Raw genomic sequence first — 72,089 nt, 5'->3', positions numbered from 1 at the left:
ATGAGAAGATGAATCCACGAGGATGTCAGCTACAATCCTGTGGAAGCCATCAGGGAAGCAGCATGACGAGACCCAGGCAGGACCATTCAACATTAGCACAGACAATTCATCTAATTATCATGGTGTAACATGCAGGGCCGTCCCTGGCCAACATGAGGCCCGTCGAGGCCCCCTCCGCAAGGTGAGGCCCCCTCCGCAAGGTGAGGCCCCCTCCGCAAGGTGAGGCCCCACGCAGTCTGCATGGACGCCTGCAGGGAGGGACGGCCCTCTAACATGGGTCTGATCAAAGTGTAATGCAGGCTTAATAACATGGGGACCACATTTGCAACAAAACACATCTGAAGCTGGAGAAAAATCCAACGCAGCAGTGGTGGAAAGGACATTTACTTAATACTTAAGAACATTTTTGAGGGACAAATACTTTATTTTTTAGCTCTACTAATTCAATCTTAGTACAGACAATTCATTTAATTAATAATGTACCATGGGTCTGATACGAGTGTAATACAGGCGTAATAGCAGCAGAACATGGGTGTGATACTCGTGTCATAATGGAGTAAGAGGCGTGTAATGTTTTAAAAACAATCAATTAATTTTCTAGAATAAGTATTTGTGAATGCCCATTTAAGGGTTAACACAAAATAAATGAATAAAGTAATCAGCTATCTGTCACTTTCTAAAGCATTTTGAAAAGTGTTAATATACTAACATAAATAATCAATATATCATTATTATAAACAATTTTTCTAATTCTTTATAACGAATACTTTCACTTTCTTTACTTTGTTTGATAATTGTGCTTTTATTAGATTTTTAAAAGCAGGACTTTGACTTTGAACAGAGTATTTTACCCTGTAGTATTGCTAAGGTTAAAGGTGGGGTAGGTACGTTTGAGAAACCGGCTCGAGATCGCTAGAATTTGAAAATACACAGCCGGAGAAAATCTGCCACTTCCTCACAGAGCCCCTCCTCCAACACACACGAACGCGCACATGACCAATGAGGGCACGAGAGAAGTTTGTGCCCCGATGGAAGGCTGACAGGCAGGTAGGCCATCCAATCGGACTGGTTGTACTTTTTACAGTATCACGGCTTCTACAGATGACATTTTTTTTTGGATTTTTTGTCAAAGCACTTAAAATATTAATTTGCTATCGGGATGTTTAGAACATTCCATGGAATATAACAAAAAGTGTATCTCGAGCCGGTTTCTGAAACTTACCTACCCCACCTTTAAAATCTAAAGACTAAGTATTGCCATTAAATCATTGTTGATTAAAGTGTGAGGCTTTACGGATGGAATCCTTTCCCTTTTCTCTATTTTCAGGGTGAAAGAAAATCCTTATAATCTATGAACTGATATTATTTCCCGTTATAAATCCTCTGCCGTTTCCCAGCTGTCACTCCTCTTCCTCTTCCTCCTGACGTGTCTTCTCTTAATCCACATTACTCTGACGGTGTTTACTCACATGTGATGAGAGGATAATCAGCACTGCGGTGTTAACCCTTTCATCGCGGGCCCTTCAGAGCGTATTAGCTCTTCTCTGATGAAAGGCCTCCGCGAGGGCATTAGGCTTTGCATATGAAATGAGATGTGGCAAACTGAACACTCTGCAGAGCCATGCATATTAAAGCTGTGGCTCTGCGGGTAATTAACCGTCCGGAGGTGAGAGGAGAGGAGAGGGCAGAGATCTGGATTATCAGTCTAGACTCAGCGGTGCCGAGCAGCTCGGAGTGTTTGCTCAGCCACATTAACAGAGAGACACTAAATAAACCGAGTCGCCTGCAGGACGAGGAAGAACACGCACGAGAGGGAATCACGCGCACGTTTCAGGAAGTGCTCGAGTCTCTCGTTGATCTGAGTTTAGATCATGTTTTATGTTACTAGATTAGATTAGATTCAATTTGTGCATGTTTGCATCCAGACAGCACGTGCAAAGAAAGTGCACGAGGTTTCAATAAACTCACATAACAAACATTGTGTAGTAAAGTACATACATGTGTAATATCTTTGGAGAAGGTGCAGGGTTTAAGAATATACGGGCGATTTTAGGAAGTGACTTAGTTGAGTTGGTATAAAACAATACTTTGGGTCAGGAGACAGTTCATAACTGTACAGGAAAGAGCTAAAACAATGTGAGCATATTATTATACAGAGGCGGGAAGTAACTAAGTACATGTATTCAAGTACTGCACTTAAGTACTAGCTACTTTGAGGTAAATGTACTTTACTTGAGTATTTCCATGTTATGCTCCACTACAGTTCATGGTGTACTTTTCCTCCACTACATGTATTTAGTACCTTTAGTTACTTCACAGATCTGGATGAATGATGTGAAATCAGACTTTAGTTCCACTGGAGTAAATCCACCAGCTACCCTGCAGTCTACAAAGCCATTCAAACAAGTACAAGTACAAGATCTGAGTACTTCTACTTGTATTAAAGTACAAGATCTGAGTAGCCTACTTCTACTTTTACTCAAGCATAAGATCTGAGTACTTCTACTTTTACTCAAGTACATGATCTGAGTACTTCTACTTTTACTCAAGTACAATATCTGAGTACTTCTACTTTTACTCAAGAACAAGACCTGAGTACTTCTACTTTTACTGAAGAACAAGATCTGAGTACTTCTACTTTACTGAAGAACAAGATCTGAGTACTTTACGTCCAGCAGTGGGCGCTCTGTCTTCCTTCAGATTAAAATACATCAGTCCAAATAACTGTGAGATTAATTACCCGCACTGCATCATGGGAAAAAAGCTTCGAAAGATGACAAACACATGAACCAATGTTCAATATTTTATTATAAATAGTCGTATAAAGAAAATGTAAAAATAGTTGTTAAGACGTATCAATATTTACATGGAACATTTCACATGGACGAAATAAATAAAAAGTAAGATAGCATATATATATTAAATAAATTATAAATGTTTCACAGTGAGGCAGTAAAAACAGAAGTAGTTTGTTGTTGTTGGACGAAGAGGAGGAAGAGGAAGAGGAGGAAGAGGATGGAGCGGTTTCCAGATGTTAACCCCAGTACTCTCTGGGCACCAGCGGCATGCAGAACTCTTTCCCGGACATCTGTAATGAAAAAAGAAAACGGATTAGCATGTTGTACTTTTATTCAACAAGATGTTTTTTGCACACTGCACTGTAAACCCGAATAAGTCACAAGAACTAGTAAACCGACTGCTTTTTAATATTTTAAATTGATTAATAAAGGTGAATGTTTTCAGAGCTGAAATGTTGTTGTTTACTTAATTTGTCAGATAGTCCAAATTCATCAACAAATATCTAGTATCAGAGGAAGTCAAAATATTGAAGGTACTACAACTTTTTCTTTAAATTGACTTAATCTTTTGTATTATTTTGAACACGACCTCCTTCTAACTCTGCACAGCCCTACACTTTGATTATAGTCTTTGTCATATTTTATTTGACTTTACTCGTTTCTTATATATTTATATTTTGTGCAAATATCGTTTTCTAGATTACAATATAATATAATTTAAGGTGTATCTTTTGCCTCGACGTATTCTTCTTTCTGTGTTCTTTTGCATGCACCGTTTACACCAAAGCAAAGAGTTAACATTCTGATCCTGAGTCATGAGCATGCTTGAGAGGACGTTACCTGGCAGTAGGTCTGAGTTGTTGGAGGCGACTGCAGCACGGCGTCCAGGCTCCCGTCTCCTTGAGGAGCATCGTAGTACTGCCTGCTGTACTGATCCACTCCGAAACTACAACTCCCAGAATACACCTGGGCGGGGTACAGGCTCTGGTTCTGGCCCTGCAGCTCCTGTGCTCCCATGATGGAGGATCCGTGCTGGAAGTATCCCAGGATGTCAGGCGAGGAGGAGGAGGTGTCGCTGGCCGAAGTGTCTCCTTGCTTCTTCCTCTGGAAAAGCTCCTCCCCGCTGAGGCCCAGCTGCGACGAAAGGTGGGAAATGTAGTTTATGGTGAGGCGAAGCGTCTCTATCTTGGTCAGGGTCTGTCCTGCGGGAGCCACTGAAGGCGGGAGGTATGAACGAAGATGATGAAGGGCCTTCGTCAGATCCCTCATCCTCATCTTCTCCTTCTCACTGGCGCTTTCTCTCTGTTTGCTGCGTATCCGGTTCCCTCGACCCGACTTCCTGCCGCGCTTTTCCGGTTTGGAAGAGCTCTGAGGCAGCTGCCGGTAGGACGGGGACACGCTGGAGTCCAGAGAGGGAGAGAAGGCTTCCGAAGAGGAGATGCTGGACAGGTCCGAATCGGAGAACCACAGGTTGTAGTTGAGCACTGAAGAAGAGGTGTCCATGTTGTGTCGAGGGAGGCGGAGGTTTGACTGAGAGCTGCTGAGCTCCACTGGTATATAAGTGCGGGCCGCAGAGGTGTCACTTCACACCTCACACACACACACACACACACACACACACACACACACACACACACACACACACACACGCACGCACGCACACACACACACACACACACACACACACACACACACACACACACACACACACACACACACACACACACACACACACACACACACACACACACACACACACACACACACTGTGTCTGGGAACATTCAGCTACCGGAGTGTGACTTTTGACTCCTGCTCAAACAATAAACAGTGTTCCAGCGCTTCTTCCGGGTTCCGTCCCGCAGCGACCCAGATGCATTCTGCACATGTTCAGGAGACGGGGTTTGTTTGGGATAATCGTACTTCTCCCGCGTTCCCTTTCTCACACTAAAGCCGAGAGAGAGTGGTCAGCGAACGGGAGAAACTAATAAGAACGTGTGAAGAGGTGATAGGCTGCGGAGAAAACAGCTTATATTGTGTTATTCCTGGAGAGATTGATTGATTTGATTTTGTTGTATTGGTTTTATGAGGATTTTATTGATGGGAATTATAGTTTATTTTAATCAATCATTCCCTAACAAGATGTGCTCTCTTCTTTCCAAATGTGCTAATAACATTTGGTACCAGAATAGATAACATTACTGGATGGGTTTCATAGTCATCAAGTCAACAACATGAACATACATGTAGTTAATACTGCAGTGAAGGTAAATCTGTTCTGAACATGACGACAGGAAAGTAAACCTAAAAAAAATTGCCGTTCTTAACTTTTGACCCAATATTAATACATCTCTTTATTCTGTGCCCCCCCCCCCCCTCTAAATATAATATGGTATACCTTTGGAGAGCTGATACCATCAGATACACATTGATCTTATGAAGCAATGCATAAAAAAAGCATATATTGAATTACTACGATTAAATTCCAATCTATTCTAAATGACTTTTCTTTCTTTCAATTCGCTTCTCTGAAGACCTAGACAGTTCGTGGTGGAGACATTATTATAGTTAGGGACTTTGATTGAAGTTAAATGTCTACTGAGCTCGAACATCTTGAGTCTCGCTTCAGGTTCAGTGTATTTTCATGACTCTGGTTCCCTTGTTTGGAAGTCAATGGTTTTCTGAATGTGTTTTTGGGTGAAATAAGGTCTGTGGTTAACACCAACTGAAGATACTTTTACGGGACCGTGCTGTAGTTCCTTTATAGCGTCACAGAGGGGAGTTCATGTGGAGATTGTCCTGCTGAACAGAACTTGTACCTGGTTTGCAAAACGACTTATTCTCGGACATGTTCCAAAAACCCAATCATCTGCTGCTAAAGTGAATCTCGTCCTCATGTCCTTGATTCAGAAGTCTATCCAGCAGATTATGACCTTCTGTCCTCTTTCTTTATCCTCCTCACTTCACTCCCACCTTGAACCTGGCATCCTGTGTGTTCCCCTCCACTTATAACCCACATCGTCTCACCAACACAATCATTTAATTATCACCGCGAGGCAGGCTGCGATCTCCGACCCTTCACTTTCGTTATCTTGAATCGTCGATTAAAAACGTCCTCTGTTGCTACTGTTCCTGCTGTACGTGCTTCTGTGGAGGAGCCTGCGTCTCGCATGGATGAAATGTAAATGCGTTTAATGAAGCATAACGACCTGCATTACACATGCCGTTAAGCGGAGGCGTGATGGTTTCACGCTGATGAGAACTGATGAGTGCGGAGGCGTCACTTCACACCTCAGCTGTGAGAACGGGAGTGATGCTGGAGTCACTGCCGACCTCCCTCTTCTCCCGGGGTTTCTCCAGGTAGAAGAAGGGATGCTTTTTAAATCAGAAACCGTGAGTTCACTTTCGGAAAGTCCACCTTTGTTGCACATGGTTACACTTTGTTGCTTGGTTTGTCAAAAGATGTCCTTAAAAAAGAAAATCAACATTTCATTATCGAGTCATCGGCCATTTATTCTCTAGATTCATCCATCGATCATTTGGTCTATAGAATGTCAGGAAATGCAAATGTCCATCTTTGTTTCTCAAAGTCTAAGGTGATGTCTTTACATGTTTTGTTTTCTGTACAAAACACAATTATATTCACATTTGGATAACATGTCAAATGTATTTAGAAAAAATGTATGCTTTTTGAATCAGAACATGTGATGTAACTCTCCGAAAGTCCACCTTGTGTTGCTTCAAAGCACATGACGGTATTGCACTTTGCTGCTTGGTTAGGGTTAGGGTTAGCCATTGTTGCCATTTATGTTCTAGATGTATCCATCAGTCATTTGGTCTATAAAACGGGAGTGATGCTGGAGTCACTGCTAACCTCTCTATTTACCCTCTTTAGATGTATTTCAAAAAAGTGATGCATTTTAAATCAGAAAATAGGATGTAACTTTCAGAAAGTCCACTTGTTGTTGCTTGAGGGCTCAAACAGAGTGTTATAATTTAACAACACAACTCGAAATCTTGCCAAGTATATTTGTCTGATATCTAGTCAGAATATGTCTCTACACGATATGAGAGACAATAACTTCAGAAGTGACACTGCAGTGAGATATCGGGTCTTGTTTTTAGACAATGCCTCATCTTGTTGAGTAAAAAAAAAATCTTATTTTGAGTCGTATCTCAGATGAAACACATATTTATTAGAACTAACCAATTATCATTCCTCGAGTCAGATTCTTCTGCTCTCACTTCATATGAAACACAAGTATAAAGAAAATATATCATCGTCCCTGATGGACGGCTGAGGACTGGCAGCACAGCACATATTGTGTAAAACCAAAAGTTGAAACACAAAACTGTCCTGAATGCAAATGGTTTAGTTTTATTCAGGGTTTCCTTTAGCTTGCAGCCTCCTTGAGTTTCTTTGACCAGAAATATGAAACCCTGCCAGCTCAAGGGACAACACACACACATTGAATTATGAAAATACATAATTATAATAATACGTTTATTTAGAATAGCACCTTTCACAGAAATACATTCACAAAGTGCTTCACAAGAAAGAACAACGTTAAAATTAAGACCACAGAAACATGAATACAACTCGAGGCAGAAATGTAACATAAACACAAAACACAGACCACGCAGAGTCCCAAAAGGAACAGACAGAAGAAATCACATCTCATGTAAAAACAAAAGCCATTGTAAAAAGATTGGTCTTCATGTGTGTACAGTACAGTAATATGACCTTAAACAGATAAGTGTGCTGTGTCAGTGTGAGGTCAGGGTGAACTGGGGTTGAACCAGTGAGCTAACCTCACCAGGCTGAGGCTGTGGGATCTGTCTGACCGGGAGTTTAGCACCTCTGGGTGGAGGCTCCCCCCCCCACAGGCTCCGAATCTGGGCCACCTGCCACCTGTCTGCCCCTCCAAACTCTATCAAACCCACCATGACCTCCAGGGAGCCCCCTCTGCGGGGACAACATCTTAATGACTCCCGTGGGGACATTGGGTTGGCGTCATGGTAACATTAATACAGCAAAGACAAAAAAACATTACAGAGAATAAATACCAATACCGTCATGGCAAACCCCTCTCTGCTATGACATGTGCAATATTATTATTATCAACACTATTCTAAAATAACGTGCAATTACATATCTGCCACTACGTCTTTTGTACTGCTAAATACTGTTAATATTTATTGTACAGTTTTACTATTATGCTGCTGTGTTTATTCTATTTGTGTAACTCTGGCGCAACAATTTCCTTCGGGATAAATACATATTATGTTATATATATATCCCATATCTTATCTCTCTTATCCTATTTTATTAGACTTCCAGATTATTCCACTTTGTTATATCTATTGTTCAATTTTAGCTTTTTTAATGAGTGTTTTTACATTTATATAATGTTATTTAATAATACTATATGTCGCTGTAGCATGTATTAATGCTTTTAACTAATAAAGTAATTTTAATTGCCTTGTGTTGCTGTAAGAATAGACTCGCCTTGATTTATAATTGGCATATCTGACAAAAAAGGGGAGAAAATACATTATTCATTCCAGGATTTGAATAACCCCTAGAGGTCTCCTCATCTCCAAAAGAGACGCTCCAGGGACTGACACAGATTAAAATACTGAATATTGCAACCTGTCCAACAGGGCCGTTTCTTCCTATAGGCGGACTATGCAGATGCATATGGCCCCCGCGGCCACTAGGGCGCCCCCAAGCTGAAAGTTCAGGTTTAGCCTCAATATATTTGGGGAGAATTTAAATTAGCCATCTGAATTTGTAGACAGCCAAGCCCCCTCTTGTGTTCGGTGAAGCATTATATGCTTACAAATCAAATGTAGGATATAAACACAACTAAACTGCAATGATAGCAAAGCTGTGGCTTGTGTTTTTGGTGTAATCAATTCCAAATCATCGTTGGGCTGTCACCCAATGAGTGACGTCTGAGGAAGAGGAAAAAATGTAAATTTAACATTGTTGAGAAAATGCTGCATCTCTTGCATTTATGCATAGAAATAGAGGAGCCTTATTGTTTACATTTTTTAATATAGTTTCAATTGCTGGGTTATTGTGAAATTAGCCTGTTTTCCTCTTAAAGTGTAACAGATTGATGCTTCTCCACAGATCATCTTAAAGGCTTCGGAATTCCCCCATTGTCGTTAAAAAAAACTAGGGGCCCCCAAACAGCATCTTGCACAGGGCCCCCAAAAAGGCTAGAAACGGCCCTGCTGTCCAAGTTAAAAAACAAGTGTTATCACAAAAGAAGCTTGTTTATCTCGGAGGGGCTGGAAGGTGAGCGAGTTGCTTACATTAGCTTAGCTTGTTCCTCTGATAACTTATGATTAAGACGTTAAGTAGAATTTGACTGGTGCTGATTTATCTGCAGAGGTCTCCTCCTCTCCAAAACTTTAGACATGGTGATCAAAACTGCAAAGAACACTGAATAAAAGGGTTTTCAAGTTTAAAATCTGTGTTGGAAGAAGAGTGAGGCTAACTAGCTAAAGGCTAACGTTAGCTTAGCTTGTTTCTATGATAACTTACCATCAAGAAAATCATTTTACTGGGAGCTGATTTATGTGCAGAGGTCTCCTTCTCTCCAAAACATTCGACATGGTGATCAAAACTGCACAAACACGGAATAAAATGGTTTCAAGTTTAAATCAGTGTTGGAATAAGAGGGAGGCTAACTAGCTAAAGGCTAACGTTAGCTTAGCTTGTTTCTATGATAACTTAATATCCTGACCTCCAATAACTACATTTATCCATCCTATTAATTATTATAGCTGAAAAAACTAAAATCAGAAAAGTGTTATGGTAAAAAATGTGGTTTAAAACGGGAAAGTGTGAATTTATGAAGAGCTACTAGCAACACAATGCTAACAGAAGATACATTGAATCACAATTGTACACATTTCTCTATGGTTAAAAATTGTTCGAAACATTTTGGATAATGTAAACTAAAAACTCCCCAAAAAATATATGCAAGGTATAGTTTTTTAAACATGTTTGTAATGGTAATTATATAATTCATGTTGATGAGGCTAAGTACAGCACTGTTTCACCATTCAACTCAGTAAAATAATGTATTTTAGATAAGTGTTCTACGAGATTCATCTTAACTTGTGTGGTATGCTTCACTGTGTGTGTGGTGTGTGTGTGTGGTGGTTGATGTGTGTGGTGTGTGTGTGTGTGTGGTGTGTGTGTGTGTGTGTGTGTGTGTGTGTGGTGTGTGTGTGGTGCTGTGTGTGTGTCGTGTGTGTGTGTGTGTGTGTGGTGTGTGTGGTGTGTGTGTGTGTGTGTGGTGTGTGTGGTGTGTGTGTGTTTGTGTGTTTGTGTGTGTGTGGTGGGTGTGTGTGTGTGTGTGTGTGTGTGAGGTGGCAGGTGAGGGAGACAATTCTGCACCCTAGGTGTGAAACATAGCTGGAACCGAGGGGTCGGCCAGAGGTGGGCTGTAAATGTCCTCTAATTGTAAAACAGTGACATTCGCAGAACTTAACAAAATCCACCAGAGAAAACGTAATAAATAAAATAAATAATACATCTTATCTTTAATGTTGTATTGTTAATTCTCTATTCCACTTTTTAAAGTATTTTAAGTATTGTATTATAAAGTCTGAACACAACTTCTGCTTCTGTGACGAAATAATTTCCCAAATTGGGATCAATACAGTATATATCATCCATATATAATATATATCTATTATCTATATCTATCTATCTATATCTATCTATCTATCATTATATCTATATATATATCTATATATCTATCTATCTATCTATCTATCTATCTATCAATATCCATATATAGATCTATTTATCTATCTATCTATCCATCCATCTATCCATCTATCCATTATCTATCTATCTATCTATCTATCTATCTATCCATCCATCCATCCATATATCTATCCATATCCATCCCATCTATCTATCTATCTATCTATCTATCTATCTATCCATCCATCCATCCATCTATCTATCCATCCATCCATCCATCTATCTATCTATCTATCTATCTATCCATCCATCCATCCATCATCTATCTATCTATATCTAATGGAATTAAAATACAATAAAGTGCTGACAAAGGAAGAAAGGGGCAGGAAATACTGTTGATAATATTCCATTATTTTGACCTAAATCTAAGTTAATCAGCCTAAATGTACCCAAGTCAAGTTAGATAATATTAAATAATGATCTTTAATGATCTTGTATTGGTTGCCCTTTAGTTTGACATGCAGGTGAAGCTGGTGGACGGATCAGCGGAGAGTCTTTCACACCTCGGCCAGAGTAAACACATCCTCCTACTGCTCACACTTCTGTGCTTTCTGTGTCTATACAACCTGCCCCCCCCCCCGACACACAGGGGAACAGACATGGGAACATCATCCGCTCACTGCCACCATAACTGAAATATTATCATGTTTTACAGCCAGAGTGATGAATAAGCAGAAAATACGATTAATAATAACAATACATGTGATTGATACAGTATAGCGCGTTTCCTAGTGCTCAAAGCACTTAGATTAGTCTATAAAAATAAATATGAAATCAGATTAAATACAATTACAAGTGTTATCTTGCTTCTTGCATTACCCCAAAATATTCAAATTTGTGTCAATTGAACACTTTTATGATAAGTAAAATAAAAATTGCCATTCATCTTCTAATCTTAATTTTGGCATTGAAGCAAGTAAGTGCTCTTGCCAACATGTTGAACTATTCTTTTGGATGTGGACGGACAACTGTAAAAATGTGTAATTCATGATAAATAAAATGTGCAGTGGACGTTACCATAACTGGTCCTCAAGAGATGTAAAGATGTCAAGGCGGATTGAGCGGAAAACACTTTAAATGTCCTCTTAAAGAAAGTTGAACACACATTAGATTAATAGATTTCATCAATTACTAACCCCATGTTACCCGATATTCTTGTAGAAAATAATAATGTTTTTTGTATGCCTCCACAGAGAAAGTTCTTTAGAACATTTGAAGTATTCATTATTATCAGTATTCGAAAGTAGGATATTTGGGGTATCCGTCGTAGCCAGGGTTTACGATCAGTTGTTGGGTGAGTTGTACTGAGGAACAAGCATCACATCACCGACGGGTGAACAATAGTGTTTTGGTAACACGGGGTGTTCAGGTAACCACTTAAAGACTTTGTTATGGAACGCAAAGCAGGGTAGGGGGCTAGTACACCCTCCCTGACGGGTCCGATTGTGGATGTCATGCGAGCATAACATGGTGGAAACAATCATTCTAAATTAACAATCGGGACGGAAATGTTCGGATTTCCAAAGCGAGGTTCTGAGAATAAATTAAAAATCAAGAACCGAAATAATTGAACTATTCATATCTTAGGCTGCACTGCAACTTTTAATCTTTTAATGTTATTTTATTAGCTTTTCTTTTTCATGACTGATTTTAAATTGCCATTTTCTTAATGTCTTTCATTTTTGTTTTTCTTTTAATTGTTTCTTTTATTATCTTTTACTGTTTTTAAATTGCCTTTGTCTGAATGTCTTTCATTTTTGTAAAGCACCTGGGAATTGCCTGGTGCTGAAAGGGGCTATATAAAACTGCCTTGCCTGCACTTGCCTTGCCTTGCCTTGCCTTGCCTTGCCCTTGCCTTGCCTTGCCTTGCCTTGCCTTGCCTTGCCTTGCCTTGCCTTTTTGCCTTTTGCCTTTTGCCTTTTGCCTTTTGCCTTTTGCCTTTTGCCTTGCCTTGCCTATTTCAGGTTATGCAGGGTGAGTATTGGAAAACAAATGATGATTTTGGGAATGAGTTATTGTTTAAAGGACCATTTAAAACTCAAAGTGTTTCATTGCATGAATTATAAACCAGGAAACTGTATGATAAGCCCTCAGCTTTATTCAAGTCATGACGGAGCTACTATTTTACAACCGATATCCACAGGTCTACAGTATGTACAACAACAAATACAGTAGTGGTAGTCAGACTATCGTGTAAATTCACAGACATGTGGATAACAACCGCACACACAAACACACACACAGCTCAGTCACGCCAAAAAACATAACATGCTCCTTAGAAATCTTGACACATGTTGTCAGAAATGCAGCAGGTTCTGTAAAACAGTCATATCAAAACATCTAATTTAACTTATTTAGAAAAGAAAATAAATCAATAAACAAACAGTTCCTTATTTGATGTCATGGCAAGATGTGACAGATATTCTACGTTTTCACCACTCATAATCACAGCTCTACTTTAACAAACACACACAACGTGTTTCCGAGGGACAAGAAGCGAGGAGAATCCAGTCCGCTGTTCCAATAAAATACAAATAAATAAACTCCTACATTAATTAAAGGTGGGGTTGGGTAAGTTTGAGAAACCGGCTCGAGATACGCTTTTTGTTATATTCCATGGAATGCTCTTAACATCCCGATAGCAAGGAATATCTGAAGTGCTTTGTTTAAAAAATACATACAAAAATATCATCTGTGGAAGCCGTGGCGCTTGTGAAAAAGCACGACCAATCATCTGAGCCGGCTAAAGTAACTGGGCGGGCCTACCTGCCTGTCAGCCTCTTCCATCCGGGGCACAGGACTGATCTCGTGCCCTCATTGGTCACGTGCGCGTTCGTGTGTGTTGGGGGAGGGGCTCTGTGAGGAAGTGGCAGATTTCTTCCGGCTGTGTATTTTCAAATTCTAGCGTACTCGAGCTAGTTTCTCCAAAATGACCGACCCCCACCTTTACATGGTCAATCCAGGTTTAAGTCTGAGCAACAACATGTGGGACTAAAGAAGACTACACACACAGGACGGACAGAATAAATAACGTCTGGGTGAACAAAAGGTTGTTTTTCTCGGAATAAACAACAGTGATATTGCTGCTGAGACTCGGCGAAAATACAACGGGATTCAAATCCAATTCGACTATAAGTCCTTCCTTTTCGTATCCAGCGGGGGAATGAAATGAAAGCACAACATGGTAACATGAACTACCTTTCAAGTACACACATCTCGTATTCTGTTACACCAAACCTCAAACAAAACACATGTTGCTACAGTTGTGTGTGTGTGTGTACACTGAAGTGCATTATGTCAACAATTTCCCATAACTGTATTAGGTTAGTTAAAAGCAATCATATAAGTTGAACCTATGTAAATGATTGTTTTCAGCTAACCTAATAAAGTTATGTGGAGTTTGTTGACATAATACATTTAGTTAAAATCAACGCTTCAGTTCATCAGTGTGGAGGACGGAGAGTAAATGAAAAAAAGGAACCACTAGTTTTGTTTAACAGGAGCCTGAGGAGCTCACAGAGGGAATAGAAAGCAACCACAGGTTCACGTAGGCAACCAGACAGGTTTTCAATTTTTTAAATTATAACACAGCAACCAATTCAGTTGAAGCTGATACACTTTTCCCAAAAAGCTTTTCCTCGTAGCGATACAGCGGTGGATGCTGCAGGAGTTTGGCTGTTCACTGGAGGATTTTCTCCCGAGTTTCCGGCAGCTTCAGGGCGACCAAACCTCCGCAGACGAGCGAAGCGAAGGCCAAGAAGATCGGGACTATCTTCGTGATGCCGATGAATTTGGCGAAGATGAAGCTGGCGAGGATGGCGGCAAACTTACAGATCCCGTTCAGGATACCGAACGCCGTCCCCCTGCAGAGACACAGAGAAATATTACCGAGTGCCAGAGATGGCAAAAGTACACACATCCTTTACTCAAGTAGAAGTACAGATACTCGTGTTTAAAAATACTCTGGTGAAAGTAGAAGTACTGACTAAAGTTCTTTACTCAAGTAAAAGTAAAGAGGCTTTGAAGTGTACTTCAGTAAAAAGTACCCATAGCTAGCAGCTGCTTTAAAGAGTACCTGACCTCCCTTTATATTAATAGAACAATAATGTCATTGTTAGCTAATGAATGTTTCCATGCTGAACAACGGCAACATGACAACGTTTCCATTGGTCCCTCTTCTTTAGAGAAGACCAGGAAGTGATGGATACACGGATCGTGTTCCAACCAATAGGCACGCAATGACTCTAAAGAATAATGACCACGCACCCACACACATTCAGACTAAAGGAACCAGCTGTTTGGGAAATGAGAGAAGTAGAAAGTACAAGTATTTGAGTTCAACATGTGAGAAGTAGAAAGTACAGGTATTTGAGTTCAACATGAGAGAAGTAGAAAGTACAGGTATTTGGGTTCAACATGAGAGAAGTAGAAAGTACAGGTATTTTGGGTTCAACATGTAAGAGTAGAAACTCAGGTATTTGAGTTCAACATGTAAGAAGTAGAAACTACCGGTATTTGAGTTCAACATGTCCGAAGTAGAAAGTACAGGTATTTGGGTTTCAAAATGTAAGAAGTAAAAGTAAAAAGTCGTCAGAAAAATAAGTAATGGAGTAAAGTACTGATAGCAGAAACATGTACTTAAGAACAGTAACGAAGTATTTGCTACTCCACTACTTCCCACCTCTGCCGAGTGCTGATTTCAAACATGGTGTTTCACAGTGCAAGTCATTATTTCCCCCCTTGGGGAGAAAGATTCAGACTCATGAATATAAAAAGATTATATTGCAAGAAAGGAAAGTTCTAGGTGTGCTGGACGAAATGAATAAGCGCCTCGTATCAGATGACCTGTTGTCTTTTGTCCAGTTGAATGAGATTTTCTTTGTTCAATTCTCAGCCAGGAGAAAGGACAAAGTTTCCCTGGATCTTTGGTTGCAAGTTGGGGCCATAGAAAAAATAAGTGCCATTAAACATTGGCCATGTTGTTTGGTTGACAATTCTTACTCCTAAAACAACGCTAACTTGTATCGGTCACAACCAGCCACATGGCTTCAGATGTTAACGGTTTGTTGTTCCTTTTTCGGTTGTTTCCTGTTTTTAGGTCACAGTTTATTATTTTAAAAGCATTTATCTCCATTTTGACATGATTGCTTATATTTGTTCTGCTCTTATTCTCTTTATGAAGCAGCATGACTTTGAAAACTTTTAACCAAACCATTCTGTTGTAGCTGTACACGAATCACTGGTTTAGCTAACCGTTCAATATCACTCTTAAGCACATTTAAAACCGACCTCAGTTGACCAAGGGAACAAAAACAAGTATAATACAATAGGAGTAAGATAAAGATAAAAACATATAGAAATGTCAACATGTCGTGTTCAACTAGCATTGATATTGAGATTGAAGCTAACAGTTAATTAGCAGAAACACTTGGGGAAGTTGTAGAGACAATATTGGACTGGATCTCTGGATCTTAATAATGTTCGATACATAACGTTTTTTGCACTACTAAACTACTGTTAATTTACATTAATTATGTGACCATCTATGTTTCCTGTAATTATTGAATTGCTCTTTTTACCGCACTGTTAGTGTACAGTTGTATTATTTTTGTGCTGCTGTGTTTATTGTATTTTTGTAACTTTGGCACAACAATTTCCTTCGGGATGAATAAAGTCCTATCTTATCTTCTCTTATATTTCCCCGTTGGGATAGTTGTACTTTACCTTTTGGCGGAGGGGGTAGAGCTCCACGGAAATGACCTGTAAGCCGTTCCAGGCCGCCCACGCTGGTGCCGTAGAAGAGACACTGCCAACTATCTACCGCTCCTTGACCTGAAACTCAGCAGCAGCAAGAAAGTACAGGCGGCCCGACGCCAACATAGAACCACCTGGAAACACAGATTCAGATTTTTGTCAAAAACAATACTTAAGGCGAGACACCCCAGGTGAATATGGTCATTTTTTTTAACTTAAAGATATCAGCTAGACATTTCTCCAGTTAATTACTTACAATAAGGCAATTTGTTTTTGTATTACAAGTTTTCTGAATAGCATGTTTAAATATGCAAATGACCCATTATCTCATTAAATATTCCAATATTTTAACATATTTCAGGAATCGAAATCTGGAACTTTGGATAAAGCCAGGTTCAAAATTCTTTGTTTCATTTTGTAGTCATATTAGCATCTAAGGCTTTTACAGAAGGGATATTGGATATCTCTTTTCCGACAAAAAAAACAATGTTTTGACTGCCGTGTCTCGCCCTTAAGAAAACCTCTAAAATGCTGCAGGATTTAGCCCTGAAACCTGGAAGAATGTGATAGCACTTAGCACGTTCTGTTCCCCCATCTGGAAGTTTGTTGTTGTTGTCAGCCTGAAATAAGGGTCTGTGGTTAACACAAGCTGCTACATAAAGTTTGTCAGTAAATACCCCACTGTTGAATTTAAAAACGGAGTGAAAAAGTGTCTAAATGAGACGACTACTAACGTCATCACGTCCAACATTAGCCGCCTTTAGCTTAGAGGTGGTGACGTGAGGTCATGTGACCGTGCTGTAGTTCCTTTATAGCCCATCATTAGCCACCTTTAGCTTAGCGGTGGGACGTGAGGTATGTGACCGTGCTGTAGTTCCTTTTATAGCCCATCATTAGCCACCTTTAAGCTTAGCGGTGGTGACGTGAAGTCATGTGACCGTGCTGTAGTTCCTTTATAGCCCATTCATTAGCCACCTTTAGCTTAGCGGTGTTGACGTGAGGTCATGTGACCGTGCTGTAGTTCCTTTATAGCCCATCATTAGCCACCTTTAGCTTAGCGGGTGTTGACGTGAGGTCATGTGACCAGCGCTGTAGTTCCTTTATAGCCCAAACATTAGCGGCCTTTAGCTTAGCGGTGGTGACGTGAAGTCATGTGACCGTGCTGTAGTTCCTTTATAGCCCAACATTAGCCGCCTTTAGCTTTAGCGGTGGTGACGTGAAGTCATGTCGACCGTGCTGTAGTTCTTCTATAGCCCAACATTATCCACCTTTAGCTTAGCGGTGGTGACGTTAAGTCATGTGACCGTGCTGTAGTTCCTTTATAGCCCAACATTAGCCTCCTTTAGCTTAGGCGGTGGTGACGTGAAGTCATGTGACCGTGCGTAGTTCCTTTATAGCCCCCAACATTAGCCCGCCTTTAGCTTAGCGGTGGTGGACGTGAAGTCATGTGACCGTGCTGTAGTTTCCTTTATAGCCCAACATTAGCCGCCCTTTAGCTTAGCGGTGGTGACGTGAAGTCATGTGACCGTGCTGTAGTGCCTTTATAGCCCAACATTAGCCACCTTTAGCTTAGCGGTTGGTGACGTGAAGTCATGTGACCGTGCTGTAGTGCCTTTATAGCCCAAACATTAGCCGCCTTAGCTTAGCGGTGGTGACGTGAAGTCATGTGACCGTGCTGTAGTGCCTTTATAGCCCAACATTAGCTTTTTTACTTCAATAATCATAAAGTGGTGTTAATCTGTGGAGATTATCCGGTTTAACAGAAAGTTTAAGCGTCGTAAATGTTCGACACAGAGTTTCTATTCTGAAATTTTCCAAAAGCCAATGTAAAATCCCTTGCTTGCGATGCTAACTATAATGTGTTTCCACATGATGATCTCACCTATAATTCGGATCCTTCCTATCTTGTCATGAACAAAGCAGAGAGGATGTTCCCGGTAAGACGGCCAGACTCCCCAGGAAGCTGACCATATATATTACGATGTCGTTTTCCTCCAGGAAGTTCAGGTGGCAGCCTTTCTTCGGGGTGGAGGAAGGTGGTGTTCTCCATCTTGCAATCTTTAAACTTCTCCTCCCAGAGGTTCTGCAGAGAACACAGGGATGTTAAGGATAACAATTTTTGAATTACATTGTAAACAAATGATTGTAACTCTTAGAGCTGGATGATTAACATTGCAAAGTATTAATTAATAATTTCTCATTTATGGCAGCATTAAAGTTTCAAACTATATATATTTTTTTATTTGAACTAAATCAACATTCTGGCTGAAGCTGAGAGCAGCAAAGTTAGTGAAATATGTTGTAACAAACTATCATCATAATATCCAGATTTATTTATCTCGCAACCGTGAGTTAAACTTTTTTTTTTTAAATAAAATACATCCAATGAATTGTGGATATTACCATTAACATTAACACATCAATGCTATTTGTTTTGTTTCTCTAATATAAAATCAAACTAAACAAAGATCCCACAAAATGAATATTTTAACTGTTTATTTTTGTCTTTTATAAGTACATTTATTGAGCCCTAAACTTTAAGAAATCCACATAAAGTAAAAGTAATATTAAAATGTTTTTACTAATTCTGCATGGTACCTGTGTTATAGAAGACGGTGTTCTTGATGGTTGCAGTTCTCAAGAAGGTGTTGGTGGACCTGACATCCTCAAAGTAGCAGTTTTCAAACAGAGAATCCTCGAACTTCACAGACTTAATCTCAATGTTTGCAAACCTGAATGAAAGGAAAAGGAATCTCATCAAACAGAAACCTAAAGTGCAGGGGCGGTTCTAGGGGGGGGCAACCGGGGCCAGTGCCCCGTAACCCTGACCAGGGAACCCCCGGTGGCCCCCCTCCAAAAAAAAGGTTACAATATTACGATTTTATTGGAACTAAATACAAATCAGAGACCCGGGATGTACAGTGGAGATTAAACTATTCATTACCTATAAAAGCAAATACTGTTTATGTTTTGAATAAATTGTAACTTAAATGTACTGAAACAAAATACCTTTACAAAAAACAATACCAATTACTTTACTTATGTTATTTTACACCATTACTTTATATGTCTTTGTCTTTTTAACCCGCTTTCATTGTGCCCCCTCTCATGAAATAATGGCCCCAGCCTGGCCCCCCCAGTAAAACTTGGTCAAGTATCGCCACTGCTAAGTGGACTTTAAAGGTCTCCTATTTTACAATGTTTAGGAATATATAGGTCTCAGAATTATAAAAAACATGTCTTTGATGTGTTTTGCTCAAAATACCAAACAGATACCCATTCTAGCCTCATGCTCATACTCCTCTATTTAAAATGGTCTGATTTAGCTTTAAAAAATAAAAAGATAACAATAGGGGGTGGAGCCAATGCCTGCTCAGAATTCTACCGGCAGATCCCAGTGAATGCCGCCGTGATTAAACGACATGTCATGTTCCAAACCACATCAAGGATTCTCTCTGAAACAGTCTGGAGCTCAAAAGCTTTCTCTCTTGCCGGTTATACCACAAGGTGAGTTCCTTTTTACTTCCTGCTTCTTCACACACATGCTCTCCAGTACAGGTTAGCTCTGAGTGTTAGCGATGCTAATGTAAACAAAGACCATATTACGTCCAAACACGTCAGGCATTGTTTTCTGATAGCAACGTTTCTGATTGGCCCGTGGGTCCACATTTCAGATATTACATTCATATCGGACGCAAATCTGGATCAGCTCCGTTGTTCCCCGTTTTTAAAAGATTTGGTTATGGAGGAAAAGAGAGAGGGTTTTATTTTCTGACGCTTCGTGAGTTCCCTGACACACCGGGGACACATGGTGATGGAGAGAAGACATCACAAGTGCATTTCGCATGATAGGAGACCTTTAAAGAGCAAATGTAATATGAATATATGCATTATGTTAGGGACGGAGAGAAGGAAACGTACTTGTCGTGGATGTACTCGCCCTCGCGGTGGATCTGGTTGACTAAAGAGAAGTTGAAGTGGAAGCGTTCGACTCGTTCTCGGTGAAACACTCGGACCTTGGACTCGTACTCTTCGTACTGCATGTATTTGATCATATCAGGAAACCACACTCCCAGCCCGTGGTAGCTGAAGCACAGAGAAACACATGTAAACAAACTAAATAACCTTCATATATACACTTTTACACTTCTATACTTAAGCAAAATAAACAAAAACAATGTTAAAATCTAGATATTATCAAGTGAGAAAACCTCTTTTTGTGATTTGGACATTTTACATTTCCAGTGACAGTATAAGAATATCCACCCATATACTTAAAATGATTTGAATGAATATCCACTAGTAGGGATGTATATGTATTATATTAGGATATGTATGCCTTAAATCTCAACGATATAGTGCATGCTTTTATATTATAGTATCATGGTATATAAGGGTTTGAAAATGTATTTCTTATAACTGACTCATAATTGGGATTTTAAGTTGAAGGTAAGGTCCGAGCCAGCAAGTTATTTTGTTGTCATCATTCTGATATTCCTGTTTTATTTTGTTTCTCACCTCTCCTCTCATTTCAGTGTCACCACTTCCTTCCTGTGATTGAACCCCACCTGTGTAACCATCCCTAATTAGTCTCACCTGTGTCCCGTTATCATCCCCCCCGTCTGTGTTCACATGCCCCTCAGTACCAGTTCATCTTTGTTCTTTCCAGCAGTACTTTCTTTCTAGTATTTAGTTTCCACGTGTACCTGACCCTGTTCCGGCCTCGCCTGTCTTGGTTTCCTTCCTGAGTGACCTACCGTGTACCGAACCTTTGCTTGTATCGACCTTCTTTGTAACCGAAGCCTCTGTCCCTAAGTCGTGCTATTGAGTCCTCCACTCAGTCGTTACACATGTGGATTATTTAAAGTCATATGACGTGTTTTAAAGAGCTACCTGAAGGCCAGGCAGAACCAGACGATGAGCAGGAAGAGGCCCTGCAGCCGGAGCTCAGCGGCAGAGAGCGACATGATGTTAGCCATCACCTGAAACACACACACAGGTAGATATGGTCTTCAGAACTACACGTGCAGTTTAAGTCACGCAGAGTCATAACATGATAAAAGACCTACACTTATGATTATTCTGTTTGACTTGCTATTGGGTACCAGCCCCTGACAAAGACTTCCTTTTAACACATTGGATAACGGTTTTTCAAATGATGCTCAAATATAATTACACTATTTGTGTAATATTGTGAGGTGTGCATTTACATGTGTCTGCGTTCAAAATAAGAGTCTAATCCCAGAACTAAATTATATGGATTTAGTGGTATCCATCCCAAATACTTCCTCGGAAAAGGTTCAAATGAGGGTAATATTGTACATGTTGTACACGTGTTATGTAGATACAAGTAGGTGTTATCATCTAGGAATGATGTGCAGACCTAAATAAACTTCATTCTGATATACTTGGAGTCGCCGGGGTAACATGTTAACAAGTCTTATCATGTATGAGTGTGCAGAAAGTTTAATTATTTAGGGATTGACCACATAAGATGCTCCATAGTTTTTCTCTTCACTGTACATTTAAATGCATATATTGAGTTTAATATTTAATATTCCATCTCTCACATACTTAATACCTTGCTTTATGTCTTGTTATTGTTAATTTGTAAATTCAACATGTATGTTTTCGACTTTCTTGTTTATTTCTTGTCTTTACATTTGTATTGTACAATGCCATGTCTTTTCATGCTGCTGCAACACGAACATTTCCCACATTGGGATCAATAAAGTTCTTCTTATCTGATATTATCTACAAGCATCATGAAGAGCTATGAACAGGACCTGTAAAATCCCATTTGTTGTTATTTCTTGTAATTGTAAAAAGTAATTTCTTTCTGATTGTTTTGTAAAAAAAAAAAAAAAGATTAACAAGACGAACATGTCGCTGATGACGATGACCTAATGTTTTATAAGAAAAATATATGTTAGAGGGGGGAGGACCAGAAACGTTTTTTAAGCTTCTTCTTGCCCCTGTTGAACATGAACAGAGACTATCTGAAAATTATTATATATTTTTTTATTTTATTTTTTTTGTTATTTTTTTTTATTTTTTGGTACTTTGTTATAATTATTAATCTGAGTGAAAAAATGAGAATATATATATTATTGTTAAATTTTTTGTTTCTGACATGTTCAATAAATTGACTAAATTGAAAAATTGAATTGAGCACATAGGATCATCAACACATGAGGTAGATGGGATCGCATGTGTTATGTCGATACAAGTAAGTGCTATAATGTATGACGTGCAGACCTGCTGCAGCATGGTCATGTGACGGACGGTCCAGCGCTGGAACGCCGTCCCCGTGTCGCTCTGGATCTCGATGAAATCGTCCTCCTCAGTCTGTGGAGTCTTGATGTTGGTCGCCTTCACAAAAGAGAGAGGAGTTTGGATATGAACACAGTGAAGTTTTCATTTCAGTCCAACACGATAAATAATACGTTATTGTGAGATAAAGTCGAGCATTTGCACTTTATATATGAACTATTTTAGATTAAGAAATTAGAGTTTTGGAAAAATAAATAGTCTTTTACTATCATGTGACCGAGAGAGAGGGAACGTCATGTGACCGAGAGAGAGAGGGAACGTCGTGTGACCGAGAGAGAGGGAACGTCGTGTGACCGAGAGAGAGAGGGAACGTCATGTGACCGAGAGAGAGGGAACGTCGTGTGACCGAGAGAGAGGGAACGTCGTGTGACCGAGAGAGAGAGGGAACGTCGTGTGACCGAGAGAGAGAGGGAACGTCATGTGACCGAGAGAGAGGGAACGTCATGTGACCGAGAGAGAGAGGGAACGTCATGTGACCGAGAGAGAGAGGGAACGCCATGTGACCGAGAGAGGGAACGTCATGTGACCGAGAGAGAGGGAACGTCATGTGACCGAGAGAGAGAGGGAACGTCATGTGACCGAGAGAGAGAGGGAACGCCATGTGACCGAGAGAGGGAGAACGTCATGTGACCGAGAGAGAGAGGGAACGTCATGTGACCGAGAGAGAGGGAACGTCATGTGACCGAGAGAGAGGGAACGTCATGTGACCGAGAGAGAGAGGGAACGTCATGTGACCGAGAGAGAGAGGGAACGCCATGTGACCGAGAGAGAGGGAACGTCATGTGACCGAGAGAGAGAGGGAACGTCATGTGACCGAGAGAGAGGGGAACGTCATGTGACCGAGAGAGAGAGGGAACGCCATGTGACCGAGAGAGAGGGAACGTCATGTGACCGAGAGAGGGAACGTCATGTGACCGAGAGAGAGGGAACGTCGTGTGACCGAGAGAGAGGGAACGTCGTGTGACCGAGAGAGGGAACGTCGTGTGACCGAGAGAGAGAGGGAACGTCGTGTGACCGAGAGAGAGAGGGAACGTCGTGTGACCGGGAGAGAGAGGGAACGTCGTGTGACCGAGAGAGAGAGAACGTCGTGTGACCGAGAGAGAGAGGGAACGTCGTGTGACCGAGAGAGAGAGGGAACGTCGTGTGACCGAGAGAGAGAGGGAACGTCATGTGACCGAGAGAGAGAGAGGGAACGTCGTGTGACCGAGAGAGAGGGAACGTCGTGTGACCGAGAGAGAGAGGGAACGTCGTGTGACCGAGAGAGAGGGAACGTCGTGTGACCGAGAGAGGGAACGTCGTGTGACCGAGAGAGAGAGAACGTCGTGTGACCGAGAGAGAGAGGGAACGTCGTGTGACCGAGAGAGAGAGGGAACGTCGTGTGACCGAGAGAGAGAGAACGTCGTGTGACCGAGAGAGAGAGGGAACGTCGTGTGACCGAGAGAGAGGGGGAACGTCGTGTGACCGAGAGAGAGAGGGAACGTCGTGTGACCGAGAGAGAGAGGGAACGCCGTGTGACCGAGAGAGAGGGAACGTCGTGTGACCGGGAGAGAGAGGGAACGTCGTGTGACCGAGAGAGAGAGAGGGAACGCCGTGTGACCGAGAGAGAGGGAACGTCGTGTGACCGAGAGAGAGGGAACGTCGTGTGACCGAGAGAGAGAGAGGGAACGCCGTGTGACCGAGAGAGAGAGAACGTCATGTGACCGAGAGAGAGGGAACGTCGTGTGACCGAGAGAGAGAGAGGGAACGTCATGTGACCGAGAGAGAGGGAACGTCGTGTGACCGAGAGAGAGAGAACGTCATGTGACCGAGAGAGAGAGGGAACGTCATGTGACCGAGAGAGAGGGAACGTCATGTGACCGAGAGAGAGAGAGGGAACGTCGTGTGACCGAGAGAGAGAGGGAACGTCGTGTGACCGAGAGAGAGAGGGAACGTCGTGTGACCGAGAGAGAGAGGGAACGTCATGTGACCGAGAGAGAGAGGGAACGTCGTGTGACCGAGAGAGAGAGGGAACGTCGTGTGACCGAGAGAGAGAGGGAACGTCGTGTGACCGAGAGAGAGAGGGAACGCCGTGTGACCGAGAGAGAGGGAACGTCGTGTGACCGAGAGAGAGGGAACGTCATGTGACCGAGAGAGAGGGAACGTCATGTGACCGAGAGAGAGGGAACGTCATGTGACAGAGAGAGAGAGAACGTCATGTGACCGAGAGAGAGAGAGAGAGAACGTCATGTGACCGAGAGAGAGAGGGAACGCCTTGTGACAGAGAGAGAGAGGGAACGTCATGTGACCGAGAGAGAGAGAACGTCATGTGACAGAGAGAGAGAGGGAACGCCATGTGACCGAGAGAGAGGGAACGTCATGTGACAGAGAGAGAGAGGGAACGTCATGTGACCGAGAGAGAGAGAACGTCATGTGACAGAGAGAGAGAGGGAACGCCGTGTGACCGAGAGAGAGGGAACGTCGTGTGACCGAGAGAGAGAGGGAACGTCGTGTGACCGAGAGAGAGAGGGAACGTCGTGTGACCGAGAGAGAGGCAACGCCTTGTGACCGAGAGAGAGAGGGAACGTCAAGTGACCGAGAGAGAGAGGGAACGTCGTGTGACCGAGAGAGAGAGGGAACGTCGTGTGACCGAGAGAGAGGGAACGCCTTGTGACCGAGAGAGAGAGGGAACGTCATGTGACCGAGAGAGAGAGGGAACGCCTTGTGACCGAGAGAGAGAGGGAACGTCATGTGACCGAGAGAGAGAGGGAACGCCTTGTGACCGAGAGAGAGAGGGAACGTCATGTGACCGAGAGAGAGAGGGAACGTCATGTGACCGAGAGAGAGAGGGAACGCCTTGTGACCGAGAGAGAGAGGGAACGTCATGTGACCGAGAGAGAGAGGGAACGCCTTGTGACCGAGAGAGAGAGGGAACGTCATGTGACCGAGAGAGGGAACGCCGTGTGACCGAGAGAGAGAGGGAACGTCGTGTGACAGAGAGAGAGAGGGAACGTCGTGTGACCGAGAGAGGGAACGCCGTGTGACCGAGAGAGAGAGGGAACGTCATGTGACCGAGAGAGAGGGAACGTCATGTGACCGAGAGAGAGAGGGAACGTCATGTGACCGAGAGAGAGAGGGAACGTCATGTGACCGAGAGAGAGGGAACGTCATGTGACCGAGAGAGAGAGGGAACGTCATGTGACCGAGAGAGAGGGAACGTCATGTGACAGAGAGAGAGAGGGAACGTCATGTGACCGCGAGAGAGAGGGAACGTCATGTGACCGAGAGAGAGAGAACGTCATCTCTCGGTCACGTCATGTGACCGAGAGAGAGAGGGAACGTCATGTGACCGAGAGAGAGGGAACGTCATGTGACCGAGAGAGAGAGGGAACGTCATGTGACCGAGAGAGAGGGAACGTCATGTGACCGAGAGAGAGGGAACGTCGTGTGACCGAGAGAGAGAGGGAACGTCATGTGACCGAGAGAGAGGGAACGTCATGTGACCGAGAGAGAGGGAACGTCATGTGACCGAGAGAGAGAGGGAACGTCATGTGACCGAGAGAGAGGGAACGTCATGTGACCGAGAGATAGAGGGAACGTCATGTGACCGAGAGAGAGGGAACGTCATGTGACAGAGAGAGAGAGGGAACGTCATGTGACCGAGAGAGAGAGGGAACGTCATGTGACCGAGAGAGAGGGAACGTCATGTGACCGAGAGAGAGAGAGAGAACGTCATGTGACCGAGAGAGAGGGAACGTCATGTGACAGAGAGAGAGAGGGAACGTCATGTGACCGAGAGAGAGGGAACGTCATGTGACCGAGAGAGAGAGGGAACGTCATGTGACCGAGAGAGAGGGAACGTCATGTGACCGAGAGAGAGAGGGAACGTCATGTGACCGAGAGAGAGAGGGAACGTCATGTGACCGAGAGAGAGAGGGAACGTCATGTGACCGAGAGAGAGAGGGAACGTCATGTGACCGAGAGATAGAGGGAACGTCATGTGACCGAGAGAGAGGGAACGTCATGTGACCGAGAGATAGAGGGAACGTCATGTGACCGAGAGAGAGGGAACGTCATGTGACCGAGAGAGAGGGAACGTCATGTGACCGAGAGAGAGGGAACGTCATGTGACAGAGAGAGAGAGGGAACGTCATGTGACCGAGAGAGAGAGGGAACGTCATGTGACCGAGAGAGAGGGAACGCCATGTGACCGAGAGAGAGAGAGGGAACGCCGTGTGACCGAGAGAGAGGGAACGCCATGTGACCGAGAGAGAGAGAGGGAACGCCGTGTGACCGAGAGAGAGGGAACGCCATGTGACCGAGAGAGAGGGAACGTCATGTGACCGAGAGAGAGGGAACGCCGTGTGACCGAGAGAGAGGGAACGTCGTGTGACCGAGAGAGAGAGAGGGAACGTCGTGTGACCGAGAGAGAGGGAACGTCGTGTGACCGAGAGAGAGAGAGGGAACGCCGTGTGACCGAGAGAGAGAGAGGGAACGCCGTGTGACCGAGAGAGAGGGAACGCCGTGTGACCGAGAGAGAGGGAACGCCGTGTGACCGAGAGAGAGGGAACGCCGTGTGACCGAGAGAGAGGGAACGCCGTGTGACCGAGAGAGAGGGAACGCCGTGTGACCGAGAGAGAGGGAACGTCATGTGACCGAGAGAGAGAGAGGGAACGCCGTGTGACCGAGAGAGAGGGAACGTCATGTGACCGAGAGAGAGAGGGAACGCCGTGTGACCGAGAGAGAGGGAACGTCGTGTGACCGAGAGAGAGAGAGGGAACGTCGTGTGACCGAGAGAGAGGGAACGTCGTGTGACCGAGAGAGAGAGAGGGAACGCCGTGTGACCGAGAGAGAGGGAACGCCGTGTGACCGAGAGAGAGGGAACGCCGTGTGACCGAGAGAGAGGGAACGTCATGTGACCGAGAGAGAGAGGGAACGTCATGTGACCGAGAGAGAGAGGGAACGTCATGTGACCGAGAGAGAGAGGGAACGTCATGTGACCGAGAGAGAGAGGGAACGCCATGTGACCGAGAGAGAGAGGGAACGCCATGTGACCGAGAGAGAGGGAACGTCGTGTGACCGAGAGAGAGGGAACGTCATGTGACCGAGAGAGAGAGGGAACGTCGTGTGACCGAGAGAGAGAGGGAACGTCGTGTGACCGAGAGAGAGAGAACGTCGTGTGACCGAGAGAGAGAGGGAACGTCATGTGACCGAGAGAGAGAGGGAACGTCGTGTGACCGAGAGAGAGAGAACGTCGTGTGACCGAGAGAGAGAGGGAACGTCGTGTGACCGAGAGAGAGAGGGAACGTCGTGTGACCGAGAGAGAGAGGGAACGTCGTGTGACCGAGAGAGAGAGGGAACGTCGTGTGACCGAGAGAGAGGGAACGTCATGTGACCGAGAGAGAGAGGGAACGTCATGTGACCGAGAGAGAGAGGGAACGTCGTGTGACCGAGAGAGAGAGAACGTCGTGTGACCGAGAGAGAGAGGGAACGTCGTGTGACCGAGAGAGAGAGGGAACGTCATGTGACCGAGAGAGAGAGGGAACGTCGTGTGACCGAGAGAGAGAGAGAACGTCGTGTGACCGAGAGAGAGAGAGAGAACGTCATGTGACCGAGAGAGAGAGAGGGAACGTCATGTGACCGAGAGAGAGGGAACGTCATGTGACCGAGAGAGAGAGAGAGAACGTCATGTGACCGAGAGAGAGGGAACGTCGTGTGACCGAGAGAGAGAGGGAACGCCATGTGACCGAGAGAGAGAGAGGGAACGCCATGTGACCGAGAGAGAGGGAACGTCATGTGACCGAGAGAGAGGGAACGCCATGTGACCGAGAGAGAGGGAACGCCATGTGACCGAGAGAGAGAGGGAACGCCATGTGACCGAGAGAGAGGGAACGCCATGTGACCGAGAGAGAGGGAGGGAACGCCATGTGACAGAGAGAGAGGGAACGCCATGTGACCGAGAGTTTTAAAGTTCTTTATAAATAACGGTGTATTGTAACAAAAGAACAAATCGTTAAATATTGAAACCGGTTCAATGAAAATCTGAAAGGTGAATGAATCTATGAAAAGTCTTACCGTGAAAACTCTCTCCGGTTCCCCCTTGGCCTTCCAGTTGGTGTCGTGGACTCGCCTGAGGACCATCCACGCTTCGTCGTGTCGAGCAGCCTGAAACACACACACACACACACACACACACACACACACACACACACACACACACACACACGTTTTCATCTAGCTTTGGAGGTCGAAGAAGTACTCAGATCTTGTTCTTGAGTAAAAGTAGAAGTATTCAGATCTTGTTCTTGTGTAAAAGTAGAAGTACTCAGATCTTGTACTTGACTAAAGTAGAAGTACTCAGATATTGTACTTGAGTAAAAGTAGAAGTACTCAGGTCTTGTATTTGAGTAAAAGTAGAAGTACACAGGTCTTGTACTTAAGTAAAAGTAGAAGTACTCAGGTTTGTACGTGAGTAAAAGTAGAAGTACACAGGTCTTGTACTTGAGTAAAAGTACCTGTACTCAGGTCTTGTACTTGAGTAAAAGTAGAAGTACTCAGATCTTGTACTTGAGTAAAAGTAGAAGTACTCAGGTCTTGTACTTGAGTAAAAGTAGAAGTACTCAGGTCTTGTACTTGAGTAAAAGTAGAAGTACTCAGATCTTGAGTAAAAGTAGAAGTACTCAGATCTTGTACTTGAGTAAAAGTAGAAGTACTCAGGTCTTGTACTTGAGTAAAAGTAGAAGTACTCAGGTCTTGTACTTGAGTAAAAGTAGAAGTACTCAGATCTTGAGTAAAAGGAGAAGTACTCAGGTCTTGTACTTGAGTAAAAGTAGAAGTACTCGGATATTGTACTTGAGTAAAAGTAGAAGTACTCAGATCATGTACTTGAGTAAAAGTAGAAGTACTCAGATCTTGTACTTGAGTAAAAGGAGAAGTACTCAGATCTTGTACTTGAGTAAAAGGAGAAGTACTCAGATCTTGTACTTGAGTAAAAGTTGAAGTACTCAGGTCTTGTACTTGAGTAAAAGTAGAAGTACCAGAGAGTGTAGGAATACTCTGTTACAGTAAAAGCATTCAAAATGTTCCTCAAGTGAAAGTAGAAAAGTATTCTCATCTAAATATAGTGAAAGACAGTAAAAGTAGTCGTTGTGCAGATTGGTCCATTTCAGAATAATATATATGATATGTTTTATAATGATTGATCATGAAAGTGTCCTCAAAGCTGGTGAAGGTGCAGCTAGTCTGAAGTACTTTGTAGACTGCAGGGTAGCTGGTGAAGGAGCAGCTAGTCTGAAGTACTTTGTAGACTGCAGGGTAGCTGGTGAAGGTGCAGCTAGTCTGAAGTACTTTGTAGACTGCAGGGTAGCTGGTGAAGGTGCAGCTAGTCTGAAGTACTTTGTAGACTGCAGGGTAGCTGGTGAAGGAGCAGCTAGTCTGAAGTACTTTGTAGACTGCAGGGTAGCTGGTGAAGGTGCAGCTAGTCTGAAGTACTTTGTAGACTGCAGGGTAGCTGGTGAAGGTGCAGCTAGTCTGAAGTACTTTGTAGACTGCAGGGTAGCTGGTGAAGATGCAGCTAGTCTGAAGTACTTTGTAGACTGCAGGGTAGCTGGTGAAGGTGCAGCTAGTCTGAAGTACTTTGTAGACTGCAGGGTAGCTGGTGAAGGTGCAGCTAGTCTGAAGTACTTTGTAGACTGCAGGGTAGCTGGTGAAGGTGCAGCTAGTCTGAAGTACTTTGTAGACTGCAGGGTAGCTGGTGAAGGTGCAGCTAGTCTGAAGTACTTTGTAGACTGCAGGGTAGCTGGTGAAGGTGCAGCTAGTCTGAAGTACTTTGTAGACTGCAGGGTAGCTGGTGAAGGTGCAGCTAGTCTGAAGTACTTTGTAGACTGCAGGGTAGCTGGTGAAGGTGCAGCTAGTCTGAAGTACTTTGTAGACTGCAGGGTAGCTGGTGAAGGTGCAGCTAGTCTGAAGTACTTTGTAGACTGCAGGGTAGCTGGTGAAGGTGCAGCTAGTCTGAAGTACGTTGTAGACTGCAGGGTAGCTGGTGAAGGAGCAGCTAGTCTGAAGTACTTTGTAGACTGCAGGGTAGCTGGTGAAGGTGCAGCTAGTCTGAAGTACTTTGTAGACTGCAGGGTAGCTGGTGAAGGAGCAGCTAGTCTGAAGTACTTTGTAGACTGCAGGGTAGCTGGTGAAGGTGCAGCTAGTCTGAAGTACGTTGTAGACTGCAGGGTAGCTGGTGGAGGTGCAGCTAGTCTGAAGTACTTTGTAGACTGCAGGGTAGCTGGTGAAGGTGCAGCTAGTCTGCAGTACTTTGTAGACTGCAGGGTAGCTGGTGAAGGTGCAGCTAGTCTGAAGTACTTTGTAGACTGCAGGGTAGCTGGTGGATTTACTCCAGGTGGAACTAAAGTCTGATTCAACACCTGAATATATTTCACATCATTCATCCACATCTGAGAAGTAACTAAAGGTATTAAATACATGTAGTGGAGGAAAAGTACACCCTTTACCTCTGAACTGTAGTGCAGTAGAAGTACACAGTAGCATAAGATGGAAATACTCAAGTAAAGTAACAGTATGTCAAATTGTACTTAAGTAAATGTACTGAGTTACTTCCACCTCAGCTGTTCTTCCCAAAAACACTAAAACCAGTTGAGTTGTTCCCATGAGGTCTGCTGCCTCTTATCAGATGGGGAAATGTGTGATCATTTTGGTGTGTGTGTGTGTGTGTGTGTGTGTGTGTGTGTGTGTGTGTGTGTGTGTGTGTGTGTGTGTGTGTGTGTGTGTGTGTGTGTGTGTGTGTGTGTGTGTGTGTGTGTGTGTGTGTGTGTGTGTGTGTGTGTGTGTGTGTGTGTGTGTGTGTGTGTGTGTGTGTGTGTGTGTGTGTGTGTGTACATGTTGGAGCAGTCACATACAGACACAACACCACATGTGGTCGGAGGTCTTTGTCCTGGAGGAGAAGCGCTGGGTGGGTGGTGGCGCCTTAGCAGCCTGTCGCTAACTTAGCACAGCAGTGGCATGTTGCTGAGGATGACTCAGCGTAACCAATGTTTCACACTCACATACCGTCGAGTTGCCACCACGGCGAACCCCGGGAATGTTGAGCACCCCAAGATTCTCACAGTTAGCATACATTGTGGGCAATAGTGGAAAATGGCTTGGTCGATTTCAACAATGGTGGAGTGGCTTTGGGGGTCATTGAGGATGCTGGATCCATTTCTGACGGTTTAAGGATCAGAAATTGCCATATTATTAGCAGAAAGTGCCAATATGTGTCCTCTCGTGGACTGATTTGTACTACCATGAGCAGTGGACCATGAACCATTGGATATAGAGAGCACAAGATGGAAATGATTGAGCTATTATGACGACTTTCCTTCCAAAAAATAGGCAATCTGTCGAATTCAAATGATCCAGAATCCACTAAAAAAATCTCAAAATAGACGCACAATTTATAAAAAGTAGTCCACAAATATGGCAATCTTCTGGTTAAAACTGCCACTACGGGTCCTGAAACTGTCAGAATCTGACAGAATCTTAAATAACCCCCCAAACTACTCCAAAATGGTCCAGATCGGCCACGTCCAAACTATTGTCCACATACCGTAGGCTATAGTGGTAATTAATGCTAATTAACGCAACTTGTGCTAATAGCGCATATCGCCCAACATATGCAAGATATAATCCGGCAGTTTCTATGAGCTGGGGACCCGTACTATACATTTCTGACATAAGACGTTGGTACTCAACATGTCTGGGTTCACAACAAGACTCTGAGCCGTCGACTAGACTTACAGCATAATGCATATTAGCATAGAAACGCTACGTGTATTTGAGTTTGATGTTAATCTTGCTTTCAGTGACAATAAAACCACTTATTTGATTTAATTTGGAGACATTGGCTCTGACCTCCAGGAGGAAACGAGGGCTCTCCGGCATGAAGATGACTCCGATGAGAGCAGCCAACGCAGGGAAGAGACACACGAAGATGAATAATCTCCAACTGTGGATCTGGATCTCTGTCCCGATGGCGAATCCCCAACCTGGAACACAATCAGTGGAAGAGTCTGTTAAAGAGGCCGATTCTGCTTCGTGGGGTTTCCCTTTCCTGCAGTTTGTTCGTACATGTTAGAAGTATGGGCTTTGAAGTGTCCTTAAGTAAAAAGTACCCATGACTAGCAGCTATAAGAAGTAGAAAGTACAGGTATTTGAGTTCAACATGTAAGAAGTAGAAAGTACAGGTATTTGAGTTCAACATGTGAGAAGTAGAAAGTACAGGTATTTGAGTTCAACATGAGAGAAGTAGAAAGTTAAACGTCGTCAGAAAAATAAGTAGTGGAGTAAAGTACTGATACCAGAAAAATGTACGAAGTATTTGTACTCCACTACTTCCCACCTCTGTTTAATCGTGTGTGTGTGTGCGTGTGTGTGTGTGTGTGTGTGTGTGTGTGTGTGTGTGTGTGTGTGTCCGTGCGTGTGTGTGCGTGTGTGTGTGTGTGTGTGTGTGTGGTGTGTGTGTGTGTGTGTGTGTGTGTGTGTGTGTGTGTGTGTGTGTGTGTGTGTGTGTGTGTGTGTGTGTGTGTTACCGTAGTGTGGGATGATTCCCCAGGCGGTGAAAGAGGCGTAAAGCCCCCCCAACATCCAGAACATGCAGAGCCAGCTCAGATGCTCTCCACGTTTATCCATCTGCAGGAACTCCGTGAAGTACGTGTACACGATCGGGATGGAGCCGCCGATTCTGGGGAGGACACGCAAATAATCTCTAAAACAACACGTGGTCGTTGGAGGATTTCGTGGATCACTTCCTGTGGTGAATAAAGGTGCATAAGGAAGGAGCTATGTCAAACATCATTTGAAGTCACTGTTGGGTTCATAAACATATTTGGGTCATTTTAGGAAGATATCTTTGTGTTGTAGCTCGGACCCTACATCGCATTCCTTTTTACGGCCGATGCACGTTTGTCACTTCTAATTGAATGTGCATTGTGTGCTTTGTTATTCCTCAACATGTATTGGACCTGAACTCCTGACCCAGCTTTCTTTTGTACAGATAGTGTGTTTAAAAACTGATAGGGACACATGCTGCTGCTTTAAAAGCTCACCCGTGTAAAGGACGCCTCGCCATGTGTTGCACTGGAACCAGACACCGCAAAGACTTCAGCCGAGCACGTACGAACTGCGCATGCGTGAGTGGCAATAACTCTCCTTACCAGCAGGCGGCGGTAGTGTGTATGCGTCATTCAAAACAGGCAACAACCGGAAAACAGAGAAGAAGAACCGACTGGGTGTGTGATATAAATAAACAACAGCTATGTGCGTTAGCTTCACCTTAGCATGTGTTCTTTGCGTGTCGGGGCAATGTTAGTAACTGTAGTGTGATTACTGAATTATAAAAGTAGCGCGTTACACTACTCCGTTACCGACAAAGTAATATAATTACACCCAACTCTGCCTATGGGAAACACTACCGTATGCATTAATGCTGTCTTTGTTCGCCCGTTGTTCCGTTGACTTCACCTGGACGTTTTACCGTCTGTTCTGAAACAGACACATCACTCCTGATATCTAGCTATCCAGAAAATACGGCTGCTATCCAAGAGGGAAATCGAATGATGTTTAACTTCAAAACAATCATGTGTGTATGGAAGCAAACGAGAGACAGAAGTATTTGAATTTTATTATAGACCGAATTTTTTTACATCGAATTTTAAACACTGAAATATTTGACGTCGAATTTTTTTCACTTGAATTCTTGGGATCTGAATTTGAACATCCGAATTTTTTTAACTTGAATTTTTACATTTTTATTTCACGTAGGTAAATTCGGAGCAAACAAAATTCAGATACATGATTTTCAAAGTAATTATTTTCAATGCTATAAATTCGGTGTCTGATAAAATTAAAATACGTCTGTCTCTTGTTTGCTTCCATACATGTGCCTGCTCCGTGTGTTTAGTGAAGAAACACGGGGACAGGTAATGACTATCAAGGGCCTCAGAAACTGTTTTATTTTCACGACTTGTTGTTCTTTGGCTCGGCAAAAACATCAATGTTGCATGTCGGTACACTCAGGCCGTTATCATTATCAAAGTGTGACGGCAACATCAATCTGTGCACAGCGACGGTTTCACCCCGAGGTGTTCGAGACAGCAGGAAGTCCGCAATAAAAAGCTCACATGAAAAACAAGAGCATTGTTCACTAATTGGTGTGATCAGGAACAGAGACAACAGAGACAACACACAGACATCTCCTGTTGTGAGGCGTATGTAGAAGGGATTTATATTTTAAGGAAAACTATTTGATTCAGCGTCAATATTCAGTGTGTATAAATGTGTCGGTTGATTGTGTATATATAGGATATACATATTTATACATATTTTTATATATATTTGTGTTTTTGTATTCAGGATTGTGGGAAACGGTATTTCGATCTCTCTGTCTGTACACACACTGAAAGATTGACAATAAAATGACTTTCATTACTCATCAAACGTTAAATGTCAGGCGTCTTATTCTGGAACAAATATCATCAAATGCGAATACGGGGATTTGCTTTTCCCGTCAAACCGAAGGGTCGATTATGGGAAAGGACAGTTCTTATAAAATCAACTCTGGTGGTAAAAGTAGATGTGCTTTTCCCGTCAAAATGTGACAAACTAAAATACATTATGGAAACGGACAGTTATTATAACAACAACACAATTAGCATACAGTCGGTTGATGGCTAGACCGATTTGGACCCTTTTGAACATGTTTTGGGAGTAAGTGGACTCGTTTTCTGACATTTTCAGGATCCTAGCGGCCCCTACACACGGCGGCGTGCGTTGTCGCTTGCCGGCGGGAGGGGCTGAAACTCGACCAACAACCAATCACATGAATCTCCCGCCCCTGACACACAAGCACGCGGTTTGATTGGCTAGAGCTTGTACTGGCGTATGATTTGATTGGCTGCCGCTTCCGCCGAAAGCTTCAAAAGCTTCAAAAGTTGAACATTGCTCAACTTTTTCAGCCTGAAACGCCAGGAAAGCTGCTGCTTCCCACAATGCAGTTCGGGCCGTTAGGCAATTATCTAATGGGAGATACAGGGTCCCGTAGTTCACTAAAGTCAGCCTGAAGCATCCTCTGTGCTCCAGTCGCGCTGGACACCGTTTTCGAAGCGGTCGAAGCTGTAGTGCGTAGGGGCCGTAAGTGGCAGTTTTAACCAGAAGACGGCCCTATTTGTGCTCCCGGTGGACTGATTTGTATATTCATGTAAATGTGCCGTCTCACCCGAAGCCGGAGCAGATCCTGAAGAAGAGGAAGAAGCCGTAGCCCTGCGCGAAGCAGGAGAGGAAGGAGAAGACCAGGTCGATGCTCAGGACGTAGATCAGACACTTCCTCCTGCCCATCTTATCACTCAGACCCCCCCACACCAACGCCCCCACCATCATCGCCACGTACACCAGCAGACCTGCAAGAAAACACACACACACCTCATTAGAGGAGGAATTTTACACTCAAAGGACAAGTTACATTTTTACTCCAATCGGGAAAAATAGGCCATTGTTGGTCGAAGCACTAAGTACTTCACTTAAGTTAAAGTAAAGATACTATGGACTTAAAGGGGCTGCTGATGTTCAGTTCTATGTCAGTTAGTGTCTCTACTTTAAAGAGTCCTCTCCTGCTGATGTTCAGGTGTATATCAGTATGTAGTGTCTCTACTTTAAAGAGTCCTCTCCTGCTGATGTTCTGGTGTATATCAGTATGTAGTGTCTCTACTTTAAAGAGTCCTCTCCTGCTGATGTTCAGGTGTATATCAGTATGTAGTGTCTCTACTTTAAAGAGTCCTCTCCTGCTGATGTTCAGGTGTATATCAGTATGTAGTGTCTCTACTTTAAAGAGTCCTCTCCTGCTGATGTTCAGGTGTATATCAGTATGTAGTGTCTCTACTTTAAAGAGTCCTCTCCTGATGATGTTCAGGTGTATATCAGTATGTAGTGTCTCTACTTTAAAGAGTCCTCTCCTGCTGATGTTCAGGTGTATATCAGTATGTAGAGTCTCTACTTTAAAGAGTCCCCTCCTGCTGATGTGCAGGTGTATATCAGTATGTAGTGTCTCTACTTTAAAGAGTCCTCTCCTGCTGATGTTCAGGTGTATATCAGTATGTAGTGTCTCTACTTTAAAGAGTCCTCTCCTGCTGATGTTCAGGTGTATATCAGTATGTAGTGTCTCTACTTTAAAGAGTCCTCACCTGATGATGTTCAGGTGTATATCAGTATGTAGTGTCTCTACTTTAAAGAGTCCTCTCCTGCTGATGTTCAGGTGTATATCAGTATGTAGAGTCTCTACTTTAAAGAGTCCCCTCCTGCTGATGTGCAGGTGTATATCAGTATGTAGTGTCTCTACTTTAAAGAGTCCTCTCCTGCTGATGTTCAGGTGTATATCAGTATGTAGTGTCTCTACTTTAAAGAGTCCTCCCCTGCTGATGTTCAGGTGTTTATCAGTAGTGTCTCTACTTTAAAGAGTCCTCTCCTTCTGATGTTCAGGTGTATATCAGTATGTAGTGTCTTTACTTTAAAGAGTCCTCTCCTGCTGATGTTCAGGTGTATATCAATATGTAGTGTCTCTACTTTAAAGAGTCCTCTCCTGCTGATGTTCAGGTGTATATCAGTATGTAGTGTCTCAACTTTAAAGAGTCCTCTCCTGCTGATGTTCAGGTGTATATCAGTATGTAGTGTCTCTACTTTAAAGAGTCCTCTCCTGCTGATGTTCAGGTGTATATCAGTATGTAGTGTCTCAACTTTAAAGAGTCCTCTCCTGCTGATGTTCAGGTGTATATCAGTATGTAGTGTCTCTACTTTAAAGAGTCCTCTCCTGCTGATGTTCAGGTATATATCAGTATGTAGTGTCTCTACTTTAAAGAGTCCTCTCCTGCTGATGTTCAGGTGTATATCAGTATGTAGTGTCTCTACTTTAAAGAGTCCTCTCCTGCTGATGTTCAGGTGTATATCAGTATGTAGCGTCTCTACTTTAAAGAGTCCTCTCCTGCTGATGTCCAGGTGTATATCAGTATGTAGTGTCTCTACTTTAAAGAGTAAAACATGAGTCCTGATTTCCACAAGGGGGCTCTCTTTACCCTCGTATGAGTTCAGAGGTTTAGAGAAACAATAATAAAACCCTCTCGGCTTGAAGTCACTGTGATGCTCTGATAATCTGAATATTCATAATGATGTACGGAGAACAATAAATCCACGTTTGCCTGATAATAGCGTTCCCAGAACAGCTGAGTCATAAAGGTCATTGAATGCATCGTTTCCACAATATTTTACCTTTAAAATCTGACATTTTATTTTTGTTTATTGCAAAATGGATTTCTTCTCGCCATTTTATCTGCAGATTTCCGCTCTGAGTGACAGCGAGGTGGAGCCTTTTCCCAGCATGCACCAGGCAGAAAGTCCGCCTTGGCATTTCATTTAGTCGTGAAGCAACAGCTTTCTACCAGCCTCCAACTGCGCCGCCCATTACTGCTGCGAGGAGATAACAATGATTATGTTCCTGCTTTTCTTAACGACTCTCCGGGAGAGACGGGCGCTCGGTGTCAGGATTTAAAACCTACAACCTGGGCACTTCTCTTCTCCGAGTAGTTTTAAATCTTTACCTGCTGCCTGCTCTGTGTTTTTACTACACAGCCCTAATTACAGCAGGAATAAGCTGCTTAACAGCACGAGGAGCCATAGTGTTCACCTTGTGGATTACTCGACTATCCAAACACGCCAAGCCGCAAGAAACGAACAAGACAACGATAAGGACACCTGGAAGTAAAGCTTCAAGGCTAATATGTCACCTCTTATCTTGGCCAAGTTGTTGCTTAAGGCAAGGTGCATGCTTCTAAGGTGCACACATGCACAGTCTGACAGCCTGTCCTTCAGGTGGAGGATCAAAGTCTGCAGAAACAAGCCGCCATGCACCTGCTAGTGTCCTTGAGAGCAGGGAAGACAACGAATCCCTGCAGGGGATATGGGGATTTTGTTATTATTAAAAGTGGAAGCGGACATCTGGATAAAGAGATAATGACTCGGGAGAATAAATAACGTCAGGCACTGGAGTGGCATGCCTTCCACATCAGTACGATATCTACCGGGTGCATTATCAAAGAACATGAGGCTTTTCCTCGATGACACTTCTCGAGTGTTATGAGCGCTGAGCGATGGACACCCTGTCGTCCCATCCAGTCGTTCTGCTTTTCTTTGGTTGACTATTGATTGATTTAGTAGCAATTCAGTGAGTTTCAAGTGTTGGTCTGCAGCCGGAACCGTCTGTTCATAAAGTCAAAATTAAGAAACCCTGTTTTGAATGCTGTCACAAATTAAACGTCATCAGTGGGTTATCCTATGATTTGTCGCAACTGCTTCCACGATGTTTTAAAGCAGGGGTGTCAAACTCAATTTCATCGCGGGCCACATCAGCATTATGGTTGCACTCAAAGGGCCGGTTGTAACTTTAAGACTATATAAAAAAAAATACATATATATAATATATCATATATAAAATAATGTATTACATTATTGCCTCTGCATTGGATTATCATGGGATAGGGTAATAACTTCATAATTAACTACGTCTGAAAGCAGAATTCTTGGGCAAATAATTGCAAGTCTCTTCAGTGCGTATGTCCCAAAATGATTTAAAAAGAAAAGCCAAATTCTGGAGAAAAAATAAATAGAAGTGACATTTTGAAATAAAAATCTAATTCTGAGAAAAAGGAATTCTATGAAAAAATGCCAATTCTGAGAAAAAAGTCATATTTGAGATGCATTGTGGGACATGTAGTTTATGGGCAACGTGCTTCTGTAGCATGTAACCGTATAATAAACATATTATATTCTTTGCAAGCTCTTGTGGGGCCACATAAAATGAAGTCGCGGGCCGAATGTGGCCCCCGGGCCTTGAGTTTGACACCCCTGTTTTAAAGCAACGTTGAAACAAAAAAATATCACAAAACCGAAGGAATCTTCACATTCTGTCCGTGTTGAAATAAAGGAAAGGGAAACGTAATGTTGGAAACACAAAGACGCCAAAACTGACCTCCTGTCTTACATGTCTCTGTTTTGTGTCCAACGCTTCGCCGATAACTTCCTCCTATCGTGGAGTCGGTTGCTCTGTATACCACATCGACTCACTTTTATCTGTGCTCTTGTCCGAACAACATGTTATCCTTTGTATGGCTATTTGCGATGATCAATTGTGAAAACCGAGTGCATACTTACACTAAATCTATGACGCTCCACTGATTATGCTAATTTCATTGGCCGATAACATTCATTCTTTCACACACACATACGGGTATTGGGCCGAGCGCGACACCGTACTTCCGGTATCCGCCGGTTTACGCGAGGTGCAAGCAGCCGTACACCGTCTAGGTGTTGCTCAGCTTCCTGTACTGAATATCAATGTCTATTGCCTTAATCAATATCTAGTCAACTCTAAAATACCACATATATGGAATGGCATGATAATATTATCGTGACAAGTGTTCACCTGGTGTTTCCAGAAATTAGACGTAGATGCAGCCAAAATCGACGAAGGCCACTTTCGAGGGTCGTTTTTCCTTACGCCGATAACGACCTAGCGCACACCCCTCAAGTCCAGAGATGTCATCCGAAGACATGCAGCGATTTCTTCGGTCGTTAATTCAGAAAAAAAACCTAGTGCGCTCTGCCTGGCTACTTTAGCTAGCTGCACCTCCAGGATATTTGCACCTCCAGGAAAATGGCGTATTTATATATATATATGGCGCGTGTTGCATTGTGGGTAGCTCGTGACGTCACTGTGTGTGAAAGAATATGTGGTGTCTTATTCTGTTAGCTTGCTAATATCGAGAAACTTAATGTGGTATACATGTGACCTTGATAAAAAGTATATTTTAAACATTTTTAAATGACATTCAACAAACATGACACCAAATATCTAAAAAATACTAAATATTGTGCCAATAAATCCAGACTAAGTCGTCATGTACGATATTACCCTCTCACGCTAAGCTACTACTAACTCTTAAACATATATCTGCAAATCTCTATACATTAATTAAACCTGTGTAGCTACTTGTGAAAGGTTACATCGATAGGTGATCGGTATTGGTGGAAGGTGGTGCCATGGATGCTTACGTGTTATATCTGTTCTTGCTTCTCATTGGTCAGCATTAAAGGACGTTATAGCAACTTCACACATTGCTTTAGTTTAAATAACTGGATTTAGCAAGTCAGCTAGGTTTTACAAAGACTAAGGAAGAGCAAAGTCTGATGCACCAGAGGAGATGTATTTTTTACATGTCATGCAACAGTAAAAGTAGTTTTCATCAAAGAAAGAAAATCTCTACAAACCTTTAAAAAGTCAAAGATAATCAAACGGGAAAAGACGTAAAACAAAACTGGACATCTCATTCGATTGTCTTCATGTTAAACACCAAATATATGTTTGACTATCCCGTTAATAGTTGCAGGGAAACATCATCGAACCATCTTGTGTGTTATGAAAGACCTTTTTAATTGCAAGTTTAGAAAATCCTTGAGAGAACTCGTTAAAGGCAACTACACGAAGCCTGCACTTCCTCTTCGTTGTCCCCAGAGTCTCCCACTATACGCCTCTTTCATTTTCACCCGAAAGGATAAACAATTGCACCACCTTCAAGGGTAAGGGCGCCCACAATTATTCCTCCTCTTTTTAACAGAAGTGTTGGGAGTCTATCTGCTTTCAAAGAGTACGGCTAAGATTGAAAACATTTCTGTCTGTTAACACTTAGCTAGCATGCTCGCGTTAGCATTTAGCTCTCAGAATTGCTAGGACGGGTTAGGGTTAGCGTGACTGTAGACTTTTAGTATTGTTTCCCTTTTTTGTGTTAACTATTACATCTCCAGAACAATACTGGTTGAAATTAACGGCCTTGCTGTTTGCCAAATATCTTTGTTTCCAGATTGTTATTTCATTTTGGAACAAATAGCCTTTCTCTCCGTTTGCTGTCACTTACCCAGCATGCCTTTCTCAGAGTTTTAAAGGTCTCCTATCATACTGTTTCTCATCAATATATCACAGGTCTCAGTTATATCCAGAGCCTGTCTCTGATTGGCTGAAACACCAAACAGATCATTGCAGCATTACCCATAATCCCCTCTGTTTCAGCCCTGTTTCCAAAGTGCTGATTCTCTGTCTGTTACTTTAGATGAAAATAAGGAGCCCCTCCCCACGCCCCTCTGAGAGAGGTTTGGTTAAAAAGAACTCAATGGAGCTCTAGAGGAGATTCAGGTGATAAGGGGGGGAGGGGTTACCTTGTTGCTGATTGGCTAATGGTTACTCAAGACAACACATCGTTATGACATCATAAAGTGGCCAAAATCTGATCAGCTCATTTTCAGACAGGTTTTTATAGAAATTGATCAAAAAGAGAGAAAATCTTTGTTCCTGAAACTTTCAGAGTCTCTTTCCACAGAGGGGACACATGTTGATGTAGAAGAGACATGGAGAAGAGGGGACACATATTGATGTAGAAGAGACATGGAGAAGAGGGGACACATGTTGATGTAGAAGAGACATGAAGAAGAGGGGACACATGTTGATGTAGAAGAGACATGGAGAAGAGGGAACACATGTTGATGTAGAAGAGACATGGAGAAGAGGGGACACATGTTGATGTAGAAGAGACATGAAGAAGAGGGGACACATGTTGATGTAGAAGAGACATGAAGAAGAGGGGACACATGTTGATGTAGAAGAGACATGGAGAAGAGGGGACACATGTTGATGTAGAAGAGACATGAAGAAGAGGGGACACATGTTGATGTAGAAGAGACATGAGGAAGAGGGGACACATGTCGATGTAAAAGAGACTTGAAGAAGAGGGGACACATGTCGATGTAGAAGAGACATGAAGAAGAGGGGACACATGTTGATGTAGAAGAGACATGAAGAAGAGGGGACACATGTTGATGTAGAAGAGACATGAAGAGTGGAAACCTTTCTGCTGAGTCTGTGGAACAGAGCGTGAGTCTGCAGATCTACTTCCTGTGCTCAGCCCCCTTCCCGCTCTGCACTCACCCCCCGCTGTCAGGGGCCTGAGGCTCTCCGGCTGCTGCAACATGCTCCATATTAGCCCGGGGACACACACCGAACACAATCACCACCGGGATCCTCATCAATCTCTCGCGAAGCCTCATCCCACGAGGCCGTTGTTACGATGAAATGAGCGAACGAGCAATCTGCCACATCGCCTGGCTGCACACGAAGCCTGGGAAATAAGGCGCGGGGCTTTAATTTGCAGCGCGGCTGTCTGCACAGAAAGTCAGGAGCCTTCGAGGTGCACTTCCCACCAAGCTGACAGATCTCAGTGTTTACTGCACGGAAGAAACTGAAACTTTAATTACGTGTTTTCTGTCAACAGATTTCACTTAACTGTAATCAACGTTTTGGACGAGCCATGGAAGCTACACAGTGGGGAATTGCGTTGTCATAGTAATTAAGTTTGTACTTGTGTATATGTTTTGTATAATGGTTTGTATTGTTGTTATATATTGTTGTGTGGTCGTAATTGGTCGGAAAAGTCGGCACTGAACGGAAAAATTAGACGTTGACTTTAATTAAATGTATTTTCAGATTTCAAACACTACAAACGTATAGGGTTATTAATTAAACGTCTTTGTCAACGTTGTAATAAGTTGATTACTCAGCAATAAATGTTTTGTTAGCGTAAAAGATAAGTCCAGCCAGGCCCAACCCGATTTAATCTGTTTCCTTAAATTCGTCACAGACTTGGAAACTCAAGGTATTATTATGAGACAGAGGTGAAGTATGAGTGAGATACTTTATTTCCAAAGAAGAGGATAATAAATAAGGATCGACACTCTTGATGAGGTGACAAAAAGTGAGGAACAAACGTACAAAATCATTCCAGAGCATAAATCAGGCTTGAGGCAAGGTGAGTAATCGCAGGGAGACGGGACAGGACCAACTGACACGACACAAGGGGAGACTGGGGGATTTAAACAAGAGGTAACAGGTGGAGACAATGAGGGCTGGCGCTGATGAGAGCGGGAGACACACACAAGGGTAGGGAGTCAAGAGACCTCGACTGAAGCATAATGGGAGGCTGTGGCTCAGTGGATAGTGTGCTGGACTTTGAATCAGGGGGTAGCAAGTTCGAGTCCCACTGCAGTCAGTATGCCGGTGTGTCCCTGAGACACCTCACCCCAAAGTGCTCCTGTGGGGATTGTCCACAGTACTTAATGTCTGTAAGTCGCTTTGGATAAAAGCGTCTAACAAATGACATGTAATGTAATGTGATGCATAACAGGTGAGTGTCAAAATAAAACAGGAAGTGGGATACGAAAATGAACCAAAACAAAAACATGAAAAAAGACTAAACTCAACACTTTTGACGGGGGAACTCCATGGGAAATTATGTATTGAAGTCAATGGAGAGAGAAAGATTATGTTTCGATCCCGTTTGAATTGTGCCACGAATTACACATAGGCCTATGATGTTTGTCAATTTAAAAGATAATTTTGCAAGTCAAAAAAATTTAAATGTGTCGTAAAACTGTGAAGTAACACATTTTTTGTGTGAAACGCTCAATGAACTACATCTCTGGTCTCGCAGAACAACACACGTCACCAAGATGGCCGTCACTACTGTCTTGTCAACAAAACGATTGACTATCCTCACTATCACCACAATGAAACACGTCCAGAAGGTCATGCAAAGCTGCCTGCCTGCCTTTGATTCCCTCTGAACTGCCTGGTCTTTTTAATGTTTAATGTCAACCATTTGTGCAGATAGCATGAAGTAGAAAAGATGGCAGATGCTAATGTAGCGTTAGCGTTAGCATTTCTTTCCCCCGGGCTTAAATGGTGTATTATAGAATGATCACCCCGGGGTGACAGTACTCTTCAAAGGGTTCACGAAATATGACTACTACTCTTACTGTTTAACATGTTGGGTTACTTGATGTTACTTCATGTTAAGGCTAATAAAAATGACAAGGCTGTAATGCTAACTCCGTGCTAGCTACTAGCTAGGTAGCTAACTTGATCCAGCCACTCCTGGTCCTTTCATCAGACGGGAAGCGAAAGAACGAGCAAGACCCAATGCTGCCATGATAACAACCTGGTACTAAGCACACAGGCATCTTGTTAAAGTTATCTTATCTTAGCCAGCGCCATATAGATAGATTATATCTATATGGCGCTGGTTTTAGCTATCTCTTAGTGGAGGAAAACAATTGTAACATACTCGACTCTGGGATTTGTAGTCTTTCTAGTTGTGTATTTTTCATAGTCTTATATTTCAACAGCTTTACGACAAACTGTGACTTTTTTGATATGGAAATTATTTTTTAAGATTGACAAACATCATATGTTTAATTCATGGCACAATTCAAACGGGATCGAAAGATACGTTTTCTCTCTCCATTGACTTCAATACATTATTTTTCCAAAATAATGTTCCATGGACCGGAAGTAGATGGGCGTGACTTCGCCACTCTATAACTGTTTATGGTTTCTTAATACACAATACTCAACATTGATTATATGTTAAAAGCAGCTGCCCATTCCTATGTCTGGCATTTAACATGTTTGAACAGTTAGCATGTGGTGTGCTGTGCCTAAAGTCAACTTCCAGACGGTTGTGGTCCCAACGCCAAGCCTCACTATCCAGTAACTTCATAGTGGTTCCACTATGGTCCATCTTTTAGGATTCACACTGTTGGGTATGTTCTCATTTTTAGCATTTGCCCAAAAAAGAGCCAAGCTTTTCCCCATCATTTGTTCCAGGGGCTGAGGGGTATTTCTGCCTGACGCTCTGTGCTGAAGCCATGAGCCAACAAGAAAAGCCAAACGCAGCATGTTGTTTCTGCAAAGCACTGCAGCCAATCATCTCTCTGATGGGGTTCATCCTCACTGGATAGATTGGATCATTAGAGTTACCAACAGGGTGTATATCCCTTTATAGGACATTGGAGTCGGAGTGATGGCAACGCTTGTCAGTCACTTAGTTCACCAAAGTCCAGAAATATATCGTCAACATTAAATGGACTGTTGTGAAATTGTGTAAAGACATTCATGATACATTCTGTAAAGCTCTGCTATCCCCTGAAATGTCCTGTAGCGCCATCAAGCCGTTAACATTTCTTAACTATCGGTTGAATTACAATGAACTCTGATATAGTTTGAAATACAACTCAAATCATCCTATAACTTTACCCCTTACAACATCGTCAGTCAAAATGTACTTTACTTTGGTTTATGACTAAATAAACTCCACAATAAATGACATTCCCATCCTATTAGGGTTTACTTTTGGTTTGGTTATTACTAGCAAGTATTAGCATGCTAACAAGCTAAACTTAAATAATGAACATTTGCATGTATGATATATGTGTAATGTGTGTATATGTAAAAGCGCTTTGAGTCATTGAAAAGAAGCGCTATAATAAATGTAAGGACTTATTATTATTATTATTATTAACATGGTTTTCATCATACAACACTTTGCTAGCATACTTACGTTAGCATTTAGCTTGAAGAGTTGCTGGAGGACGGGTTAGGGCTAGGGTTAGCATAACTGTCGACTTGTATTATTGCTTCCCCTTTTTGCATTTACTATTACATCTTCAGAACAATACTGGTTGACATTAACAGTCTTTCTCTGTTTGCGAAATATCTTTTTTTCAAGATTATCATTTAATTTAGGCACAAATACAATTCCCACCACATACATCAAGTTTTCCCACCTTCCCTCCCTTTGACTCCAAAAAGATTAAAAAGTGTTATGGTCATATGCACATAAGCTATTTGGATGTGGATCATTCCAATTTACACGATAAATAGTTCATAGCACCACAATAAATAAGAAAATAATCAAGTTAAAAAACCTGTCAAGAATTTAAAAGTTTGAGTGCAGAGGGGATGACTGATTCTGAAAAGCGATTTGTCTTGAGAGCAGGTAGAGCATATCTTCGCCCTGATGGCAACAGATGAAATTAATCTGCAGCAACATGACCTGGAGAGGCCAGCATGCTCTCTGCTCTCCGCAGAATCGGCTGGTTACAGAAGGAGTTTAAGTCTCTCTCATGGCATGCGGATTAAAGCTGTCCCTGAGTTTGGCGGTTTTACTCCGGTATGTATAAATACAATTCGCACCACATACATCAAGTTTTCCCCACCTTCCCTCCCGTTGCCGTCACTCACCCAGCATCCCTTTGTCAGAGTTGGATATGCACATGTCCTTCTCTGCACTTTTTCATTTCTATTTGTATTCCACACACTTGTCTTCTCATTTTGCTGTAACTCCGTCATATACATTGAACAAAAATATAAACGCAACACTTTTGTTTTTGCTCCCATTTTTCATGAGATGAACTCAAAGATCTAAAACATGTTCTATAAACACAAAATAACCATTTCTCTCAAATATTGTTCACAAATCTGAAAAGATCTGTGATAGTGAGCCGAGAGAATCCATCCCACCTCACAGGTGTGGCATATCAAGATGCTGATCAGACAGCATGATTATTGCACAGGTGTGCCTTAGGCTGGCCATACTAAAAGGCCACTCTGAAACGTGCAGTTTTGCTTTATTGGGGGGGTCTGGGGGGGGGTCCGAAAACCAGCAGTATCTGGTGTGAGGGGTAGGGGTAGGGTAATGTTGTGAATCGAGTGGCCTGTGTTCGTCGTCCATAACATACGCCTGCCCATACCACAACCCCACCACCACCATGGGCCACTCGATTCACAACATTACCCTAACCCTACCCCTCACACCAGATACTGCCTGGTTTTCGGACCCCCCCAGACCCCCCCAATAAAGCAAAACTGCACGTTTCAGAGTGGCCTTCTATTGTGGCCAGCCTAAGGCACACCTGTGCAATAATCATGCTGTCTAATCAGCATCTTGATATGCCACACCCGTGAGGTGGGATGGATTCTCTCGGCAAAGGAGAAGTGCTCACTATCACAGATTTGTTCAGATTTGTGAACAATATTTGAGATAAATGGTTATTTTGTGTTTATAGAAAATGTTTTAGATCTTTGAGTTCATCTCATGAGAAATGGGAGCAAAAACAAAAGTGTTGCGTTTATATTTTTGTTCAGTGTACAATGTTGTTGTTTGTTTTTAAAGCCCAACTTTCTTTCTTGTGATATTGGACTCTACAAATAAAGTTTGATTTGATTCAGTTTGATGTATTGCTGTCACTCACCCAGCAGTTGGAAATACACATGTCAGGACAAATTACCATTTAAGTAACAAGTGGGTATTTCTTTCAGTAGCAACCTCCATTCAGTGGCATTGTTGTGACTTTCCATCGCACCACATGCATCAAGTTTCCCCCACCTTCCCTCCCGTTGCCGTCACTTACCCAGCATCCCTTTGTCAGAGTTGGATATGCACATGTCCTTCTCAGCGCTGGGCAGCACGAAGCCCACCACGAAGCCGTCCACGCCGTCAGCCATCAGCGCCAGACCCAGCACCACGAACAGCATCCACTGGAATCGCCCGTGGCCACAATCCTCCATCAGGGTTTCGTATTGCTCCGGCAGGTTGTCTTCCTCCTCCTCTTGCTGTGCAGCCTGCCGAGCTTTCCTCCTGGCCTCCAGCCGAGCCGCCCTCCGAGCCTCCTTGATCTCATCGGGATGGGGAACGCCTTGATACTCGCCCTCGTACATCTGCTCGTCATCGTCCGCGCCCTCGGTGGCGTCGCTTCGAGCGTCTTCTTCCTGAGGAGGGTAGTCCGCCTGGTAAGGGTAGCCCTCTTGACCTCCTCCTCCTCCTCCTTCCTGGGTGTGGGTGTATTCTCCACCTCCTGTCCCCTGCTGGGTCACGTTGTTGCGATAGGGGTCATCCATGGTTCCTGCTTGGTGTTAGCAAAGCAGGACTGACTTTCCCCGGTAGCCGTGGTACTCTAAGAAAAGCTCAAGTTGTAACCTATAATGGCATAATCCTCCCAAGGAGCCGTAAGTTCCTCTCCGTGCTGCTGCAGGTGAGATCTTCTGAGGAGCGTAAGTCTCGACTTTGAGTCTTCAACGGCTGCGTCGAAAGACTTTTACCTTCGTCGATGTGCGCAGCGCTGCATGCTGAACCTGAAACACACAGCGCACATCACACATTATCTAAGCAATCACTCGTGGAGCAGAGACATCACCATGCAACGTCTCCTTCGGGACAGAAGTCATAATTACTGTCTCGACGGGATTCACAACAAAGCCTTAGGAGTATGACCTTTGACTCTCTTGGGCGAACAATCCTCCAAAAGGTCGAGAAAATATGTTGTGCCATTGTAGATGAGCAAGACATTCTTTATTGCTTTGAGTTGAACTTCTGTCCATGTAGCTTTTTGCTGCTTAACTTTACTTCCCTATCAATCCAATCATGATGTTTCTAACTTCTTGTAAAGGACTTGAGGTCATACATAAATGCAGGATTGTATTTAAATCAGAAATGCAAAGGGACATTACACAGGACAAATCAGTGACTCCCAGCATGCCTTGCAGGCTGCGTGTCCTTCCTCACTAGCAGGTAATCTCATTGTCTCTACGCTCAGATGCCGTGACGCCATTTTGATCCGTCACACAGCGCGGTGCAGCAGTGACACGTTCAGATCCGTCTTTATTTGTGTGGAGACCGGAGGCTCCAACAGGACGACAATAACACACTTTGCATATTAGGAACGTCGCTGGCTGCTGCGCTGACATCATTAGATGAGTGCACGCTGATGCCAGTCTTACAAATCAAACATTGTTCCACCTGAGGCTGGATCTTGGGTTTTATACAGATTGCAAAAGGAGACAAATGATATTAAGCTGCATCGATGCTAAACTCTGTGCGCAGCTCACGAGGAATGAGGAACACTGTCTAACTGTAAACCTTTATCTGAATGTCTTTCATTTTTGTAAAGCACCTTGAATTGCCTGGTGCTGAAAGGTGCTATATAAATACACTTGCCTTGCCTTATGTAACCTTCAGGTGCTCAATCTGGAGCAGCTGTGTATCTTTTAAATCACTTGTCAACTACTCTACAGCTACACTCCTGCTAAAGGCACCTTGACGGTTAGCGTTGAAGCTAGCCAGCTTTTGATGGATTTTAGGCAATATTAGGATGCTTAAAACCGCCTTTTCATTTCCTCATTTTAAACTGATATCGTCCTTTTTACCTGTTCACGTTTTTTTGTGTTGTTTCTTTTATATCTTAGTTTTTTACAATTGTATTTATTTATTTATTATTATATTTGTATATATTGTCAATATACTTCTTTTTTATTCTTGTGTACTTTTGACGCCCTTTGTAAACTTTCTAAGATAATGCTATGCACAAATCTGTATGAATACTTTTCGCGTTTTAAACCGAAAAATGCTTATAATGGCAAACGCTAAAATGTACGGTAACAATCAGAAATGCTTTATTTGTGCCGCAGCTGGGGAATTAACAGTAATTGCACATTAAGGAAGATAAATAAAACCAACTGATCAGTGATGTCAGCAACACAACAACCTCTATCTTAAGGTGTGCTAATAGAAGCTAACATTAGCCTTCATAAACTGTATTATAATCAAAAAACTGTGATTTATAGACAACAAATTACGTTTCTATCTTACAAGTGTTGTTGTTTCTCTTTCTTTTGACACATTTGACTAAAAAACACTACTTGTAATACTTTGCCAAACATGTTGCGGACGTATGCTGAAGGACATGATACTATTTGGTTCTGGGTATTGCAATTTAAATCTATTTAAATGTGAATGCAAACTAGTTGCTTTTACGGCAGGGGTGTCCAACTCAATTTCATCCCGGGCCACATCAGCATTATAGTGGCCCGTTTTAAATTGTAATATAATATATATTAAATAATGTATTATATTACATCGTTGGCCCTGCATTCGATTATTATCAGTTCTGGTGATATCTTCCTGAATAACTACGTCTGAAAGCAGAAGTCTAGGGCAAATAGAAAGCAAATATTCAACAATTACACCAATTATATTGTATATTATATTCTTAGCAAGCTCTTGCGGGCCACATAAAATTAGGTCGTGGGCCGGATTTGGCCCCCGGGCCTCGAGTTTGACACCCCTGTTTTACGGCATCAAACTGAAAAACCGAGGTGCCCAAAAACATGCATAATATTTTAAATCAAATGAAAGACACGGCAGGGTCAACTTCACATACCCAGAGTATCTCTAAAAGACTTTGCAAATATTAACATGTTATCAGTCATATGGGTTAATGAGGTGAAAGGTTTTCCGTAGTATGTCGCTTTTGAATTAATACATCCTTTAATAATCCAATTCCAATTTACGGTTGTTTGTCGGTATTTCCTGCGACATTACTTTCTCAACCCAGAAGCAACCGTATTCTTATCATCTGACAAATGCATGCTGAGTTTGGGCTGCTGTGTCCTGGTTTGGAGCCGCGATGACGAGCACAGTAATTTAATCCAGATTAAGAGTGCAATTTTTTTTCATTTTGCCCTCGCATTATTGTTTCATCATCACGAGGCGCAGAGGTGGCCGACTATGGATTACTGGGTTTGCATTGATGTCAAAATCCCATATGCATTGATTTGTTTTGTTGCCTGGAGACCAATAAACCCAGTTTCACAATCATCTGAGTATATTCCAGTGTGTTGTTCCCTCCGCTAACATGAATAATGCATGCGTGATTCAGGAGAGGAAGCGAGAGGGGTTTCAGAGCTTTTACTCACACAGCTGGCGTTTACATAACACGTCCCTCTCTGCCCTTTCTCCCCCCTCTCCCCCCTCTCCTCTCACGTATTGATCTGTGTTTATAATCCACATCGGCATTTATGGCTGTGCAGAGTTTGAAAAGGTCACGATCTGCCTCCTCGTGAGAGTGTTCCCCCGGAGTTTGAAAAGTCAACGAGCTTCCCTTGAATCAGGAAAATCAATGGCAGTCTGAGTTTTAACAAGAAGCAGATAGGTCACTCCGTAATTTACAGGAAAGATATCTCAATTTCTCAATTGACCTTTTGGATAATTTACGAGTGGGATCAAGCCCGCCTCGGTCTTCATAGCTTCCGGCGTGTCTGTAGATCGTTCCGCCGACACGTTGTGCGGTCAGATACGACGATTTTTGAAGTAAGGCTGTATAAACACAACAGTTCAGCTGATCTGGGGTCAGTTTTAGCCTCATTTACATTCACCTGGATTTCGCTCGTGCCTTCCCATCAGAGAGAGATTAGGAATTTATTTATTCACAATCTCCTCCCATATTTGCGGATGTAAAATGTAATTAACTTTGCAGAACAGGTTATTAACTATCTACCAAGGTTGGGATTAAATATTTAACCTCAGATTCATCAAGTCACGCTTTTTCTCTTAATCTCAATCTGTTTTTATTGAGGTTTTTTCACACTGTAATAAACTTGGAACTGCTCCAAGGGAGTTGATTCGAAGGAAACATATCATAACCTGACCATTCATTTGATTTGTCACAAGTGCACTGGGAGATAATGCACTTTTTGAACGATGCAAACGTGTTTCTTTGCTTGAACATAAGCCAAATTGAACAACTAGAACAGGGGTGTCAAACTCAATTTCATCGCCGGCCACATTCGCATACAGGTTGCACTCAAAGGTCCGGTTGTAACTATATAAATATATAATATAATATATATATATACAATAATGTATTATATTAGATTATTGGCTCTGAATTGGATTATTATCGGATAGGATAATAACTTAGTAATTAACTACGTCTGAAAGCAGAAGTCAAATGATTGCAAGTCTCTTCAGTGCGAAAACGAGATGCATTGTGGGACATGTAGTTTATGGGCAACCTGCTTCTGTAAAGTGGCATGTAACCGTATAATAAGCATATTATATTCTTTGCAAGCTCTTGCGGGGCCACAGAAAATGAAGTCGCGGGCCGGATTTGGCCCCCGGGCCTTGAGTTTGACACCCCTGAACTAGAACGTCTAGACTTCTGTTTGTCCTGGTACAAATATGGCTGATGATCCCAGGGTGAGATACCACTGAGGTCAGATGAATTACAAACATATCCTTCTTCTTCATGGACTGCTGTCAAAGCAGCGAGTTCACATTAATCTCAGCTCCTCCGTGACTTTAAAGGACCGTCTTGAATGATTTCTCGGTGACTTCCTGTCCGCTCACCTGCCGCATTCATTTATCAGCTGCACATCTAAGAGTTAAATATTGGCACCAGGTAATTTACAAAGCAAAAGCAGCCTTTCTGCGCCGTATCAAATGTGTAACTTGATATTTGTAGGCACAGGCATACATGCAAATATGCTAGGTTGAAATAATCCTGATTCCAGAGACTTTACATTTCTCTTAAAAGCAATTGAAGACAATAAACTGGTTTTAAAGTATTGTCTCTCCTACATATCTCCACACATCAGCTGTAATGAGAAGCAGAGGGTTTGACTGATGTTAAAATGCAAAGAAAACCAACATGTTTTAAAATTATTATACCATTGATTCGTTGATTGTAACCGCACTTTTTTTAAGTATATTTATTTGCATGTAATCTTTCTGGATTAATAAGAAGTTAAAAGTTGTTGCAACAGATGCGTAAAAACAAATGATGGCACTGCAAGTACATCACCAGCCTATTTTTTTTCTGACGTCCTCCCCTCAATTTTTAAAACAACAAATTAAAGAGGAAACACAGCAAACATTTAAGAAAGAATAACGTGTTCGGCCTTACCAGAGTTGGCATTCCCTTTGGATAAAAAGGACTTCTGATTTAATCATTTAAATAATTGCTAACGTCCAAGTAGCATTTTTCAAATGTCCATGGCAGGTTATCCTACTAAGGCCGTGTTGCAGCCAACGCTGAGGGATTAGGATCCAACATCACAATCCCCCACAACCTGCCCCCCCCCCATGAGGGCTCATCCCCACCGGAAACTCCCCGGAAATAACCCCCCCACCTCTGGGACGCATTGGTACAGTCCGTCCAGTGTAAAGAGCAACAGGAAGGATCCACTGATAGGAAGTACAAACTGTGGAGCGAGGCCCAATCCCAATGTCCAAACCAAGGCCTTAATCCAGGGGTGTCCAAACTTTTTTCACGAGGGCCACTTACAGAAAAATATACTAAGCGATTGGCCGCTCACTAGAGATGAAGTATATTGCGTCATAAGTTAAAGGTGGGGTAGGTACATTTGAGAAACCGGCTCGAGATACACTTTTTGTTATATTCCATGGAATGCTCTGAATATCCCGATAGCAATGAATATCTGAAGTGCTTTGACAAAAAATACATAAAAACATGTCATCAGTGGAAGCCGTGGCGCTGTAAAAAGCACGACCAATCATCTGAGCCGGCTAAAGTAGCTGGATGGCCTACCTGCCTGTCAGCCTTCCATCGGGGCACAGACTTATCTCGTGCCCTCATTGGTCATGTGCGCGTTCGTGTGGGTTGGGGGAGGGGCTCTGGCGCACTCGAGCCGGTTTCTCCAAAATGACCTACCCCACCTTTAAGTCATAAATGAGCTAAATCAAACACGTGTACGTAAATTATGCTTGATTCTTGAAAATGCTCTAAGAAAACAAACAGCCTACATCACAGCCCTCCTTAAGGTTTCATTTATCTTGTTAGCAGCTCATTCCTTAAAACAGAAGCTCCGATTGATTATAATGAGAGCAAATAGGAAGAGTTTATTTCAAGTTATGCAAATAAGTCATTGGGCTTTTTTCTCATCAACTAAGATTTGTTAGAAAACGTTTTCAACTTGAATTGACTGAATTTAAAAGTGGGCTTATTAACACATGAATACTACTGTGTAATATATGTTTACATATATATATATATTTAAGAAGTACAATATAAGACAAGCACAAGTTTAATTTGTGGGCCGTATTACATTATACTTTCAGAATCTGCTGAGGGCCGATTCAAAATGGCCCACGGGCCGCATTTGGCCCCCGGGCCGTAGTTTGGACACCCCTGCCTTAATCTGTCTGAGTGTGAGAGTCAGCAAGGGCTTGAAAAGGATGTCAATACAAATTGAATAGCTCTTATGTTACAAACAATAGGCAAAAGTAGCCATTGGTACAGTCCGTCTAATGTAAAGGACAAAGGGAGCTAATTGGTCCTTCTGGTGCAAATAATAAGCAAAAGTAACCACTTCAAGATGTTTAGAGATAGGCCCAATCCCAATGTCCAAACTAAGGCCTTTAATGCCCCTTTCACACCAGCGCCTTTTCAGCTCCGGCTCGGAGCTGGAGCCTGAAAAGCGCCGGGTTTTCCAGTTCACACCGGAGCTGCGCCGGCTCTTAGCTCCGGAATCCGCTTCATTTCCAGCTCCAAAAAATTGTCGGTCCAGAGGCAAGAGCTTTGGAGCTAAGAGGTGACGTCGCTTACGTCTCTCTTACGTCGAGGCGTGCAGGAAACTAAACCCACCTCCCATGGGTCGACTGTTATGCCTGCCTACAAGCAGTAGTGCCTATAAACACACTTTATAAAGTCAGGCAGCACTAACCAGGCTTCGTGTGATTCTGTTTATTTGTGCCTTACTTTGACCATCCGTTCACTGTTATCGATCATTGTGGAGAGAGGCAGACGTGTTGTTTTGTATTATTGCAGCTATCGGACTAGAGTAGTCAGTTTAGCTTCGGTTGCTATGCCAACATCACCCGTTTGATACCAGAGAAACTTTCATAACAGCGTTGTGATACCAAACAGTGTCAATTCAGACTGACACACATTCACTTAGGCTAAGGGGAACTGGGGATATGCATCAGCTGCTTGTGTGAGTCGGACAGTGAATACTTTAGAGCGGCCGCTGCAGTGTGAGCTAACCGGGAGCTAACGGCAAAATAAACTCCTGTAGAAGAGCAGCACTGCAGCGGGAGCTAACCGGGAGAGTAAACTCCCGTAGAAGAGCAGCACTGCAGCGGTCGGTAAATGCTGCAGAAACACATGAATAAACAATGAACCACGGCACTCTGGAGCAAAGTATAAGGTTGGAGAAGTCGTTATTCAATTTATTCTGGCTTCGTGTGATTAAAAGCAACACGATCATCGACCCGACGCAGTTGTTGTTGTGAGCTGCCGTTTGGGAGCAAATCAGCAATGTAAACGTTGACGTCATGACGCAGCAAGGGCAGCTCTGGGGCGCCAGTGGGCGGTGTGCACAGAGCGGGAGCTGAAAAGGGAAACCGGAGCTGAACCAGAAAAGCTCCCGCTCGGAGCTAGAAACTGAAAAGCGCTGGTGTGAAAGCCGCATAACTGTCTGAGTATGAGGGTCTGCAAGGGCTTGAACATACCTTGATGACACAGAGACATGTTACGTTACAGGCAGGGGCGGACTGGCCATCGGTACGTTCGGGACGAATCCCGTTGGGCCGGTACTGAAGTGGGCCGGTCGGACGATATGGGCCGGCCGAGAGTCCCGGGCTGATTTGTAGTCCCAGTCCTGGTTAAAGGCCAAGGAACCTAATTGGTGCAAATAATGGTGCAAATATTAGGCAACAGTAACCATTGGTACGGTCCGTCCAGTGCAAAGAGCAACAGGCCATAGGGACTACAGACTCACTTTAGAGATAGGCCCAATCCCAATGTCCAAACTAAGGCTTTACTCTGTCCGAGTTTGAGGCTTAAGTAAAGTAAGTAAGTAAAACTTTATTTATATAGCACCCTTCTCAACACGGATGTACAAAGTGCTTTACAGTACAGCACACAGGACACAATTCACAGTACAACTATAACATGTAGAATAAAAGGCATAAAACGGCAGCAGGTAATACATAGGATAAAACATACGACAAAACAACAATAAAAAAAAGACAGCCACTACCTCACCTCCTCCGACGACCCGAAGGCCTGTCGGAAGAGCTGGGTCTTTAACCGCCCCTTAAACATCTCTATTGAGGCCGAGGTTTTTATTATTTGGGGGAGTTTGTTCCAAAGCCTTGGGGCCGCCGCCTCAAAGGCACGGTCCCCCTCAGTCTTTAGCCTGGTTCGGGGCACCCTTAGGAGGCCTTGCTCAGAGGACCTCAGGGCCCGGGTTGTGATGTGCGGGTGGATGAGGTCATTGATGTAGGCTGGGGCTTGGCCATGGACAGCTCTATATGTGAAGACCAGTACTTTGGATTGGGTTCTGAGATACAGGGAGCCAGTGCAGGTGTAAAGTAAAGTGGGCATGGGCTTAAAACTATAATGTAAATAAAAATGGGATATCTATTCTCTTATCATGTGGCCTCGGTGACACCAAGACACGCTACGTTCAAGGCCAAGGAACCGTATTGGTCCTTCTGGTGCAAATAATAGGCAGTGTTTAATGTACTGGTGTATGTCGGTCCTTGTGTTTATCTGTAAATCTAGGCTTACCAGAGCAACGAATATGAACCAGTCTTACTTGGCTTTTCATGGTAACTCTGAGTTTGACCTTAGAGTGTATATCAGAAGTGGATGTTATCACCATGACGTCACTCATTGGTTTATGGACTACAGTTTTTAACCCTTAAGTTTTGACGTTTGGCCGTCGCCATCTTTGTTTGTGCAACTAGAGCAGGGGTGTCAAACTCAAGGCCCGGGGGCCAAATTCGGCCCGTGACTTCATTTTATGTGGCCCCACAACAGCTCTGCAAGAATATAATGTTTATTATATAGTTATATAGTGCCCATAAACTACATGTCCCACAATGCATCTCAAATTTGAATTTTTTTCTCAGAATTTGAATTTTTTTTCTTCTAAATATGCCTTTTATCTTAGAATGTTTTGTGTTGTGACTTTTTTTACATAATTTGGCTTTTCTTTTTAAATCATTTTGTGACATTCTCACTGAAGAGACTTGCAATTATTTGCCCTAGACTTCTGCTTTCAGACGTAGTTAATTATGAAGTAATTACCCTCTCCGATAATAATCCAATGCAGAGGCAATAATGTATTATTTATAATACATTATTTTATATATATATTTATATAGTCTTAAAGTTACAACCGGCCCTTTAAGTGCAACCATAATGCTAATGTGGCCCGTGATGAAATTGAGTTTGACACCCCTGAACTAGAGGTGACTTGGCAGGATGGAGCAAAGTCAAACCAAAACGATGAAAAAGGGCATTTTTGGGCAACCGAAAATGTTCCAATGAAAATGCACAAATAGTTAAAGGGGTAAAGTTCAAATACGTGGACAACAACAACAAAGACATATTTACTAAGGTAATAAATCAAGTGTAAAGTCGAGTGATTGTCTCATAGACTTCTATACAGTTTGACTTGCAACCAGACGAGTCGTCACCTGCTGACTATGGATGATTTCTAGGCACTAATGCTTTGGTTTGACGTTCACAAACATGGAATTGTCGCCTGTTTTTTATGTCATAGCGCTATGAACTGTTCGCTATGGTTGTTCTCTTGAGCGGGGTCTGCACAAATACTAATGTACAGAAAAGATCGTAAAAGGCAAAAAAAATCCGCAAGAGTCTCATTTGGACCGACCAGGAATTAGGTGGAAAGTCTGAGAGTCTTTGGATGTGGACAATATGATTTATCAATGTTTATTATAAGACTTGAATCTGATCTGCACTTGCTTCCAAGAGACCTCCAGGAGTGTGCACACTTTCTACCGCACTTTATATGTACACAATGGTTGTCTACAGTCACAGCAGCCAGGATGAGCCTTTCTGTCCTTTAAGTATAGAGCTCACCCCCACTATGGCTCTATGTAGTGTCCTTGAGTGAGACACCGACTCCCAGCAGCCGCTCATCCATCCTCAGACTCCAAATAAGCATATCAGCAGAAAATAAACCCGCTGAAATATTACTCTTCCCTTGAAGCAGCGAGGACGGCCCGGTGGGTTTTGTTTTGTTGGGCGAGTGCAGAGGGGATAATGGATGAGTCTGTGAGGAGATGGATAATCTCAGCTCTCCGGCAACACTCATCATTCCTGTGGTTTACATACAGGAATATAGAGAGGGGGGAAGTAGTGGAGTACAAATACTCTGTTACTGTACTTAAGTACATTTCTCTGGTATCAGTACTTTACTCCACTACTTATTTTTCTGAAAACCTTTTACTTTGACTTCTCACATCTTGAACACAAATACCTGTACTTTCTACTTCTCACATGTTGAACACAAATACCTGTACTTTCTACTTCTTACATGTTGAACTCAAATACCTGTACTTTCTACTTCTTACATGTTGAACACAAATACCTGTACTTTCTACTTCTCACATGTTGAACCCAAATACCTGTACTTTCTACTTCTTACATGTTGAACTCAAATACCTGTACTTTCTACTTCTCTCATGTTGAACTCAAATACCTGTACTTTCTACTTCCTACATGTTGAACTCAAATACCTGTACTTTCTACTTCTTACATGTTGAACTCAAGTACCTGTACTTTCTACTTCTTACATGTTGAACTCAAATACCTGTACTTTCTACTTCTCACATGTTGAACTCAAATACCTGTACTTTCTACTTCTCACATGTTGAACTCAAATACCTGTACTTTCTACTTCTTATATGTTGAACTCAAATACCTGTACTTTCTACTTCTTGCATGTTGAACTCAAATACTTGTACTTTCTACTTCTTACATGTTGAACACAAATACCTGTACTTTCTACTTCTCACATGTTGAACTCAAATACCTGTACTTTCTACTTCTTATATGTTGAACTCAAATACCTGTACTTTCTACTTCTTGCATGTTGAACACAAATACCTGTACTTTCTACTTCTCACATGTTGAACTCAAATACCTGTACTTTCTACTTCTTACATGTTGAACACAAATACCTGTACTTTCTACTTCTTACATGTTGAACTCAAATACCTGTACTTTCTACTTCTAACATGTTGAACTCAAATACCTGTACTTTCTACTTCTCACATGTTGAACACAAATACCTGTACTTTCTACTTCTTACATGTTGAACTCAAATACCTGTACTTTCTACTTCCTACATGTTGAACTCAAATACCTGTACTTTCTACTTCTTACATGTTGAACACAAATACCTGTACTTTCTACTTCTCTCATTTCCCAAACAGCTGGTTCCTTTAGTCTGAATGTGTGTTGGTGCGTGATCATTATTCTTCAGAGTCACTGCGTGCCTATTGGTTGGAACACGATCCGTGTATCCATCACTTCCTGGTCTTCTCTAAAGAAGAGGGACCAATGGAAACGTTGTCATGTTGCCGTTGTTCAGCATGGAAACATTCATTAGCTAACAATGACATTATTGTTCTATTGATATAAATGGAGGTCAGGTACTCTTTAAAGCAGCTGGTAGCTATGGGTACTTTTTACTGAAGTACATTTCAAAGCCCATACTTCTTACTTTTACTTGAGTAAAGAAGTGTAGTCAGTACTTCTACTTTACCAGAGTATTTTTAAACACGAGTATCTGTACTTCTACTTGAGGAAAGGATGTGTACTTGTACCCTCTCTGACGGAGAACAGCTACAGTCAGAGGAACGATGCCAGGCCATTCCCAAATGATGGTATATAATAACACAGAAATAAATACATGGTACTTCGACCCCGGAGGCTTCTGTCTGCAGTCGGGCAAGATATCTTAATGTCGTTTGTTTTAACTGGCGGTTTCACACCGTCCTTCTGTGCATCGAGACGCTTAAACCTCCAGAACGTCTGCTGTATATTTGAAGTAAGTAAATACACAATGTAATTTCTATGGCACTTGTGGATTTGTTGAGCATTATTTACGTTAATTGAGAAATTGTTCTTTCTATAAAACGTCTAACATTACAAATAATTCGTTAAAGTGGCCCTGTTATACTCGTTGGGGGTTTCCCTTCATTGTATGCTAAAGTTAGTCATCGATAGACATCATTTTCTGCTCAAGCGAATACATAAATGCGAATAATCCAATAATATCATATCATCACTTTTTGTACTTACGGGTAAATACGATTTTGTTGGCTATCATTTTGTACTTTAAGTGTTTTTTATTTTACTTTTAAAATAATCCACTGAATTGGCTGGTAGGCTTTTTTCACGGTTGATATTTTAATATTTTGAGACATGTATGTGTTAATTATTCTGTGCCTTTCTTATGCTATTTAAACATTTGTATACTTGGCTATGTAAGATTTAACATGTAATAAAAAACCACCCGTATCTATTTATTGCGTTGAAGGGGCCGTTTTTACTCAAGCTATTTAGATAATGCATCGTTTGTAGCACTGCTTTGAAACGTTGTTGTCTCGTGATCCATGCACTTTTTGCACATTGTTACCAAGAGGGTTATTCCCCTGTTTTAAAGCATCACAAATCATTTACAGATTCAATGTTCGATCCCCAGATTGGACACCATCTCTGCCCAGAATGAGATAATATGACACAATGCTTATGTAATATGCAGCAGTACTTAATACACATTTATATCTGCTCTGTATACTTCTCTAACTCACTAGGTTATCATTTTACTATCAATATGACACATAATGGAGAGGCCATTTTAGAGCAAATACTGACTAACTTTGGCCCATATGAGGAGTCCTTTATGCGTTGCAGTGTCCAGTCTGGCACCTCATCCACCCCCACGAGGGCACATGGTACGGCCCATTATGGGACATCATTATAGAGAGTAGATGTCTTGCATAGAGGCAAAGCCCTCTAATCCGAAGGCCAGATAATTCGAGTGCAAAGAGGATTAGCCCCACCCCAGCAGAGCCATTGGCTAAATTTAGCCCCCACACTCTTCACCAGTTCCTATTTAACCCCTCCTCCAAGCCCCGCCCCCTAACCGCCATTACCCATCCATCCAGACGCACCGTCGACCAATCACACGCTGCGGTTCGGCTTAACTCTCATGCAATGCAAGTTTATTTATACAGTACATTTCAACACAAGGCAATTCAAAGTGCTTTACAAAAATTACATTAAGAGAATAACACAGATTATAAATATTAGAAAGCAAAGATAATAAAACATGAATACAAGTTACAGTGCAGTGTAAGATGTGAATAGTTCACTTAAAAGCAGCGGCAACAAGAAAAGTCTTCAGACGGGATTTAAAAGTAGTCAGAGTAACAGCGGACCTGCAGGTTTTGTTCCAGATGTTTGGGGATATCCCTAATCTAATCTCACATTCTTAGTCTTCCCCTGAAATTATAGTTATTTTGACACTATATCCAAGGGATAATCCACAATCCAAGCCCCAAAATATGGGTTATAAATGGCCTTGATGTGAGGGGACGCTGGTGTTTTGATGCTAACAATGATTTCCCCCGCTGCCCTTCCTCTTACGTCCTCTGCACACTTTGGGATTACAGCTGGTGGATCACGGAGAGGTCTCGTGCACACGGGAACTCAATAGCTTCCAGCAGGAGGATTCTGGGAAAAAGTGATAAACCCTGTGTGTCCCTGTTTTACTGGTCTGACGAGTCTAAGCTGTGGATATTTGGTAACTTTCGACTCGATCAATATATATACAACTTTTGGACTCAAGTGCTCGTATTAAAGGGGCCCTCTCATGCTCATGTTCAGGTGTATATCAGTATGTAGTGTCTCTACTTTAAAGAGTCCTCTCCTGCTGATGTTCAGGTGTATATCAGTATGTAGTGTCTCTACTTTAAAGAGTCCTCTCCTGCTCATGTTCAGGTGTATATCAGTATGTAGTGTCTCTACTTTAAAGAGTCCTCTCCTGCTGATGTGCAGGTGTATATCAGTATGTAGTGTCTCTACTTTAAAGAGCCCTCTCATGCTGATGTTCAGGTGTATATCAGTATGTAGTGTCTCTACTTTAAAGAGTCCTCTCCTGCTGATGTGCAGGTGTATATGAGTATGTAGTGTCTCTACTTTAAAGAGTCCTCTCCTGCTGATGTTCAGGTGTATATCAGTATGTAGTGTCTCTACTTTAAAGAGCCCTCTCATGCTGATGTTCAGGTGTATATCAGTATGTAGTGTATCTACTTTAAAGAGTCCTCTCCTGCTGATGTTCAGGTGTATATCAGTATGTAGTGTCTCTACTTTAAAGAGTCCCTCTCATGCTCATGTTCAGGTGTATATCAGTATGTAGTGTCTCTACTTTAAAGAGTCCTCTCCTGCTGATGTTCAGGTGTATATCAGTATGTAGTGTCTCTACTTTAAAGAGTCCTCTCCTGCTGATGTTCAGGTGTATATCAGTATGTAGTGTCTCTACTTTAAGAGTCCTCTCCTGCTGATGTTCAGGTGTATATCAGTATGTAGTGTCTCTACTTTAAAGAGTCCTCTCCTGCTATGATCAGGTGTATATCAGTATGTAGTGTCTCTACTTTAAAGAGTCCTCTCCTGCTGATGTTCAGGTGTATATCAGTATGTCGTGTCTCTACTTTAAAGAGTCCCTCTCCTGCTGATGTTCAGGTGTATATCAGTATGTCGTGTCTCTACTTTAAAGAGTCCTCTCCTGCTCATGTTCAGGTGTATATCAGTATGTAGTGTCTCTACTTTAAAGAGTCCTCTCCTGCTGATGTTCAGGTGTATATCAGTATGTAGTGTCTCTACTTTAAAGAGTCCTCTCCTGCTGCATGTTCAGGTGTATATCAGTATGTAGTGTCTCTACTTTAAAGAGTCCTCTCCTGCTGATGTTCAGGTGTATATCAGTATGTAGTGTCTCTACTTTAAAGAGTCCTCTCCTGCTGATGTTCAGGTGTATATCCGTATGTAGTGTCTCTACTTTAAAGAGTCCTCTCCTGCTGATGTTCAGGTGTATATCCGTATGTAGTGTCTCTACTTTAAAGAGTCCTCTCCTGCTGATGTTCAGGTGTATATCAGTATGTAGTGTCTCTACTTTAAAGAGTCCTCTCCTGCTGATGTTCAGGTGTATATCCGTATGTAGTGTCTCTACTTTAAAGAGTCCTCTCCTGCTGATGTTCAGGTGTATATCCGTATGTAGTGTCTCTACTTTAAAGAGTCCTCTCCTGCTCATGTTCAGGTGTATATCAGTATGTAGTGTCTCTACTTTAAAGAGTCCTCTCCTGCTGATGTTCAGGTGTATATCCGTATGTAGTGTCTCTACTTTAAAGAGTCCTCTCCTGCTGATGTTCAGGTGTATATCCGTATGTAGTGTCTCTACTTTAAAGAGTCCTCTCCTGCTGATGTTCAGGTGTATATCAGTATGTAGTGTCTCTACTTTAAAGAGTCCTCTCCTGCTGATGTTCAGGTGTATATCCGTATGTAGTGTCTCTACTTTAAAGAGTCCTCTCCTGCTGATGTTCAGGTGTATATCAGTATGTAGTGTCTCTACTTTAAAGAGTCCTCTCCTGCTGATGTTCAGGTGTATATCAGTATGTAGTGTCTCTACTTTAAAGAGTCCTCTCCTGCTGATGTGCAGGTGTATATCAGTATGTATTCTCTACTTTAAAGAGTCCTCTCCTGCTGATGTTCAGGTGTATATCAGTATGTAGTGTCTCTACTTTAAAGAGTCCTCTCCTGCTGATGTTCAGGTGTATATCCGTATGTAGTGTCTCTACTTTAAAGAGTCCTCTCCTGCTGATGTTCAGGTGTATATCCGTATGTAGTGTCTCTACTTTAAAGAGTCCTCTCCTGCTGATGTTCAGGTGTATATCAGTATGTAGTGTCTCTACTTTAAAGAGTCCTCTCCTGCTGATGTTCAGGTGTATATCCGTATGTAGTGTCTCTACTTTAAAGAGTCCTCTCTTGCTGATGTTCAGGTGTATATCCGTATGTAGTGTCTCTACTTTAAAGAGTCCTCTCCTGCTCATGTTCAGGTGTATATCCGTATGTAGTGTCTCTACTTTAAAGAGTCCTCTCCTGCTGATGTTCAGGTGTATATCAGTATGTAGTGTCTCTACTTTAAAGAGTCCTCTCCTGCTGATGTGCAGGTGTATATCAGTATGTATTCTCTACTTTAAAGAGTCCTCTCCTGCTGATGTTCAGGTGTATATCAGTATGTAGTGTCTCTACTTTAAAGAGTCCTCTCCTGCTGATGTTCAGATGTATATCAGTATGTAGTGTCTCTACTTTAAAGAGTCCTCTCCTGCTGATGTTCAGGTGTATATCAGTATGTAGTGTCTCTACTTTAAAGAGTCCTCTCCTGCTCATGTTCAGGTGTATATCAGTATGTAGTGTCTCTACTTTAAAGAGTCCTCTCGTGAACTCTTGATAAATGTTGCTGTTGTTTGTTCTCTCTGATGTGTCTGAATCAGAAGCCCCTCAGCATTTCACCTGCTCAAGTTTCACTTCACATTTCTTTATTGTGCCTCATGTTTTATGCAATAACTTTGAAATAACAAGCAGAGGAGAGACACAGGAACCAAAGCCCTACTGTGTAAATTAATGCTACGCTACAGTGTTGCTGTTATCCCTGTGCTGACTGGGCTCTAATTGAGACGGTGTTACATTTTTTAGGGTGGATGTTTTTGCATCTCGGGCTAAAAGGCAAGTCCTGGAAACATCCTGGATGTTTTGATTCCTTTCTTCTCTCTCTCTTTGTCTGAAAGTGTTTATATAATCCTACAAGGTGGAAGAATTGCCCGCTCATCTGAATGGATTCATAATGTGAAATATAATCCATATATGCCACACCGGCAAAATGCATGCTCTAATTTAATTTAAGTAGACTAATATAAAATAAAATTGTCTACAATAAGAATACATGGAATCAGACCCGGCGTCATGGCCGGGCCCGCCCATCCAGGACTTGGGCCCGCTGTTTTAATCAGGGCTGAATACAACATTTTAATTGTTTTATTATTATGTTTATTGTTGTTATTTGTAGGGCTTTGTCCTAATATTTATTTTTGTTTTAAACTATGTTGAAAGATTAGTTTAATATCATTTTTTTTATTTTGCCATGAAATTCTGAATGAAAGTCTGAATGAAAGGCTGCGCGCGAGACTGGTTTTTCGCTGGGTTGAGTCGTGTGGGTTTTTGAGTGAGATGCGGCAGACCGCTGCACACGCTCTCTGCCTCGCTCAATCTCTCTCTCTCTCCCTTTCTCTCCATCGCTCAACCTCACTCCACCTCTCCACCCTGTGTGCGCTCCTCAAGTTTGGCACGGCGTAAATGTGCCACAAAACCAACCAATGGATGTAGCCTATAATAAGAACGTCAACAGCAGCAACCTAAACCCCTCTGTTTCTGTAACAACAGTTCACGAGCGCCTCCCCTAACCCTAAATACAGAATAAATACAGAATAAATACAGAATAAATACAAAATAAATACAACATAAATACAGAATAAATACAAAATAAAATATTGTGTCTTGTACATACACAATAATTATAACAATTGAAGCAAGTTAATATTGATAATTTTGATAAATAAGAATCAGTTATGGAAGAGTACATGGTTGAAGCTTTTAAATAGAGAAATGTTGTTCATGTTTTATATAATTCACTTTATTTTCTCCATATGAAACCTCCTATGTAACCCACCGGACAAAAGCTCTGCAGGTTGTATAGAAATATTCACAGAGATTAAATTTGCAGCAACAATACATCAGCCCCTCTTTGTTTATCCCCCCGACTGTGGGCGCTTTTGAGTTTCCTCTCTGAGGCTTCCCTCCTCCTGTTTACTCCTAATTACAGAGAGAGATCTGAGGAGTTAATCTGCGGGGCTTTGCTGGGTGGAGGTGGGATGTGGAGGTGACACACACACACACACGCACGCACGCACGCACGCACACACACACACACACACACACACACACACACACACACACACACACACACACACACACACACACACACACACACACACACACAGCAGCGTGGCTCCCAACGCCCCAAATCCCTCTCCTTTGATTGGGATTAAAGTCACCTGACCTGACGTGCATCCAGCAGGACTTCATGACACACACACACGTGCACTAGTGCGTTCACACGTTGACCTAAACACACACACACACGCACATATATACACACGCGCGCGCGCACACACACACGCTCTCACAGATTGTGTGACAGTGATTTGTATGGAGGTGGGTTACAGTAAATCCCAGTTGATGGGATCACATGGATTTCGAGACGAGCAGCAGCACACACACTGACCTCTGGTGGACATGGCAGGTACTGGGGTTATTCGTTAGGGATATTAATTATAAAATAAATATATATTTATATCATAAACATCTGAATTGTGACCATTGACTGTGAAAAATCTCCTACTTGTTTTTCTCTGTCTGTTAAATCTGTATTAAATGTCTGTTTTCAGCAAATACCTATGATTTAAAGAGGTCTATTGTTTATAGCAAATCTGAATTAAAAATTGGTTTAAATAAGAATTGGTTACGGAAAAGTACAACGTTTCAGTGTTTTCATAAATGTCGTGGCTGTGGGAGCACCTAAATAAACCTTATGTAAAACCTCCCAAAGGACCGTATTTTGATCCCAGGAAATCATAATAAATGTTTCACGAGAGGTGCTATAGTCCAAATGGACAGCAATTTAATAGAAACCTACACTATCCAGTTAGCTAGCCTGCGTTCGCCTTGAAACAAACACCACCATGTTGTTGTTGTTGTTGTGGTTACTTGCTATGTGTTAAATAACGACCATTCACACGGCGGATTTTTTCTGTAAGACCAGTCGAGAAAATCAAGTATATTCAATTGCTAGCATTATTAGCATTAGCATTAGCATTAGCCCCGCGCACCAACGGAGAGAGAATAACTATGGCAACACAAAAAAAAACATGGGAGCGGTGGAGATGAGGAGGTGGAGAAGCTTCAATCTGTGGTGTACTTGTCCTTCTTTTGTGTGTTTGCAGTGTTTGTATTTGGTCATTTTCCTTCCTTTTACGTATCTTCAAAATAGTTTTTACATTGTCAACAAATCTCATGATTTAAAAACTGGGCACTATAGTTATAAACAAATTCTTTTCAGCAGCAGAATAACAAACAGCTCTGGTTTTTACTGGCTCCAGCAGAATGTGGGAATGCCTCTAAATAGTTACAGCTATAAAAAACATTCCCCAATGCAACAATAGCCTAAGGGGATTTTAATAGTTATTGGACCACATTGGAGCTCCTTGGCAGAGCAGTGAGCTTTGTTTTCACAGGGAATGTTGGTAGTAGGATCGATCTATTCCTGGTTTGATGTTTTTCTAACATTATTTGTTGTAAGAATTTAAAAAACATAGAATAAAATAAGATTAACCTTTAATATGAGCACACACACATTGGTTTGGTTGGACGGCATTGTTGGATATTTCCCAATGCAATCTGCTGAGTGACAGCAACATGACTGGTGTTCTGTTATCTGTGCAATTACACCGCACATCAAGATAATCCTGAGATGCCTTCCTGATGCTCTGACACTTTCTCACCAGCTGAGAAGAGGGTAAAAACAATTTAAAGCCGACAGTAACGTGTGTGAAATGCCCTGAGAATTGTTTTTCCTCAGGGGTTAGCATGTAGAAATTCCAGCGAAAAACAAATGGTGGGTGGCAGCTGAGTGAGCTTTGCTGCCAGGAAAACAGACAGCTTTAACCCGGAGGACGCTTCCAGATATTATTTTGGTCTTTACGCTGTCAGAACTTTGTATACTGTGTCAACTAAACCCGAAATCACGATGATGAGAAACTTTAAAGCAAAACAGTCTTGAGGAAACATACGCAGCGTTTCCTAAAGGCTGCAGAAACCAAACGCTGCAAGAAGCTCAAAACACAACGGAGACCATGGGGACACTAAAGAGTGACGCACACAGCTGGGAGACCAGGGGACACTAATGAGTGACGCACACAGCTGGGAGACCAGGGGACACTAAAGAGTGACGCACACAGCTGGGAGACCAGGGGACACTAATGAGTGACGCACACAGCTGGGAGACCAGGGGACACTAAAGAGTGACGCACACAGCTGGTAGACCAGGGGACACTAAAGAGTGACGCACACAGCTGGTAGACCAGGGGACACTAAAGAGTGACGCACACAGCTGGGAGACCAGGGGACACTAATGAGTGACGCACACAGCTGGGAGACCAGGGGACACTAAAGAGTGACGCACACAACTGGTAGACCAGGGGACACTAATGAGTGACGCACACAGCTGGGAGACCAGGGGACACTAAAGAGTGACGCACACAGCTGGTAGACCAGGGGACACTAAAGAGTGACGCACACAGCTGCTAGACCAGGGGACACTAAAGAGTGACGCACACAGCTGGGAGACCAGGGGACACTAATGAGTGACGCACACAGCTGGGAGACCAGGGGACACTAAAGAGTGACGCACACAGCTGGTAGACCAGGGGACACTAAAGAGTGACGCACACAGCTGGGAGACCAGGGGACACTAAAGAGTGACGCACACAGCTGGGAGACCAGGGGACACTAAAGAGTGACGCACACAGCTGGGAGACATGGGGACATTAAAAAGTGACGCGCACAGCTGGGAGACAAGGAGACATTAAAAAGTGATGCACACAGCTGGGAGACCGGGGGACACTAAAAAGTGATGCACACAGCTGGGAGACCAGGGGACACTAAAAAGTGACGCGCACAGCTGGGAGAGAAGGAGACATTAAAGAGTGACGCACACAGCTGGGAGACCAGGGGACACTAAAAAGTGACGCGCACAGCTGGGAGACAAGGGGACGTTAAAAAGTGACGCACACAGCTGGGAGACCAGGGGAAACTAAAGAGTGACGCACACAGCTGGGAGACCAGGGGACACTGAAGAGTGACGCACACAGCTGGGAGACCAGGGGACACTAAAGAGTGACGCACACAGCTGGGAGACCAGGGGACACTAAAGAGTGACGCACACAGCTGGTAGACCAGGGGACACTAAAGAGTGACGCACACAGCTGGTAGACCAGGGGACACTAAAGAGTGACGCACACAGCTGGGAGACCAGGGGACACTAATGAGTGACGCACACAGCTGGGAGACCAGGGGACACTAAAGAGTGACGCACACAGCTGGTAGACCAGGGGACACTAAAGAGTGACACACACAGCTGGAGACATGGGGACACTAAAGAGTGACGCACACAGCTGGGAGACCAGGGGACACTAAAGAGTGACGCACACAGCTGGGAGACATGGGGACATTAAAAAGTGACGCGCACAGCTGGGAGACAAGGAGACATTAAAAAGTGATGCACACAGCTGGGAGACCAGGGGAAACTAAAGAGTGACGCACACAGCTGGGAGACCAGGGGACACTGAAGAGTGACGCACACAGCTGGGAGACCAGGGGACACTAAAGAGTGACGCACACAGCTGGGAGACCAGGGGACACTAAAGAGTGACGCACACAGCTGGGAGACATGGGGACATTACAAAGTGACGCGCACAGCTGGGAGACCGGGGGACACTAAAAAGTGATGCACACAGCTGGGAGACCAGGGGACACTAAAGAGTGACGCACACAGCTGGGAGACCAGGGGACACTAAAGAGTGACGCACACAGCTGGGAGACCAGGGGACACTAAAGAGTGACGCACACAGCTGGGAGACAAGGAGACATTAAAAAGTGATGCACACAGCTGGGAGACCAGGGGACACTAAAAAGTGATGCGCACAGCTGGGAGAGAAGGAGACATTAAAAAGTGACGCACACAGCTGGGAGACAAGGGGAAACTAAAGAGTGACGCACACAGCTGGGAGACCAGGGGACACTAAAGAGTGACGCACACAGCTGGGACGGAGCGCTTGGTGACTTTCAGGATGATAAAGCGGAACAACTGTCCCTGTTGTTGGAAACTCACCTAAAATGTTTGATGGTCTTATTTGAACAAAGTGGTCACATGACTCCTTCTGGTGTCACTGCAGATCTGCTGTGAGCTAGCTAGCTAACGTAGCTAACGTAGCTAACCTGGTCATTTCAGATATGAGACAGACTCACTCTGACACAGAGACAGTTGTTCAGCTTTATAATCCTGAACGTCACCAAGCGCTCCGTCCCAGCTGTGTGCGTCACTCTTTAGTGTCCCCTGGTCTCCCAGCTGTGTGCATCACTCTTTAGTGTCCCCTGGTCTCCCAGCTATGTGCGTCACTCTTTAGTGTCCCCTGGTCTCCCAGCTGTGTGCGTCACTCTTTAGTGTCCCCTGGTCTCCCAGCTGTGTGCGTCGCTCTTTAGCGTCCCCTGGTCTCCCAGCTGTGTGCGTCGCTCTTTAGCGTCCCCTGGTCTCCCAGCTGTGTGCGTCACTCTTTAGTGTCCCCTGGTCTCCCAGCTGTGTGCGTCGCTCTTTAGTGTCCCCTGGTCTCCCAGCTGTGTGCGTCGCTCTTTAGCGTCCCCTGGTCTCCCAGCTGTGTGCGTCACTCTTTAGCGTCCCCAGCGTTTGGTTTATGCAGAACTTTTAGTAAATGCTGCACGTGTTTCATCCATGTTGTAATGTTTTCTAAATGTGTAGAAGTTGTTGAAGATGTTTCTTCATGTGTTTTGGCATATTTTTGTTTTCACATTTGCATCGTTTCAGAAGATGCAGCCTGTCTCTCCCGATGGAAGTGTGTTGGGCCGTTGCTATTGAAGACTGGCTGTGACTCAGCCCGGGTTTCGAAGTTCAAACTACTCCAAGCTTGTGTACGCAGCTTCCCGCTGAATGTGGCACTCTGAAGGCCCTTCAGCCAAATGATATGCCTCTCCTTTCTCAGCGTGTATTTGTCTCTACATCCAAGTGTTTACTCTGGCTGGATGTCTTTCAGCGCTATCTGTTCCATCCTCGTCCAACCAAGTCCTCAAACTTACAAAACCTCCTTTTCACTGCAGCACAAAGGCAGCTATGTACTTCTTTGTGTCCCGCTTGTCTCCCCTTCTCGCTCATGTCCTGGCAGTCTGCACACAGCCCTGATTCCACATTCCCACCACGTCTCCACTCCCCCTCCAGACTGCAATAATGTGTCTAAGTGCGGCTCAGCGTGGCGGTGAATGGGCACTCCTTTCACTACCACCTGCTATGTATCTAACCCTGGCTGGTTGCAGGTGGAGGAGAGACGAGACAGCCTGGGTGAAGGCCGGCTGCCTGCTGGGCCTTCATCCAGGCTGTCTGTGGTTCAATTTCACATACAGTTTGATGAGGTGCCAGATACAGAAAGTACACAAAGTAGATCTTTTGAGGGCAATACAGTTTGCAGCACAATATGTCTTTGTGACTGAGCTGCTGAATACTGGTCGTGAAAATCACAATACCTTTCTCTAACGGAAAGAGATCAACTCAAGTTTAGATATGTGTCCATTTATCCAAACAATAGCACAGCTGTTCCTCAAGTTTGCAGACATTTCAGAAGTCACACGTTGGTTTATGTTATGCATCTCGATACGCAACAGGCTTGAAGCAACATTATGTTATAATTTGACAAAAGATTCATAGTTTAAAATGTATTTCGATGCCATGCTTGTTCTTAAACTATGTGACTTTGGTGGGTGGATTTTGTGCTTCAGAAATGCAAAAAGCTTTACAGCTACAGTTGATCTTGTTGAAACTGTAATATATTTTATGGAGAATATGTTTTCAAGTTTCCCTCCGACTTCCTCCGGCTGGTCTACTATGACC

The 72,089-nt window shown here is 42.9% G+C and overlaps 1 protein-coding gene across 1 annotated transcript; it reads right to left on the bottom strand.

The window, feature by feature from the left end:
• Window positions 1-14,267: 14,267 nt before the first annotated feature.
• On the bottom strand, window positions 14,268-48,248 carry sv2ba (synaptic vesicle glycoprotein 2Ba). Its single transcript, XM_034110545.2, is given in 18 exon segments — window positions 14,268-14,451; window positions 16,308-16,369; window positions 16,371-16,421; window positions 16,423-16,455; window positions 16,457-16,476; window positions 18,225-18,251; window positions 18,254-18,277; window positions 18,280-18,373; window positions 18,375-18,424; window positions 18,941-19,074; window positions 20,264-20,428; window positions 21,236-21,324; window positions 22,601-22,714; window positions 28,727-28,816; window positions 32,555-32,688; window positions 33,232-33,383; window positions 35,916-36,096; window positions 48,035-48,248. Coding segments are annotated over 18 exon segments (1,761 nt in total). The 5' UTR covers window positions 48,192-48,248.
• Window positions 48,249-72,089: the final 23,841 nt, after the last annotated feature.

The sequence above is a fragment of the Pseudochaenichthys georgianus genome, chromosome 3, assembly GCF_902827115.2.
Source record: "Pseudochaenichthys georgianus chromosome 3, fPseGeo1.2, whole genome shotgun sequence".
NCBI lineage: Eukaryota > Metazoa > Chordata > Actinopteri > Perciformes > Channichthyidae > Pseudochaenichthys > Pseudochaenichthys georgianus.
The sequence above is the reverse complement of the archived record's forward strand: the minus strand, read 5'-3'. Positions and strand labels throughout refer to the sequence as shown.